This window comes from Bidens hawaiensis, unplaced genomic scaffold (genome assembly GCF_021521415.1).
Source record: "Bidens hawaiensis isolate Kalapana, Puna unplaced genomic scaffold, B.hawaiensis_p1.1 tig00030780_1, whole genome shotgun sequence".
In the NCBI taxonomy this organism is placed as follows: Eukaryota; Viridiplantae; Streptophyta; class Magnoliopsida; order Asterales; family Asteraceae; genus Bidens; species Bidens hawaiensis.
Window position 1 is genome coordinate 172,640 of NW_027495144.1, and position 72,089 is coordinate 244,728.

Here is a 72,089-nt window from a genome sequence, read left to right on the forward strand (position 1 = left end):
CAATGGCATGGATATCTCACCACACAAATCACACCCGATAGCTTATTGCTTTCCGAATTAAGATGATGTCTATTTAACACCACTAGAAGACAATAAAGGGTGTAATGGTAAAAAAAACTCATTATAGATTATGTCAAGACATCAAGTAACTCAACTATTCCATGCATGCTTGAAAATACGTTTGACACTCCTTTGATGTTATTGTTTGAGATTTCTAGATGATATAGATTGGGTAATGAACTTTAAAATGACTCGTGCATGGTTAATGAAATATTTGTGTGGTTTATGTCTAAATACTTTTAGCAATTTCAACCATGGAAATTGAGGCCCTAAAATCTAAGAATCCAATTTAAAGAATTCCAATGGAAAGCGGGAATCCAACTTACATCTTCTAGCCTTATTATTAAATTGCTACCCCCTCCAACTATAGATTGACACCATATGCTTAGTTTCACTAAATTAAAGTTTCCTAAGAATGATAAGTTTCCTATGGAGCGAGGAAGTATACCACCTATATTATTGTCCAACAAAATAAATGGCGTCGGTTGGGAATTTGCACTCCAATAAACGTTCAAAAAGAAATGTTATGCTACTATTAGGAAATCTATTAGTGGCAAATCAACTCTCTTAAATTACAAAAGTTACATAATGATTTTGGTAAGTCTTTGGTGAGTTGATTTCCATATCGGTCGAGGCTACGAAGAGACATCAAGTTGCGAAGGGAACTTAGTTGTGAACTTAAAATTAACAAAACTAAAGACTTAACGACACGAGATTATTATGAGACAACTCTTCTAATACCAATTAAGAATTCATGATATTGCATCTAACATAGTAAGATGCTTAGTCAAACTACAGAAGCTAATAGTACCATAAAAAGTGAATTCCATTAACTCTAGTTATACGGGAGATCCATTGTGTTACCAGCTATCAAGATAGTTTTCAGAAAGAACGAGCACCGAAAGGGATGTAAATTAAGAAACGGGACCATTGATTTGAGCATATAGGAGTGAAGAATAAGCCAAGTGTAGCTGATCCAAATAAGAAAGGTTGTTGACTACCTCGAACCAGTGGTTTTCTTTGCTAAGATTCATATTCAGGTGACACAACAAAAACAGATTTGCCTACTGCTTCATCGTAATTAGTTGTCGTTTAAAAAGCCACCCAAGGCCAAATTTTTTTTGGGGTGGGGGGGGGGGGGGGGGACTTCTACTAAAGTTACTATATGAAAGGTTTAAGATATTGTAGGATCTTAAGGGGACCAATGAATTCAGGAACTTGAGTCCCTTCAAAATCGTTGCAACTCAAGTCTAGACACCTAAGATGCTTGAGGTCCAACAATGATTGCCTTATCTTTCTTTTCAGTTGCAGCTTTTGAAGAAATCGTTTTTTTGTTTTGTATATATTCATATATAGTGACTTTTCACAGTCACAATCAAGCCCACGGAGACGAATGCCATCAACATGACCTGTAGAATTAACACAAGAAATCCCAGCCCACGTGGTACACTCTTGTCTTTCATTCCAAGGCCTAATTTGGATTCATGCGCTACATATTCGCCCGGAGTTCCGTGCTACACTCTTTGTTTTCAGCATTCCAGAAAGCCAGTTGACATCTTTGATCAACGAGTCCGTCTACGAATGCAAGTAAGATTTTTCTTTCGTTTACAATGCATCTTATATTCTAATTGTTTTACTGACGAGAAACGTATATCGCAAACCATGTCAACACCAAGAAAGATATATAACAAAATGAGATAAACATGATTGATCCGTGAGTTTTATAATGGAACTGGCATGAGTAAACACTTCAACAAAGTTTGGTATAATCAATTGAATACTTGCCAAACAGATGTTAAAAAGTAAAAATTTCAAAACAAGGGTTTGTTAAAGAATTAGATACATAATAAAACTAAATTACGATGTAATCATAAACACAACATTCGGGAAAACCATTTGATAGAAACACCGGACTTGCACTTCCTGCTGCAAACCAACAGTTCAAATAATCGCTATCCACATTTACATATTTCTTTTGGCAACAATCATGGGCTAATCGTCCCTTGCTCGACACACCCTCAGGTATATGCAACATTGGTAGAACGGGTTTATAGCAATAAGGTTGAGTTGTAGAGTTCATATGAGAGTAGTTTTGTGTCAGAAAATTGGAGTTAACATGAGTTTGTCATCAGGTAAAGATACAGAAACTGGGACCAAATAAGTGAAAAAGTTAGTAGGAAGCCCATGGTTATGGAGGAGTGTTTTGGGCTTTTGGTGTTTTTCTCTTTGTAGGTGCATGCTTTGGTGTATTCTGTAATATCTAACTAGTTTTTAATAATATTTGTTTGGAAGAAAAAGAAACCCCTTCAGTATGCATTATTTAGCAATGTATAATTTGAATTTCAACAACAAAGTTCTGATTTGATGGTTTACACCTAAAACATTAAACTGAAATTTGATCCGGGCAAATCTAGACATTTAATGAATTTTAAAGTGATGTGTTAAGACTTGTATTTTTGTACGGAGGTTTTAAGGATGGCACTAGTATGGATCGGGGGTCTGGATTTGGAATCGGATTGTGATCAGTACAGTTATTGGCCTTCATTCAAAGGATATTGTTCCTTTATCTATTGCTAGAAAAAAGATGGGTAATGGCACGACAATTTCGTTTTGGAATGATCATTGGTTAGGTGATAGGATCCTTGGTCAATGGTTTCCTAGACGATGCCGGCTTGAGACTGAGAACTCGTGTCTTATCAGTGATAGGCTAAGGAATGCTTATTGGATGTGGAGCTGGCGTAGGCCGATGAGGGGAGGGGTATCAATTTAATGATTTAGTAAATTGATTCAACAAGTTACTTTACATGTGGAGACAGGTTGTTGGATCTGGGTGCATGGAGTTGGAGACTGACTTTACAGTTAATCAGGTGAAGAATCGAATTGATCGACATGTTCTTCCTGAAAGGGTGATTTCGGCTAGGTGGAATCAGTTCGTCAGAAGAAAAGTGAGTCTGAGTGATCGGAGGATGGACGATCCATCAATCCGGTGTTCAATTTGTTCCAATGGGATTGACGAGAGTGATTGTTTGTTTGCTGAGTGTATGGTTACGGACAAGGTCTGGAGGTTCGTGGCTAGTTGGGTTGAGGTGTCGTTTCTGACTTCACTGAATCCGGAGGATCTGGATATTTAGCTACATAAGAGTAATTTTAAAAAAACGTTAGAAGATGGGTTTTGAATGTTTTTACTATGACTACTTGAGGGGTAATTTGGAGGTACAGAAATAAAAGCATGTTTGGAAGGCATTGGTGGTCATGATTGTATGTTTGATGATATTAGTAACTATATATTCGCTTGTATGGTTTTCTAGCAAGTATTTTAAGGCTAGAATTGGTTTTGTTGATAGGCTAAAAAAACACATTGTGGATCTTGTATTTTTTGGTGTTTTTCCCATTTATCTTCTTGCTAAAGGTAGTTTATTTGAAGTTAAAGCCGTTTAAAAAACATTTCTTCTTTTGATGGTTATTCATCTTCCTTTGAATGGAGTTTGTTTTTTAAATCCACTTTTTTCAACAAGGCCAAACGTTTGGTTTGCTTGAAAATAATGGAAAGTCAAGTCATATATACCAACTAAAGACGACCAACAATGCAATCTTTTAATAATTTATAATTGTCGACATATAAAAAGATCCCGTATGTTAATTTATTGAAGATGTTGGAACACTTTTTATATATGATAATATAAATGTTATTACAATTTTAGAATTTCCCATGTTATTTGTTTAATTGTTTTGATGCAAGATCAAAGTACAAGAAACTTGAGTTAGATAAAGTTAACACGTAATTTGCATGGTACGTGGAAATGAAATCAAAGAAGCCAATATTCATGCATAATTGCACATTCCAAAGGCACAAGACTCCCCCCTTTTGCACTTGTTGTGACACGCCCCACAATTTCTCTTGTCAGAATATATGTTCTTGCACTTCCCATTGCAACAACTCTCGTTGTACTTACATTTCATCCCACAAATCCCGCAATTCGACCGACTCGTTAACACATTCACACACTTCCGTTTGCAACAAGCCTCTCCGGACTTGCACTTCCTCCCACAAGACCCACAGTTCTGGTAATCGCTATCCACATTTACGCATTTCTTCTTGCAACAATCAGGGTTTAAACCGTCCCTTTGTCGGCACACCCTCGGGTATATGTCGCATTGGTAGAACGGGTTTAGAGCAATGAGTTGAGCTGTAGAGTTCATATGAGGGTTAATGTCAGGTGAACTAGAGTTAACGTAAGTTTTGTCATCAGGTAAAGATGCAGAAAGCGGGGCGGCCATGATAAGTGAAAAAGTTAAGAGGGCTAGTAGCAAGCCCATGGTTAAAGATGGAGGGGTGTTTTGGCTACTAGCTTGATGTTGTAAAGGAATATGACTTCTCTTATTTATAGAGGTGAAAAGAAAAGCTTGATATGCAAGGCATGCTTCCTAATAGGATTCATGCATTCAGTCTGTATGAGAAAGTCTTGGCTACTTGCAATACATATATAAATTAAATAAAGAAGTTGAATTTTAGGGTGTGGTGGTTATCATCCCCACCATGTCAAGAAAGCTTGCAACTTTGAGTTCCAATCAAGAACTCAGATTTTGGATGATACCTTCGTATCAGATGTTAAGCAAGGGAATCTATATACTTGTCTTTTACATTAACATTACTCGCCATTTCCATTTATTTATTTATTTTTTTTGACGAGGTACAAAATCTTTTTCTTTTAATTTTAAAAGTTAAAAAAGTTGAAATGCAATATTTGAATTTGACCAAAAAAAAAAGTATAAACAAATTTCATTTATATATAAAGCCTGCATATTGATAAGTCATTAATGAATTATACTACATACACATAAGTCATGATGTGTAGGCTATATTAATTAAGACATATAAAGTATGTATAAGTTATATCACATGTGTAACACATACTTTGAAAGTATGTAAATAGTATGCATTTACGTATATAGTATGCATTATCTGAGGAACAACGATGAAAGATGTGAATTGTGGTCTATGTGGTTCCTCTTCCTGCAGAAACCATGGAGCACCTCTTAGTAAACTGCTGCTGTGTCGACCACATCCTTTCGGTTATACTGTTTTGGTTGAAATTACCAGTTGATGATATCAGGTGGGCTCGATTAAAGAAATTCTTGAGCTTCCAAAACAGCAAAAAGTCCCTAAGGAGTTGGAACAGTTAATTCGGGCCATACTCATTGTCACATTTTGGTTAATATGGAAAGCAAAGAATGCAAAGATCTACAAAAAAAAAAAATGAAGAGTGTACTGTACGGTCCACAAGCTGACTAGCAACATAAAGATGATCATAAATATCCTTTCTCTGGATGAAAAGCAGGAGTAAACAGGCCTACTTAGAGTGGAACATGCAAATGGTGCTAATTCAACTTTGAAATTTTACCATTCTAGTTTGTTTTCATTTCCCTTTTTCTCTTATTTCTTTTGGGCGTCTTGTTTCGGGCTAGAAAGTTCTCTTTTTCTTTTTTATACATATGCCTTTCAAAATAAAAATAAGAAAAACAAAAAAAAAATTTGCATGGACCGAGTAAAACCCAAAGAAAACTTTCGTCTATGTGATTTGTCGAAGATTGCTATTTCAGAAATCAAGTTTAAAAATTGTTATTTTAGTCCTGATCTTTCACTTTTGTTGTAACCAGATCCACCTCATTAACGGCTTTAGACTTCTTTCTATCAACTTAGATGCCATTTTAGTCTGCTTACATTAGGTAGAAGAAGTTATAGCAACATATATGACTTCAATTGCAACGATAAGTTGTCTATATTATTAAACAATTAAATACATCAATTATAAAATTGATTTATAAATCATAAGGAACAATACAACATAAAAAAGACACAAATATAGAACAAGTTTACTTTAAATTATAGTGACAAGAAGATGAATCATATGATGGTGGTGAAGATGGCATACATGGACAATGACTTCAGTGCTCAATGTCACCATCCAACTCATACCTCAACATCATCTGATGGACATCATGTGCTCTCCAACCATCATGCAATGCAATACTTTCCTTGCATCTCGTATGTAGTTGCAACCATCTTATTGGTAAATTTAATTTTAACCGTTTTGTAAATGTTTAGCATAAAGTTTTACAGCAGCATAAGACCAAGTGCATGCATTGAGGTGGGGGACCTCAAGCCCTTCTACATCATCGACATATTCTCGTTGAACCAATGTATGTGGGGCGTTAAGATGTGAAGAACCCTATTGGGTCGCTAAACCATTATTGGGCGGAGGAGCAAAAGGTGTGGGGCGAAGGCTTTTATCAACCAATCAAACTATCTCACTCACATTTTTATATAAAATTTACAATAAAATAATAACTGTTTTTTCAGTTAACAAGTACACGTTTTTGAGTGAAATGTTAGTGAAAGCTCTCATGCTTATGCAGCAGTGACGTGACAGAGCATTTTTCATTTTTTAGTTTAACCACTGCATATAGTGAATAATTTTTTTTTATTAGAACGACGACTTTCTTGTATTTAGGATACCGCACTCTCTAATTTTGGAGAGCCCCGATACCCCACTCTGGCCAGACTATGTTGTCTTAACCGGGAAACCATACCGCCGACTGCCACTTGATAGCGGTTGTGCCACCACAAAAGCAGAACTCTCTGACGTAACACGTGGTGGGATGAAAACCTGGGTGGGCTCAGGATTCGAACTGGCAACCTTTGCATAAGGCCTAACTCAAATCATTCAATGTCAATATCCACCTAAATGTGACACAAGTGAAATTCGAATATGAGTCTCCATTAGAGAACCGATAATCGAGTTAACTGTGATCTTTCAACTTTTGTCTGTTTTGACGATACCGTAACAAACTGAACCAATATCCGCTACACAACGCCGGTTTAAAGCAACTACCGAGAAAAGGTTTGGATACTTTTGGGTTTCTGACGAGACGCTGCAAAGCACGGGTTATCCAACTTGTTAAATCAAACTAACACTAGTGGCCTTATATGAAAGACCATTCAATTTTTTTCACTTAATATGTGTGTTATTTTATATTTAATGAATTAAATAAAAGCATCACTTTCATGAATTTCCCCCGAGCTAAAAGTTGTCACCTAAACAGAAAAATCCAAAGTCAAATGCTAGAAAAAAAGCGCCTTTTAAATTTTTAAATAGTCACTGTTCCTTTCGTCCACCCTGCTTCCCTCGTAAGTTTACCAAGATACCCTCCTCGTCGGTGGGGAAAGATTAGGCAATGGCTGCAATAGTTACCAAGTAATATGGATATTTTGGACATTAGACAGATCATCCGCTTTGTACAATACCACCCTGGAGTTTTGGAAAATTTAACATTAGTCCTTCAATAATGAGCAATCGTTTTATAGTTTCATATTCTTGCTTCTCTAACTCGCATGTTTCTTTTCTTCTCATATGTTCATTTGATTGCTACAACCAATTTATATGGTGATGAAATATAAACGTTTTAGAGAGTAGGGTGTTCTTACAGACTTACACAATGACACAAAGAAAGGCTACATCACAATTCTCCGACATCTCTTGAACTCCAACATTTGACCTACTATGTTAACTTTGATCATCTCGTTCAATTGTTCCTCCCATTCTACAATAGATATACACATGAAATTTGATAATTTGGCGTGACCTCAGACCTGAGCTTTTGTCCTTAAATTTTGATGGTCTGTTTTAGCATTAACTATTAATTGTGTTTTGTGTGACCAACCACCCAAGATATGTCTAATTCATTTACCTTATAACCACTAATTAAGTTGGAAGAACTAAACGATTTTAAAAGTACAATTTTTCATAGAAAAGGGAATTGACGATGAAAATGGTAACACAAAAAGGTGAAAAGCGGACACCAACTTTAAAATTTTCGACCAAGCCATCTATATCAATATCTTTTATAACCTATAAATGTATGAATGGAGCAGTATATAAGTTTAAACTCAAGAAAAACAAACAACCATGCATATATGATAAAATCTCACTTATAAAAAAGCTATTGTTAGGATCTAAGAAAGGATGAATAAAGATCCTGCTCATAGAGTCGTGGTAAGACCTGTCTCCAACATCTTAATTTTTTTAACCCACACAAGAAAACATATTAGTATTTTGTTTTGGGACAGAATGCATCGAAAATAGTTGTTTATTACTTGAACTTATTCTATTAAACAGAGCCAAATGCAATTTTCAAAACCTTTGGGTTGAAGTAAAATTTGATCAATCACATGGATGCAATATGAAAATGTTGGACAGACATGGAAAGCCACCCGAAAAGATGGATTGCTTCGTACTTCGTAGTTCATTCGTATGCAGAATTTAAAACCAACTTTATCAATGGAGATTCCCCATAATCTTTATTTACTTAGCCAAAGAAATTTAAATTCCCAACAAATTCTAAACTATTTAATAATGCATGATAAAAATATAAATATAAAAAATGTAATATATTTCATAATCCATTCCTACAACTGGCAATTATAGTTTTTTATTTTTGTTTATGTCCCATTTCATTCAATTTTCACATGGCAATTGCCATTTAGAGTTATAGGTGATATGAAAAATTAAAATCCAAAATATATGAGACAAATATTCAGGTATGAGATTAAGTATAAGTTTAGTTTGTAAAAAAAACGGGTATAATATATGGTATTAGGTGATACCCAATACGACTATTTGAAACATACATATGCATTTAAACTAACAATAGATGTAAACATTTTTTTTATGTTTATTATTTTGTTATTTGCAATAGAATAATCTACTAATTCATTAACTTCTAGGTTTTATATTTTGGATTTCATGGATAATAAAATTATATAAATATTAAAATAGTCAGAAATACATTATACGAATCCCAGTTAAAGTTTTAACAAGCTAACGGATATGTCAGATATCCTATGATTAGTAAGCCGCATATAAAACTTGGCTTTTGCAATCAAGCACGAGCTTGAAGTTATCAGTACCTGGCTTAATGGTAGCTACCGTTTTGGAGAATGACATGAGAATGATGATTAAGGTTAGAGATCTTATAGTCTTAAGCTTGAAACTCGACTCAATGGGTTTGATGGGTTTCTTCCTTGATGCGTGTTTCTAAGTAAGTAAGGCTTGAAGCATTAAAATCAATATAAACAGCTAATATTTCGTCTCAATTTGACTCCCTCAAATACGATGAATAGTTCCAAACATTTTTTTCTTTTTCTTTTTGCAAAAGGTACCCCAGCTTAATGTCACCTGATTTATATTTTATTTCTTTCCATTAATAACAGTCATAATGTTGACTGCTCTATAATAATAATTGCAGTCTTAATGTGAATCTTTTGTTAATTAAACAGAACTGCTTACAAATGAAACATTAATATTAGTAATAAAAATAATATATAAAATATATAATAAAACTTTAGAGTTGTTCGCCGACACCTTCCCTGTGCGTATTTCCTACCCCATTATTATTATTATTATTATTATTATTATTATTATTATTATTATTATTATTATTATTATTATTATTATTATTCTTATTATTATTATTCATTACTCTGCAAACCAAGCTTCGAATCTCTCTCTCTCTCTCTCTCTCTCTCTGTCTAATGGCAAAACCTACTACCCCTGTTTCCTCATTACACCACGGCATGCTGTCTTCTTCATACATCACCGCCTAAATTCATCATTCCCACAATGGACACAAATCACCTTCTGCTACTTGCAGCCATCTTTGTTTCCTTTACTTTTGTTCACTCCACTACTGATCCGGCTGACGGTAACCCCAAATCTTCAATCTTTAGATGTTTTTTGCTCCTTATGGCTTTTTTTGTTTGAATGTTAGCTAAAATTTAAAAGCTTTATACTTTTATGTGTGACAGATTTTGTAAATCAGAAATTAGGTTTAGTTAGATCATCTGTTTGGTTTATAGGATTCTATCTTAGAATTTTAATTGTGGTTTAACTAGCATTGTTATCCGCGCGATGCGGCAGTGCTATTTTTACATGGTTACAAATTTTGTATTATTTGTACTAATTAGGTTTACATCAAGTTTGGCACATTTGAAATTGTTTAACAGTATAACCAACATTTGAATGGAAAATCTAAAGTTAAAAGTATAGGTGCACCGTGCACATCTTCCTTTTCCTTGGTTTGCAAAAATGTGACGGCTAATATATTTAGCGAAAGGTTGAACATATTTCTAAAACATTGCATTTAGGAAATAGGGTTTGATTGAACAAAAAAAAGGTTTAATTGAATATTAAACTTGGTGACGTCATCACAAACCCACCATCTTCTTCTTCGTCTCTCCACCACCGTCTCTTTGTTTTTACCGCCGATCCTTGCAATGAGTGTGTTCTTTTAAACCAACCATTACATGTGTTGTGTTAAAATCCATTGTTGATAATATTTTTATTATTATTCTTATGATCTGTGTCTTCTTCTTGTGAAGTATGCATTTGCATGATCAATTTAATCAAGAAAACAATGAAAATTTTATTAAACAATAAGCAGTAAGCCAGTAACTCAAATTCTCTTTTGCATACGCATGTAGGGTGCAGTGGAGATCAACAAATGCAATTCTAAACCATTTTAGTAATGATATGCACGCATATAATAATAATCTATTTATATATGAGTTGCATTTTACTAATAAGATACAACCGTAAGAATAATACTATTAACAATCAAAATCACATAGATAATAATTGACCAACACAGAATACGATGATTACATAAATCGTAATGGACAAAGAGAAATTAATTTGGTGATATCACCACAAACTCATAGAATATGTCATAAAGCACACGATGATACTAATTTTTTTATGATTGTATTTGATTTCTATCTTACAGAACGTCATAGAACATTGGTAATTTAAAAACAAAAATTGAAACTGGCGTACCTGTTAGAACGTGCGAGGCAGAGAATATGAGGAAATAACCGCCGGAAATGGTAAAGAAGGAAATTAAAATGAGCGAGAGAGGTTTTATAGATATGAAGCAAAAATAGGGAAGAGATTATGACGGCGGTTGGAAGAGTTGGTTGGATAGTCATCATCATCATCATCATCATCATCGTACTCGTTATAGTTCTAACCGTATATACATTATACATCATAACCCCAATTGGTATTATCAAATAATTCAATTATATTCTATGGGTTATTGATAAATTGTGTAGATAAAATTAAATAATAAATAATGTGATATTGATATATGGCAGCGGTAGTGATAAAAATGAAATAATAATATATATTTTTTTTAAATCAAAGGGTGGTAATAAAAGATGGCAACCAATTCTAAATGTAGTAGAGATAATTAGGGGTTTGCACGAAACCGACGGTTCGGTTTTGATTTTTAGTAAAAACCGAAATATCGGGTTTGGGTTTCGTGAAAACCCGAACTGATAAACTGATTTGTTGAGTTACTTTTTTGTTGATTCGTTTATGTTTTATAAACTTGAATATTTGTTTTATTTTTAACGTTGTTAATGGGCTATGTTTTGTCGATTTGGATGATATAAAATCATTTTAAATGTAGGTATCTTTTGTTGTTAGCTCTTAATATCTAGGCCAAAATTTGCAATATTCTATTAATTATTATTATTATTTTAAATATTAGGTCCGATTTCAAAATATGATGGGTCAAATTTCTCTGGTCCAAAAATTACTAGCTTGATTAGCAAAACAGAATTGATCTCGAAAACCTAAAATCCATAATCGAAATAACTGAAACCGAACGGTTTTGATAAAACAAAAAACCGAAACTTTGGTTTTCGGTTTGGTTTTAGCCCAAAGCTGCACCTGGCACATCCCTAGGTTTAATAGTGTTTGTTTGGTTGCAGTTCAAGCACTGCAGGTTTTATACACTTCTTTGAACAATGCTGCACAGCTAACAAATTGGAAACCTAATAATGGTGACCCGTGTGGCGAGTCGTGGAGAGGGGTTACCTGTGAGGTCTCAGCTGTTGTTTCTATGTGAGTTTGGACACTCGTTTCGTTTAATGATTGAATCATGCTAAAAGTTAATCGGATTCGTTGTTTTTGCATCGACAGTGAACTTCCTGATTTAGGGATTGATGGGACTTTGGGGTACATGTTGTCAGGCCTCACGTCACTGAAAACATTGTGAGTTTAACATCTCTAAACTTCATGGAAATTAATCCACAAGATTATCGTGTTATGAGTTTCTAATCCATCTTTACGGGTTCTGTTTTAGGGACTTAAGTGGAAACAATATTCATGATGCATTTCCGTATCAGCTACCGCCGAACCTTACTAGCCTGTAATTTTCAATCTTAGTATATCTTTTTTATTATTTTTCTGTCGATCTGATGCTAATATGCATTTTCAAATTTTAACATTGCAGAAAGCTGGCAAACAACAATTTAAGTGGAAATCTTCCGTACTCCATTTCATTGATGTTTAATTTGAATTATGTGTAAGATTCATATCATAATGAAGTGCACTCATTCATCTTGCTAGTAAAAAGAATGCTTAATCATTATATTATTTTCGTGTCCAGGAACCTTAGTCACAATATGCTCTCTCAAAATATGGGAGATATATTCAATAATCTTACTAGCCTCACTACCTTGTAAGTTTGAAGCTAAAAAAAGTTACATTTATTACTTATATTTCCAAATAAAAGTTGCATTCTTTCATTAAGCATAATTTATATTGAAACAGGGATCTATCATATAACAACTTCACAGGAGATCTACCAAATTCACTTAGTTCACTGTCAAGCATATCTACATTGTAAGCATAAATATTACTACTTCTTGCTAAAAATTTGTCTCAGTCTGTCCTTAACTGTAATGATGCTTTTGCTTCCGGCAGTCATGTGCAGAACAATCAATTAACAGGTTCTTTGAATTCACTAGCTAGTCTGCCTTTGACCAATTTGTAAGTCAAATTCTTGTGTATTGTTGTCATCTTTATGCGTGACGGTTATCTTACGCGTTATGCGTTTATCTTTATAACAGAAATATAGCAAACAACCATTTCAGTGGATGGATACCAAAGGAGCTTCTCTCTGTTCCTGCTTTCAAGTAAGCAATTATGTGACATTTATGCAAGTGTTTTTAACTTATCATATGCATTTATTTTGTCTTTTTATTTGAAACAGATATGATGGAAATTCGTTTGATAATGGCCCGGCTCCACCTCCACCGCCATACACCGCCCCTCCTCCTGGTAAAGCTCATAATAACCGCACCCGTTCTCCACCGTCACGCACACATACGGGTTCTGATGCGTCATCATCAAATACCAGCAGTGGAAAGAAGTTGAGCATCGGGACTATTTTAGGCATAAGTTTGGGTTCTGCATTCATCATACTTTTTATAATTCTTGTGCTTCTTTTCTGCCTTCGAAAAGGGAAAAAGACACAAAATACCCCTAGAACTTCCATAGTAAACCCCCCAATCATTGGCGAGAAAGGTAAAGGTTTGATTTAAATGCATAGGAAAATATTCATACATGCTTTTATACAGGGCACGTAATAATGTATGCTTAATGTGTTGTGCAGTTAATGCAGAAATGCAAGAACAGAGGGTAACACCGACGGCCGGCATAGTTGATATGAAGCTGCCACTAACAGAAAACTCATCATTCGAGAACGGGAAAAGCGGATCTACAAAAAGAGTGAGATCGCCTATAACCAGTAGCTCATATACAGTTGCGACTCTTCAAACCGCAACAAACAGTTTCTCTCAAGATAATATCATCGGTGAAGGTTCATTAGGTCGTGTTTATAAAGCCGAATTCCCGAACGGAAAGGTAATTGATTTTCTCGTATTGCCAAAAAGATTGGTCAACATTGTGCTTATAGACTTGTTTTGTCTTTAGATGATGGCGGTTAAGAAGATAGATAATGCAGCATTGTCACTTCAAGAAGAAGATAATTTTGTTGAAGCTGTTTCAAACATGTCACGCTTAAGACACCCGAACATAGTTCCATTAGCTGGCTATTGTGTAGAGCATGGTCAACGTCTTTTGGTTTTTGATTACATTGCAAACGGAAGCTTGCAAGACGTGCTTCATTTTGCTGATGACAGTAGCAAAACCTTGACATGGAATGCACGCGTTAGGGTTGCACTTGGGACCGCTCGAGCTCTAGAGTATGTCATTATCACCTCTTTATATAAAAATAAGTATTTGATTTTTTTTTAATTCTTGCTTTAACAGAAGCCCTTTTTTTGGCAGATATTTGCATGAAGTTTGCTTACCTTCTGTGGTACATAGAAACCTAAAGTCAGCTAATATTTTACTCGATGAAGAGTTGAATCCTCATTTATCAGACTGCGGTTTAGCCGCGCTTACACCCAACACCGAGCGAGAGGTAAGTTTGATACATCTGTCACGTGCCTTATGTCATAATATAGGTATTTGAGTAAGTTTTGTTGAAATTTGTACAGGTGGCGACACAGTTAGTTGGGTCATTTGGTTATAGTGCCCCTGAATTTGCGTTGTCAGGCATATACACTGTAAAAAGTGATGTTTATAGCTTTGGAGTTGTAATGTTGGAGCTGTTGACCGGTCGGAAGCCGCTCGATAGGTAAGCCATTAATTAATAATGTTTAGCAGTGGAAACAGCCTCTTGCACAAGTGTAGGGTAAGGCTGTGTACATCAGATCGTAAAGCAATCCGGCTCCCCGGACCCTACGCAAACGCAGGAACCTAGTGCATCGGGTACGCCCTATTATTTTCAACTTTTTTTGAATTATTTTGTTTTCTGATATGTTTGTAGTTCAAGACCGCGATCTGAACAATCACTTGTAAGATGGGCCACCCCTCAACTACATGACATTGATTCATTGGCAAAAATGGTTGATCCTACATTGAATGGCATGTATCCTGCTAAATCTTTGTCTCGCTTTGCTGACATAATCGCACTTTGTGTTCAGGTAAACTTGTGAAATTTGGGTTCTACATTTCTAATTCTAAACAATTAAGAAAAGAGCATAGCATGATGTTTTGGTGTTGTATATATAAATATAGCCTGAACCGGAGTTCCGACCTCCAATGTCTGAAGTTGTGCAAGCATTGGTTCGGCTGATGCAAAGGGCGAGTGTGGTCAAGAGGCGACCCAGTGATGATTCGGGATTCATATATAAAACACCAGATCATGAGGCGTACGAGATGTCATATTAATATATCTAAATTATGACCTTGCGGTTTTCGCTTATATATATTTATGCAAGGTCAAAGACTCAACTTTGATGATGATGAATTGAAGAGATATGGAGTATGTATAATTGTATATCTTTCCATCAAAATCTGGTCACTTGAAGTTCCAAGTTAAGGTAAATATTTATACAGATGACAGGTTATGTATTTGTATGAGAGAAGACTTTTTGACTTTTTTCAGTTTTACTTTATTAATTTTCAATGCATCTTCCAAGATATTTGTGGCATTATAAATCATTTTGTGTTTATTTTTTTTAATCAATTTTTGGGCTAGATCCATTTTTAAGTGCTAGTATAACTTTTATTAAATAATTCCTTACTACAATATCATCATTTTCTAGATCTGACCAAACTTTTTTTTTTCTTTTTCATGAAAACAAATTTTCTCATGCTCCACCATGTGGGTTCTATTATATATCCTTTTGACAAAGGAAATGAGTCATGATAATATTTTTATTGCTTGTTTATATTTCAAAACAATTTGTTACATTTTTTAATTATTTATTTAAATGCAATTTTTGTGACAGTCAAGTTAAATATATAGGAAAATCAGCAGGTCTTTTGGTCTAATGGTATGTGAGTGATGGTTAAGGCTTGAGATCTTATGGTCACAAGTTTGAAACCCAGCTCAAGAGGGTTTTCCCATAGTGGTTGGTTTTCTCTTTGATGGTGTAACTGGTGTTACTGGGTGAGTCAGAAAAGCTCACTCGAGTACTGGGGTAGTTTCAAACATAAAAAAAAATTATATGTAAACAAGGGATGATGTATACTTGACCTATCATAGTGTTTAGAAGTTTTTAGCAACTTTTTTTAGGCCTCTGTCAACACCATGAAGTTATCATTTCCATAAAGAAAAAGGTTTGGAATTGCAAAATAACAAAAGGTTGAATACAAATGATCCTCAATAATGTGAAGTGACTTTACATAAATAAAGTAAAAGATCACAGACAATTAGACATCCGCATTTTGTTTCTTTCTTCGGTCACGGGCAATTTTAAACTATATTTATATACTCTAAAAAGAAACCTTTATAATAATTTGTATTTTGAAACTTGATTACTATTATATAAAGTTACCTCTTTAATATATAATAAAATAAATAAATTGTTTTTGAGTAATTTATTACCCAATTCTAACTCAGCTTTTGAAGCACATATTTTCTAAATGGAATTTAAAGTTGGATTGAGCTAATCGAGAGTTTTAGTATTCATAAATTTAGTTTTTATCTAAATGACTAATGTTGTTTTTCACAGACAGGAATGCTAAAATATCAATTCAAGTGTTGATTTATTGATTCTTGCGAAATTAAAAAAAGTTTTAAGCTTAGTGGGATTCTTATCAATCAAGCTAAGGTGCTGAACATATGGGCCTCCAGAGGACTCTAGTAGTCTAGTCTATAAGTGGTTCATCATAAAAATTGATGGGTTGAAGTAACTTTCGTTGATTTAACTACAAACTAGGAGAAAAGAATGAGATATATATGCGCACAACCAAACCGGATGATGATTTGAAAGTGGATTTAAACCCATCAAAATCGGTTTGGGTGATACGAGTTCGTATTTGATCTATGAGTTTGAAATGACATCTTATCTTATCTTAAAATCTTAATCTTAATCTTAAAATACTAATAAAAGAATATGTTAAAGCTTAGGTGTCAAGCTCACATTCACTTATAATGTGAATTATATTCATTATTGAATCAAGTGTCATTTTCATACCTAAGGTTTGACCAATTATACAACTTTAGTACTTTTTTTAAAAAATTTCTTGCAAATCAACACATAATGTTTTCAAAATCATGCTATTTTAAAACTTTTGGTTAACCCTGTTTATTTTTTCCATGAAGTCTACATTAAATTAATTCACAAGTATTTTGAGAATCACAATTGAAATAACAGACCTTATTTATCTTTATCATTTGACAAAATCCGTTTATTACACGGGTTCAAAAGCTAGTAAGTAAATATAAGTTGAAATTGATTTGACAAAAACAAGTTATATAATATGTTGAATTCGGTTCGAAACCGGTTCCCATCTAGTCCAGTCCAGTTTGGTTTTTCTTTAGAAACCAATCTCATACGGAGCCCGTACTTCAGGCCCAATCTAATTTTATCATCTGTTGACAAGACTGAACCGATTGTAAAACTGTCCAGTTCGTGGAGCTGTGCGTGACATGATGCATCACTGATGTCCTAAGGAAGGAGTGTATATAGATCCATATGTTGTAGTGAAATACGTGCAATACTTAAAAGGGTACATTAATCTATCTCCATTCTTGCACTAAGGGGTGTGGTGGTGAAGTTCATGGGGTGTGCAAAATGTCATGTAAATACCACTTCGTTTCCAAATCAATTACACTCGATGTCAGAAAAATGGGGTGTAATTTCACTTTTCACATAGTATGAAGAATGTCACGTCATTAATCTTTTTTTTTAAATAAAAACACAATGGCAATTATAAAAATTACATTTATTAAAAATACGAAAAATGAAAAATATAATTTAAAATACAATAATAATAAATAAAAATTCATTAAAAACTAGCTGTATCTAATATCTACTTCCAGCCTCAAACTCTTCTTCACTAAACTCACAAATGGCATGGCCTTACTCCAACGTGTCGGATGCGACTCCATAAGCCAATAGACGAAGCACGACGAACAACTTTTAAAGACTAGCCAATCGTGTTTTTTTGCCTCTAGCATCTTACATCAACATGAAATAAGACAATTGTGTTCCAAGTCGTTAGCAATCCTTAAGAATAAATATTTGCTATTTTGGAACCATCATCTAAATTGCTCATCGCACAGCAGTGTAGACAACGTCCTCGACGAAATAATCGGTAACCACACCCTCGTTGGCGGCTTCACGCTCTCTTTGCAAAGGGGGTCATCGAGTCTTCCAAGTAGAGCTTTCGGCGTCATCTTTTAAACACTCTAGTACCATGATATCATGAAGTGCTCCGAAAATAATCTGTGCTATATTGTCAAACGATGATATAATGAATTTAGGAAATCCACTCTTTTCAAAATATTGGATGATGTGTTTTCTCTTTTGTAGAAGCTAGGTTATACTTAGAAAGAAAGTACTTTTGTATTTATAGTAGTAAACAATAGTTTTTAAATTTAAATTTTAGTCTCTCTTTTACTTTAATAAAAACGAGGGTCCAACGGTCAATGATCATTGAACCCACACCTTCACGGAGTCAAGAACTCTATGCTACCAAACCACGCATCGTGGGTGCGGATTTCCACGACGCTAATCACACGTAGGTCACTCGGTCCGCACTGCTAAGTCTTACAAATAAAAATGATAACTTATATTGTTTTATTTTTTTGAATGACAATTTAATCTACTATACCAATGTCCACTAGGAATTCAAATCCTTGACCTTTAAAGATAAAGAATCTTATAACCCACCAATATTCCGTTACGCCAATTAATGCTGCTGCATAACTTAAATGAGTTAATACAACTAGGAAACCGAGACAGGGAATATAGAGAGGGGTATCCTCACAACATGTTTCATACTTCCTGTTAACACAATCTCACCATGTCTAAATGAATCTTGTACTTGTGTAACGTTAAGTATCACTTCCAAATCTTGGGTGCTCTGTGGAGCTATGGTGAACCATGGTGGATTCACTGCCACAGCCACCCCGCTAGGTGGAACCACTGCACACATGTACGTCTCCAGCTCGTTAGCAACGTTCTTGACAGTCCTCCTTACTAACCTTGTTCCGGTGAGTGCTGAAATGGTTAGCGAAGGAGCGTTTAGGTCCGACGGTGCATTAAAGGAATGCGCACAACTTTCACCAATTGCGGTCTTGATGACTTCTGGATCAGTGTTTGGTACCGAGCACAAGAAACTCATGTAGTCCTCGAATTCTGTTTCATAATTAGGTTAATACTACTTCATAAGATCACATCATGATATTAGGATTTTAAATGAGCCGAGCTAGGCTGGGTTGAGGCTAGGCTCGTTTATCTTAAAGAGCTGAAATGTTGTGCGGAGTTTGACTTGTAAAATAATGCTTGAGTTAGCTCGTTATGTTTTTAAAAATTTTGTGTTTTTACACATTGATATATATAAAAGCATAAAAATATTTTTAACATACACAAAACGCGAAAATATTTATCTTTCAAGTCTGGTCTCAATGAAAGAAGACACTAGTAGCTTTTGCTATAAGTAGGATTTTAATATATACGCACATCTGTTTGTTTGTTTTAAAATTCATATATATTTACAAAGTAAAGAAATTTGGATGTATGATATGCTATAATTTTGTGTTATACTATATTAAAATTACTTAAGGAGTCAAATGAGCGAGCCAACGAGCTTACTATGTCTCGGGCTCCGCACGTTTACAAACGGCCGATTTTGAGGCAAGCCACGGACCGCCAACTTTTCAAACAGTCATACCTGACGTAAAAACGAGTCCTGGATCAATAGCTTGAGCAGGTCTAACGAGACCCGCACCATGGTCAAAATGCGTAGACGGTTGCAAGCTATAGATTCCCTGTCCCTGGGCCATTATCGGCTGCCCACGGTTATCATATGTACTTGCAGTAGTTGCCATTGCAGAAGCTATCATTGACGGCGACCACGAAGGATACCGTTGCTTAATCAACGCAGCAATCCCTGCAATATGCGGCGCAGCCATACTAGTTCCCGACACCAATCCAAAGTTATAACCCGACAGAATCGGAGTCTTCACACTCATGGGACTCCATGCAGCCCAAATGTTATGACCAGGAGCTATAATATCAGGCTTTAGTAAATCAAGTGGTGTTTTCTCAACGTTAATAAAATTTGGTCCTCTTGATGAATACCGACTAACAACCGGATACTTCTCGTTATATTTAGCAACTCTTCCTTCACCTATTGCTGCATGTGCATTAAACGCTGTCACAATGCTATTATTATTTCTTTGTGTTTGTTTCTCGTAGTAGTCGAGTATTGTTTGTGCATCACTAACTTTGGGTATTATTATCCCCGGAACAGAGAACGGGTAAGAATCTGCTATGAAATCGCCTAATTTAGGATTAGCAAGGAACACGAATCCCATAAACCCTAAGGTTTTCGCCGTGTTCATGATCTTGGGTATAGATGAAGTCCCGTTTAAAAACCCTGATGAAAACATGCAGATAACGATGCTTCGTTGGATGATAACGGGATCTAGTGCCTCCGAATGCTGACATTCTTCAACGAATTCGGGTGTTTTTGGGAAATTGCCGGTTGTTAAGATTGCATCTTTAGCTAAAACTAGTTTAGATTGAAAAAATCGGCTAAGGGAACTTGGTGTGGATAAGCCAATGCCATCGAGTTTTCGGCCGTTTCCCAGGACGAGAGAACCAGGGTAGGCTCGGTCGGTGTCGCAAGCAGCGACACCTACAGCCCACGGGCTGTATGAGGCGACGGTGTATGGGTCTGGACCGCGGTTGCCGGCTGCTTGAACCACTAAAACCCCGGCCTTGCGTGCGAATAACATGAAGATGTCAAACATGCTTAACATGGTGAGTTTTTTGTTTGATGGTTCATCTGGGCCTATGGAGAGGGTTAAGATGTCAACTCCATCTTTTATTGCCTGCAATAATAATAATAATAGTTTATTGGCATGAGCATATATAAGTAAGTGGGTGAGTGGGGGTGGTTCTTACTTGATCAATTGCTGCAAGTACATCTGCTTGGGTTCCCATAGTTGGATATATGGCTTTGTAAACAGCAATTCTGAGTCAAATAGATCTCACAAGTCAAATGTGTTATGACAATGTAGAAGGTACAAGGGTAAGGGGTGCTATCATTCTAGTGAAAACCAATTAAACTGAAAATCAAACACAACTGAAACTGCTTAAAACCGAACTAAATTACAATTCAGTTTTTTATATGGTTTAAAATCGAAACCAAATTGGAAATTTGGTTTTCGGTTTCACAAAACCAGAATTCAGTTCAAATCAAATTGTCCAAATAAATTAAATAACAAGCAATGGCTATATAAGTGTTGTCCTTTAGTACAATTCCCTTAGTAGGTTTTAGTTGAATCTTTTTTTTTCCCCCATTTTTTGAACGGCCAACTAGTTGAATTTTATTTAGCCCAATCCAAATAAACCAAAATAACAATTAATGGCTGTTTTTATAAATAAATAATCGTAAAAAGATTGTAAAAACTTTAAAAGTAGAGATACATGCTCGGTTTATTCAATAGAAACTAAAAGGTTTTCGGTTCAGTTTTGTTTTCGATAAAAATTTTTCTAACTACTAGACCTATTAACACAAAAACACCCCTAACACATATTTAAGTTTTTACCGTGCACATGGCGCCATCCCATTGGCTCTTCCATAGTTAAAACCATTGACAATCACTGGAACTCCATAATTTCCAGCAGCAGTTGATGCTACATGACTGAAAAATAAACCACTCGATCTAGTCATCTTATGAAACATTTCACATATGCTTAGCAAAAATGTCTCCCTTTTCTTTTAAATATATATAAGAGTAAAAAAGGTAACTTTACAGATTTTAATGAACATAGTAAGTAAACAGTTAGAACCAAATACAGTTGAGCACGTTTTACCTGCCATGTCCAACTGCATCATAGGGAGACAATATATCAACAGAAGCATTAAGGTTGCCTCTTGCTTCTGCCCCGGCCGAAAAGAACCGAGCCGAAATTATCTTTCCGTTGCATGAACTTGCAGGAAACATAGGTCCCTCCTGACAAACACTTGGAAACCGAGTGATGTCACCATCCCTTGGGTTATATGCAAAGCTCGGGTGAAGCGGATTGATACCCGTGTCAACAAAACCAATCACAATCCCTTGGCCTGCATTCCGCCGTCCTCTTTGTACACGTGTACGCCAAACTCCTTGTGGCAACCCTAACAACTTGGGGCTATGGTTTGTCATCATTTTAGCTCCTCTATCTTTCTCTACGAGCTTAACTCCTGGTGCTTTCTTTAACTTGTTGGCCTGAGTAGGGGTAGTATGGACAGAAAAGCCATTAACAATGTGGTTGAAGCTATAAAGCTTCTTGTAAGCGCCTTCTACTAAAGTGGTTTGCAGAAGTTGATCATGGAAGTCCTCCAAGTACTTTGCATGACGAGCCTTTAATATTTCACTACCAAAATATGGGGGGATAACACAAGTTTTAGGAAATGGGTAATGATCAAAATATCCACTTCACCGGTAAATATGACAAAAAATTGACCGATCAATTCCTATAATGTTCACTCTAAAATTCTTGACCTGACAAGTGATAATGTTTTAGTCATTATACGATGGAATTTTTAACCAACCAGACTTTGCCATTTGTCATAAAATGTTGGGTGCTTGTTTAAAAAAAAATGTCCGAGTCATCAGGATTATTTATGATGATACTATTTTGGCTTCCGACGAGATTTATTTTGGTGTCTGATGAGATTTTATCTTGCCATCCGAGGAGATTATTGGCTTCCAATAAGATTTTTCCCATCAAACGAGATTTTTGGACAAGTAGCATGATCTAACCTAGAAAAAATTCCTTCGAGCAATAATAATTAAAAGGTCATCGGGTTGATGAATTTCAAGGTGGATATTACTGGAAATGATTGGCAAGTGAAAATTTTGTCAATATTGACCAATCGATCAGATATTTTGTTCATTTTTCTAAAGTTTTATTATGTGTTGTATATCCATTAATGATTTTCTAAAAATGTAATCAAAATCTCCATTAGTAACAGACTTGGATATCAACATATGCATATTAAAAAATAAATAAAATAAAAGGTGAAATATGAGATTATCTTTTTTGATTCACTAATATATTCACATTTATTATTAAAGAATTTCAACGTATTTACTTATTTTTATTCAAAGCAATATATTGAGTAAATTGACAATCCATTTATAATTCTTTAGTCAAACCAGGTTCCAGGATATAGAAAAACAGTAACGATCTAATTTTCAAAGAGTTGACCGTTTTAATCAGTGCTTTTAAACCGAACTAGCGTGGTTAGTCAGATTCAGAACTGTTAGTGTTATCAATTGGTTTCAAGCGAAAAGATCAGGTACAAATGAATGAGTCGTTTTTAAACAAGTTAAATAAAACCGATAAAAATTGTGGCTAAATTGATTAAATTAAAACTCGTAGAAATTTTTCAAAAATTATTTTAACTACGCGAACTAGAAAGGAAAGTATTTTAAATTTCAAGAAGGAGAACTACAAAGAAAAATGTAAAAAAAAAAAAAGAAATCCTTAAATTAATGTTTTAATAAAGAGTAGTGTTTACGTCGAAATGGAATTCAAATGATAAAGAAGCTATATCATTAGCCATTTCTGAAAATAGTTTTTACTTTCTATACATGCTATAAATATTAATTGATTGACTAAACACCAAGCATTAAGCAAAGAAAGATTTATAGAGAATGTTAGATATAAAATTATGATTATTAGCACCTCGATTGATCGGAATCAAGCTTTTCGTCGGATTGAAGGGAACCGGAGACATCTTGTAAAAATGCAACCGGTGGATCACCCTCCACTATCACCGAGTATATATCTCGTTCTTCTCCAAAGCAAATGTTGCAAAACAGAAGGAGAAAAACAAGTCTAAATTGTAGAGAAATCACCATGGTTAACTCAAGGAAGATAGCTGAATGCTCGTTGATGGTGATGTGAAGAGGTAGGTCTCAGCAGAGCCCAGTTGGACCCGCAAGATTCACCTCAGAGACGTCTGCGCAGTCGGACCCGCAAGACTCACCTCAAAGAGGGACGTCTGCGCGGTTGGACCCGCAAGACTCACCTTAGAGAGACGTCTGCGCAAAGACCAACTGGATCCGCAGGTTCCACCATGCTCAGAGACGCGACGTCCTTACGCGCAGTACGCAAGCTGCTCCCGCAGGAAACGCCTCCCAATGGTTGACGTACTCCGCCTATTCCCGCAGCTACGGATACTAGCCATCAGGGAAGGCTACCCGCACAGCAAGGCTACACGCACAAGGCACTAACTCTCAAAATAATTCAGTAATGTCACCTGAAGAAGGAATGAGCAAGCCGGGAACACTCCCGCCCAAAGCCGGGAATACTCCCGCCCAAATGAGCCAGTCCGTACGATACTGGAGGATCTTTCGTACTGTACCTGCCAAGGTATGGACAAAAGATCTGACCAAAGCTACGACAGCTCACTGACAACAGTACGACGGGCAGCACGCTCTAGTACTTAAAGTCACTATCAGCCGCTGCCTACTCACCAACCCTTGTCGGGGCACGCCATAGCCTGCAGTTGGTGGAAAAGGAATAGTACACAGCCGGCCTGGTCACTATTAGCCGCTGCCTACCCACCAACCATCAGCATGGCACGTGCGTAGCCCACAGTTGGTGGAACAGGAATACTATTCAGCCGGCTGTACCTGCTTGGAAACCTACCTTCGGCTATAAATACCCAACACCTTGGAACGGTATCATCATCTTATATCTCCGTATATTATCTGATATCTGCTCTAGTCATTTCTCTTAATATACACTTATATTCAAGAGCAATCTAGTCTGATTCTCACGCCGGAGGGTGGTCACAAGGAGGTACCCCCCCCCCCCCCTTCTCAGTGACGAGCTCACGGTGTCTGTTTTGCAGGTCATCGGAAGAATAACCATCTTGCCGGACACAACCCTCGTGGGAAACATCTATTTAACCCCCAGATTATCCGTAATCTGCCCGGGGTCGATTAGTGTTTCTTCATGATGCTATAATAAAGAAATAAATAATTAACTTGTTTTTAATGTGAAAAAAAAAGGTTGCTAATCAGCTGGCTTTCTTGTGTAACGGTTGCGTTGTGATGATTAAAAACGTGTTTTATGTTCATGTTTCTTGTGAAAAAGGTAGTCATAAATTAATAATTCAACTTAATTAATTACTTATTTTTAATTAGTTGTACGGTATATGAAATTGTAATTGTATTTGCTATATTATTTTTCTTTCAACTTTAATTTATTTTATTTTAGGAAATGAGTATTTCCAACAAATGGAACCGGTAATGTTTAAACAAATGTTATCTAGGTACTCTCTAGTTAGATGTTATGGAATGAGTATGTATATGTGCAGATATAGGGAATGCATGTGAATCTTATACGTGAATTTTGATGTATTTTGTACCTAGTGGTGAAGCTTAGACTGGGGAGGGGAGGGGATAAAGTTTCGGATTATGGGCCTTACATGTATACTATTGGATCTCCATAGGGGTTCTGGCGGGCTTTATGGGCTCAGTTATTAGAAACATGGTCCATTGTATAGATAGGTTGTCCAACACCTAATTACATAAAATGGACTTGAAACCAAAACTCCTAAATTATAGATACGAAGATAAATAATATCATCAATATTGTCATCACAAAATATGCACCGACACAGTGAATAATTTAAAAGAGTACAATCTTATTATGAGAAGAAGACACACTGAAGCAGAATATTCAAGAAAATATCTCAGCATAATCAATATATTTGAACACTAAGACATATTCTTCCAACATGCAGACGTACTCAGCATGTCACATCGGCTTTTCACGCATTCATTTATCCCAACGCTACAATACTCATCCTTCTCAGATGCATGTCTAGTCAGAATGCCATACTAGCTTTCCACTCATTATTCTCACAAACTCATGTTACCAGAACGCTACAATATACATATTTCCCAATGCAGCCCATACTATATATATATATATATATATATATATATATATATATATTAAATACAATGTGTGAGAAAATAAAAATGGAAAGCAACCACACATACCCAAGGGCTGGAGCTATGGATTGTGGATACCTCCATGCAACATGTGGGAAGGGCATGCGTATCATCATCGGCGGGCTTCTTTCATCCGCGTTGAAGGCTGTCTAAGAAGTTGTCACTATCTATCTGAAATAGTTTTAAAACAAGGCATGAGAATCTTATCAAGAAAATTATTATGAGCTTTCGAGTTTAAAAAAATATATCAAATTTTCCCTATAAAATGAGAAGTTGTCTAGTTGGAAAATCATCCACAAAAATCCTCTTGAATACCCTCTTCATCATAGAAGTCCTAGTCCTAACTCCTAATGAATGAAACCTTGTCCCAAAAGAGAATGTATTTTCAACAACTTAAAGGGTAGAAAAAAAAAGTAATTGAAGTATAAAAAATTGTGATTTTCTCCTATATCAAAGGTTCTAAAATATGAAAATTAAATAGGTTTGAAAATTATATTAATAATAATTAATAAATATAAATGTTTATTTAACAAAAAAAATTACAAACGAATATATGTAAACAAATACAACGGCTGAACGAACACAATTGAATATACGTAAACGGATAAACGTAAATTAACATTTACGGACGAGACATATATTCATATTCGTTCACGGTGAAAAAAAAATATTTGTTCATGTTTGTTAATTTGTTATTAGCAACCTGTTGAATAGTTAATGAACGGTTCACTCAATGTTCATATGTAATGTTTGATACACAACTATTTCTCTTGAAGAACCCATACCTGTATTAATTTAGTTATTCGACATTCAATGTCAAAATAGGCAAGCTAAACACGAAATACATTACTACTGGCAGTAAGCACATAAGTTGCATAACGAAGTCTAGAATAAATCAAGTTCTAAGGACAAAGCAGAAACATTAGAACCAAGAGGCACAACATCCAACAGTTGGCAAACTTGTAAAACCCTTATCCATTCAATCGTGTTCATATGCAGACCGATCATTTTGCCCACACACCTTGATTGCATTTATTTCTTATAGCCCTAGAGAAGTGAAACCTCCATGGGATAAGGGTTCCCAAGGATGTTCATGTTCTCCATGAAATAGTGAGGATGAGCAGCATCCATTACCACAAACTGCATGTCTTCAGACGGCTTCCAGTGTCGTTTCCTTTGGTTTATGAACCAGTTATTTATCTGTTTCTGGTCTAGTCCCGTGGATTCAGCAAGTGCCAGCTTTTGAGCCTCCTAATACAAATAATGAAAGCCTCGTAAGTACTATATATATTTAATCAAGTATATATACGGAGACAATGAGAATTATTACCAAGGAAACCTAATAAAATAATTTCTCATAATTATGGTACAGATAATTAAAGTATTGGTAAAATTTAATTACCGAAGGATATGGCCACTTGTAATGCCTAGTCCACCAGTCAAGCAATTGCTGGCGAGCCTCTTTCGGTAGCTTCCCTTTCTTTCGCTTCTTCATGAACTCTTGCTTGAGACTACCTAAATAACCGCTATATTTGCGCAACAGCTGACCCTTCAATTCTCGATCTTCAGCTTGAGGATCTACCAGATTGTTATTCACATCTACCTCTTCATCAGATGATCCATTTTTGTCCATACCTCCTTCACCACCAGCTGATTTTTACATCAAATTATTACAGAAATGAGCAAACAATATGCAACCATGAAAGTGCTTTTAGGCACAAAATTAGTCCTCGTAAATGCTATAATACGGTTATTTTGATGCATAAGGAATTAGTTTCTTTAAGATATTACATTCATAGGATATATACAATTTTATTCTGTATGGGGGGCCTTTTAATGAAAATGACAATGAACCTTAAAAAAATGTTTGCTTAGACATACTGTATCAGATATGAGATTGAGTTGTGTTGGCTCATCACCAGACCCCTTACTTTCTACCCATTCTGTGATGAAAATAGTTGAATCAGATGACTCAGAACCAAAAACAAATACAGATTTTGCCCTTTTGGGGATAGAAATGCAAAAATATAACCTAATGTTAATTAAAACAGACAAAAAGAAAACTTAACAGGGTGAAAAAAAGAATGTAATTTAACCTGATTTTGCCAAGAAAAGAGATAAATGTACTTGAGTATATCAACATTTCAGGGGTGAAAAACTGAAAATTAGTACAGTCTATTTCACTAGTAAAACAGTGCAAAGCTTCCAAGGTGGAGTGAACAATTCATCATAATAGTCCATACACATAGATACTTAGGGTCCTCCCCCTACAAATGTTTACATTACACATGCATGTGGATCAAACATAGCACCATAGGGTCATAAGATAGATCATTGATGAGCCTTCATATGTCCAAAGATGTTTCATGTAACTCATACATAGGAAAATGTTGAACAATAGAAGAAATTAAAGAAACTTTCACAAGAATTATGACATAGAACTGTAGGTGAACTATTTGTCAATTCTTGGAAAATGTGTTTACACAAGATTTGATAAAAACACTTATTATCAATGATATAAATAATATAAATATTATTCTTTTTAGAATTTTTTAACAATCCAGTGTTTGTGGAAAAAGTATTTACTATTTTGATGTTCTATGAAAACTATTTACCAAACTAGTGTTTTCCTTTATTTTCTATTCATCTTTAATTTTAAATTCTTTTATTAGAGTCTTTTAATTTTTTTTATTTAGTTAATCGATTATTTATTTTTTATAGCATAATGCTTATGTATGTTTTTATCCATCAATCCAGTATCTTTTTTTTTATATATATTTTCTTATCGGTCAGCTTTTCTTTTCTTTTCTTTCTTTCTTTTTTTTAGTATTTTTCACTAATTGTTATAATTCTTTTCTTCTTTTATTTATTTTTTATCTACTATTGTCAAATATAAAAACAAATAAATCATCTAAATAAATTCAAAATGAAATAAGAAACATAAAAAGATAACCAAATATTAAAACTTAACCTGCTACGAGCCACGAGTCTTAATATCAAATATAAACAAAAATATGAAATTCAAAGAACACAAACAAAAAGGCAAAAATGCCAAATGAAGTTGAGTCGCTACCGATCTCTACAATTATAAACAAATTTAAAAAAAATGTGTAAAATAAAATGAATATGCTACACTGAACATATTTAAAACGAAAAGAATCCAGAACATTAGTACCAGTTAGGTTCGTTACCGTACTTTAACTTAACCCAAAAATAAATTCGTAAATGAACATATTTAAAACAAAAAAATAACATAATTTGGTAAAACCCAGACATTGCAGTGATTATTCGACGTGGATTTGATCGGTATCGGTTAGGTTCGTCAAAGTCTCGAAACTAAACCTAAAAAATAAAATTCATAAAATGAATATATTTAAATAAAAGCAAAAAATAAATACATTTGAAAAAAATTAAAAAAAAATAAAAAGAATAGCAATGAGATAAAAAAAAGATAAGAAAAGTTTTGTTGATAATATATAAAAAAAGGTTAACTAATATAAAAATGATAAAAAAGAAACTCTAATATGATGATTTAATAATAAAAGGTGAATAGAAAATAAAAAAAAACACTAGTTTGATAAATAGTTTTCATAGAACACCAAAATGGTAAATACTTTTTCCACCACACTAGTTTGGTAAAAAATTCTTGATGATTGGTATTAGAAAAAAAAAATAAAGTTAAGATAATAATATTTTATTTAACTACTTTTACAAGAAATCAAAGTTTAATCTTGTTTATTAGAACAAAGAAGAGAGAGAAAGAGAGAGATGATGCACCAGAGTCTGAAGTAGAGATTGAGATGGCTCTGAACTGGGATTCAATTCTTGAGAGAAAAACCATGGCTTCTTTAAAGGGTTTAGAGAGTTCTTGTTCATATTTAATGAGCATCTCACAGTACGCTTCCATGAATTGATCAAGAGCTGGATCTTGCCCAATAATGGTCATATTATTCATTCCACCATCACTAGTACCAGCACATACGGACCGACCGGACATCGCGGCCACCACCGACGCCCTACACGCTTCCTCTAGTCTCTCCACAACTTCAGGTGGTGCTCCTATCTGTATTTTTATTTATAAACAACTGAAAATTGATTAGAAAAGACCTAACCAAAATCAAAAGGGAGTTACATATATATAGAAGTGGATTTTTCATCCACTCGATCCCGCCAATATTAACCTTACTATCCCTATTACGAATCCGAAGATAAGTATAATGAATAATCGTCTCTGTTTTTTTTTAAACTTCATTAGCTCCTATGTCTATATTTAGTACTGGTTAAATCATAATTCTTTCATTTTTTTTTTCAATAATAACACGAAAATACATGATTTTTAAGATGAAATATAGGTTATAGAATGATTTTATCATATATATATATATATATATATATATATATATATATATATATATATATATATATTTTGCATTATGTGGTTTCCTGCAAATTTATTCTCTTGTTCAAGAGATTATATTTAGGTGCCAAATGAAGAAATGACAAATAAATGATGTCACATATAGAAACACACAAATCAAGAAATCCCACCTCTGGGTTTCTTCTACTACACTACTAAATGAAGCAGTAGCAATGAAACACACAAACCCCCTGGAAACATAGTCACTTCACTTGTCACAAGATTCAAAATCTTGATTGACTGGGCTCTTAGATTGCACCATTTGCAGAAATCAAAAGATACCCACTTTCATTTCTTGTAAAATTTGTGAAATATAGATCTAGAGAGAGAGAGAGAGAGAGAGAGAGAGAGACCTTTTGGCAGTTGAGATAAGCTGATAAAAGACGAGGGTAATGAGGATGAGACATGATCTTAGCTTTAACAGAAGAAGAGGGGTGGTTCATGAAACCTAACCCTACTCCATCATTGATATTAATGTTGTTGTCTTGAAGCATCATAGCAGAAGAGAAAATTAGGTTATTGTTGGTGGTGGTGTTATATGGACCAGGTTGAGTTGGAGCTGGAAGACACAGTGATCCAATGTTGTTATTATTGTTGTTATTATTATTATTACTATTACTGCTGCTATTTATGTTGCTGGTGTCTCCAAAACTCATCAAACATGATGAAGTACCACCTCCATCTCTCTCTGAACCTTTTGTTTTTTTTGGGACTAAACTTACTGTTTGTAAAGATATGTATCACAAGTATGGGGAGGTACGTGTATATGTATGTATATTCTAGAGAGAGAGTTGAGGTTTGGCTTACATGATGAGAGAGAGAGAGTGTTCTCCCGAGATTTAAGCTTACAAAAGTGGTGTTTTTGTAACATCTCGAAATTTCTAAAGTAATATTTAATATATTATTTTGTCGGGTGAAATAAACGAGTTAGTGGAACGATAATATAATAGCAAAATATGAAGACTTAGTAGGATAGTTAGATGGGATTAGATAGGGACCAAAAGGAAATATGGGCTTTCAGTCCATGGGCTTAAGGGAGTATAAATACCCCCTTAAACCCCAATCATTTCCATTCCATCCATTTATCCATCCTAATCTCTACACACCCCAAAACACACAACCCGAACCAAGATCCAAAGGCGAGGACCCGAGCTCATTGGTGCTAGATCGTCGTGACGAACCAAAGCAACAAGACCAGCTCGTGTTCGTAGTTCGACTCATTTACGGTACGTTTATATCGAGAACTTGTTCATTTAGGTTTGGATTAGTATAGAAATGATAGATCTGTGTTTGTATGGTAAAAACGAATCCAACAAAGCTAAACTTACTGAAAATGGTTACGATTTGATGGGTTAATCGATTGATAAAAGAACCCGTAACCTATATGCCTAAATCGCACCCTTTAAACATCGATGTTAGGTCGATTTGATGGTTGGGGTTTGTAGGCGCTGGTCAGACGATTCCGTAGATACCTAAATCGAGTTATTTGGTTAAGAAACGAAGACGATTAAGGACGAACAGTAGCTGCAGCCGACAACTTCGCCTGCAAGCTAAGTTCGCCTGATGACAACTTCGCCTAAAGCTAGGTTCGCCTAAGGTTTTACTTCGCCTAAAGCTAAGTTCGCCTAAGGTTTAACTTCGCTTAAAGCTAAGTTCGCCTAAGGTTTAACTTAGCCTAAAGCTAAGTTCGGTTAAGGTTTAACTTCGCCTAAAGTTAAGTTCGCTTAGAAAATAAATTAAAAACCTAATGGAAAATGTGTTAAGACAGTTAATGTAAATAAAATTTTTCCAAGCTGACCTGGCAGCTCGTCCCCAGCCAGGGGCTCTGCCCTTTGGACCCTGCTAGGGGCTGCCGCCCCTAGACCCCGCTGCCAGGGGCGCTGCCCCCGGACCCCCGTTCGTTGTGTGTCATATAAAGATAGAAATACAATATGAGTAGTGATAGTTAATTGATACGTATACTTGTTATACAGTCAGCCGTGCACAACTGAAGAAAGGGATTACGATTAACGGTGAACGTAACCGTGTTCAGGTGAGTTTCTAGCCCCATTTCCTTGTTATGTTTTCGGGGTTGTGTGCATACTCGATGTGAAGTGTGAATACACTTACCTTAAGTGGTAAGTGTATGCTATAGATGTTATACGAGGTAGCTATTATATAATACTTGTTGGTGCGTGAACGATCTTCGGATATTGCACGCATCGCCAAGGATAGTGATTGCCAAGTGGTTATTAGTGTGTATGAATGCTATGATGTGACTTGCTTATTATGTAAATGATATGAAGCATGTTGTAGACAAGTAGAGGTAGAGCGTGTTAGAAGTGGCAAGAGTGTAGTAAGAGTGTTAGTGGCACGACGATAGTACGTGGTAGGGTAAGCCTATACGTGACTACGTTATTAAAGCGGCAAAGTGGCATAACGTTATACGTTATTAAAGTGGCAAAGCGGCATAACGTTATACGTTATTAAAGTGGCAAAGCGGCATAACGTTATACGTTATTAAAGTGGCAAAGTGGCAAGGTGGTAGGTGTAAATAAGAGGCTAAGTGGTAAGGTAAGCAGGTTAGATAGTGGACTACGTGTCTGCGGATACGTATATGATGCATGTAGTGGTTGTATGATAAGTTGCTTGATTAACTAGAACTCACTCAGCGTAGCTGACTTTTAGTATGCACGCAGGTGATCAGACCAAAGAACTAGCATGAGGATGGCACATGGCATGGATTGAACGGCTGGCATCTTAAGATGGAAGAAAAGATGTTTTAAATATAATGATTTGTTTTATAGTATCAGAGAAGAGATTGAATGTTTTGTAACGAATGCTTCAAGTAAACGTTTCCGCGAAAGTTTTAATTAACTCTGATTGCAAGAACTGTGTTTATGAGTAAATCTGACGCTAAAGTAGGGCTACTGGTTTGGGGCCTTACAGTTTTTAACCTTTTTTACTGAAAATCCTAAATAAACATAAGGCCAACTATTGATCTTTCAAAAAATAGATAAAACTGTGTAATAAAAAGTGAATTACATGAAAATGTACCTATCATATATATGTAAATTGTGTTGCATGTTGAGAAATCAGTTTGGCTATGATGTGGTAGCAGATTATCTTTATAAATATAATGTTTGCAGAATATAATCAATATTTTTTTGTTTTTCCACCGGCCACCCCAAATCCACAAAGGCACACATAAGATCTATCTGGTTTTGGTTGATGGATCCTTAGGGGTGCGAACGAATCGAGCCGTTGGCGAGCTATTCGAGCTCTGATAGTTAAACAGCTCGAAATAAGTCGAGCTTTTTCGAGCTCGAGCTCGAGCCAAGCTCAAGCCTCAAATAGAGCTCATTTAGTTATCGAGTCCGAGCTCAAGCTTTGCATGGGAAGCTCGTTAAGCTTGTCGAGCCTTAACGAGCCTTGTACATTTTTAATTCTTACCTCTTTTCTACTTTTATGTATTGATTTCACACTGCATAGCTGAGCGCGAGCTAAGCGTAGGCTCATATAAAGTTTTTCTCGAAATATATAAAAATAACTATAAATCCATATAAGTTAATTAATAAATAACAAAACGAGCAAAGCCCAAGCTTAAAAAAATAACTCACAAGCTAAGCTCTAACTTGAGTTTTTGTATATCTAAACGAGCCTAGTCAAGCTCAGACTTAACTCGGCTCGTGTACACCCCTAGTGATCCTGTCATTATGTTAAATTTTGCTAAACCTCACAAGCTATATCCTTGAGGCTACTTTTTGAAGATTTGTAAATTACGGACTTGAGTCTTTTAAAAAATTTATTTTCACTCTTTGTATTTTATATTGGAAAATTTATTCCTTTTAGTCCTTTTGCGTAATTTATGCGTTTTCTTTTTGTTGATTGGAAACATGTGTGAGGCATGTGATGAGCAAATAGATAATTTTCACCACTATAAACTAAAATACCTTTAAATTTAAAATAAATAAGTTAAAACAAATAATTTGATGGGACCCACATAAAGATAGAGAGATTGCTTTCAAAGAGACTATCGGTTTAAAATCAAACAACGAATACATATACAGAGCATGAGGCGTATGTTTGTATGTGTGTATATAAACAGCTACTAATAAGATATGCTGTGAAAGGCTACATGGTGAAATAAATGGATATAACATTAGAAACAACATGCAACATAGATACAAGAAGATAAATAACATGCAAATTCCAAATAACATGTAGGCAAAAACTGAGTCTTTATGAACCACCTAGACAACATTTGCATATTTTTCTAAAAGTTTTTAACCTTAATTATATGTTTTTATAAACTCCTATTATGAACCATATCCTCAAAGATGTACAACCCTAGTAGATCATGTCTAATTCGCCTGCACCAATTCAATTTAAGATTGTCTCTACTCCTCCTACCTTCCAAAATGAGGGTTTCCACCGCTCTCAATGGCTATGTCGGGTTTGCAACATTTGCTAATTTTCAAACCCGAAAACTCGAACCGTTTTAAATCTTTTATTTTCATGAAAGATTATTTATTCATTTATTTATTATATTATTATTATTTATTTTTATTTGTTAAGTTACAACCTCGACTTTAACACTATATTATTATTATTATTATTATTATTATTATTATTGTTGTTGTTGTTGTTGTTTGTCACACCCCAACCTAAGGCGGAAATACCGGTGCGTGATCCGATTGCTCACAGCTCGAAGACACTATCTTAGTATAAAAGTGAGGATATCTAATTAATTATTTTAACTTCAACGTACAAACACATTTCCAAATATACAAAACAATTCAAATAAACAAATATGAGTTCAAATAAAGTTTAACTTATTTATATCCTAAAATCTTGTCTACGTGTCCAAGCTTCAATCTTCCATACAAGTAACCTGCATATGCGTATAAAATGGAGTTTTGTCAACATAAAGTTGAGTGAGAATATCACCAATTTGACACAACAATAAAATAAGCATAACGTGATAAGTACGAATAATGAAATCAAACCGTAAACAAGTATGTGGACCGTTGCCAAGCGAATCGGGCATTGGTCACCAACAGGAACACCCGCTATATGATTGATTGAATAGTAATTCCCAATATATGATTGATTGAATGGTAACACAAGTAAGCAAGTAGCACGTATGTTTGATTAAATCACTTCACAATAACACGTATGCATTTGTTTGAATATATATATAGTATGAAAGTATGAATACGTACGCATATGTCCCCAAAACGTTTATGAAAATCGAGTAAAATAGGGGAATGATAAACTCACTTGATCGAGTAAGCCAAACAGGAATGTATACGACAAGAAAGCGGAAATCACGCTCTTCGAGAATTACCGACAAGAATCCGAATTAAATAAAATTATGAATGAATTATAAAGGATGTAATACGTATGATGAATTTAGGATTGCGATATGATTGGAGTTATATTTATGGTCGGGTACTTTATGGATTGAACGATTGATCTCTACTAATTATTGTTATTATATTTAATTATAAAAATCATTGTTTTTTATAAAATCGAGTTTACGTACAAGTAGTTTAAATAAATATGATATGAGATCTACTATAAACGTTTAAATATAATATTATCATAACATTTATATCTTAGAATCCTTAACGAAAATCGATGGTAAAAATATAATTTATACCTTTAATATGTTTAATACGTTCATTATGGTTTGTTTAAAACGAATAATAATAATATGTATATATATATATATATTTATATATATATATATAAATATGAGTAACTTTATAAAAACAACTTAACAACAAAAATCCTCAATATTAGTGTCGGGTTTTAAATAAAATAATGATGATTTATTATTAATAATATATATATATATACACACATATATACATAGACACACGAAAACTCTTCACGAGACCAATTGACACGAAACATTAACTCATGACGTCGGTTTTAATAAAATATTGTTTATTGAATATTAAATATTTGCTATAATATATAATAAACAATTAAAATAAACTAAAACAAAAAAAATACCAAAAACTAGGCTGGCTGGGACTCGAACCCGCGCCAGTGGCCCTTCAAGAACATTAACACACACACACACAAGCCGTCTGAGCTGGTGTGTCAGTTGTTGAAGGTTTGTAAACACGTTTATATATACAAAAGCACATAAAAACCAATCACAAAAACCCTAATTCTTCAATTGATCAATCAGTTCAACGTTCGTTTAATTAACACTAGGGTTATCGTTTATTGTTGTTATACGAGCTTATTGCAGGTATTAATTACCTTGGTTGATGAAGGATTCAGGGGAAACGGCGATCCCGTCGCCGGCAGCACGAGCAGATCCAGACAGACGATTATGAATGATATCAATATAATTAGGGTTAGGGCTTTTGATCGCCAAGTTATATAGAAGGTGCAGACGAGAGCAATTGATTTATGGTGAGTTCTAGGGCTTATAATCGTTTGTTAGTTTAAGACGGTTTATTGATATCTCAATATGCAAAGTACAAGATCTTGTTTCTTAATTGAATGACTTGTTTAGGCCGACTTCAATGGGAGAAATCACGAACATGATTTAATCCCGCGTTTAGAACGAAGATTAAGGCTCAAGTAACCCTAAACGGGTCGTGGATTTGGGTTAACGGGTCATGGGTATGGGTTTGGTAAATGGATCATAAAAATTATATAGAAATTGCATTCTTAGTCCTTGAGGATTTGAGATGGAAACAATAGTGGGCTAAAGTTTATATTCGGGTTAAAAACGTTCGTTTTCTAAAGTTATATATAAATATATAAAATTATAATTTTATAAAATGTCTCGATAAACGTGTTTATTTTTTGTTGTTAAATTTTTTTCCCGAACGTAAAACGGGTCGGGTTATGGATATAAGTTTGTTAGTTGAAAAACCCGAGTTGTTACATTATTATTATTATTATTATTGAATCATAAATAATTACTTTCAAGTTATTAATATTATTTTCATATGTGCAAATACTCGAATCTATGTTCATTTCATGTTTACATGTGTAATCGTTAATTTGACACGTTGAAGCGGGTATGTCTAGATTAATATTTTAACATGTAACATAAATAATTATAGTCATCTTAAATTAATTTTTATCCTAATTATTTTATTTGATATCTCTTATTAAAAGAAAAGCATCTTTCTATCATATTTCAAACACAACTCTCTCTTCAAGACTTATCTACTTAATCCTATTCTAATCACAACTATAAATACCCTCAATTTTCATCTTTTTTCTTTGCTCATTTATCCCTTCTTCTCTCCCTAAAAATTCCTCCAAGTAAGTTTCTAATTTATATTCTTCATATTTTCTTTGGCCTTAGTCATGTTTAATGTGTTTGTTCTTCATTTCCTCTTATTTTTCTTTTTTTTATAATGGTTTTAAAACCATCAAATAATCATGTCTATGATCCTATCTAGTGTTGGGTGGTGGAGACAAAGAACATAAAGTTGCAAGATGATCTTTAATTGTCCCACCTTAACTAGTTCTTACGTTCTTGAAGTTTTTGTTTTGTTTAATTTATTTTGATTCAAGAACCATAAGGATTTTGATGATGCACGACCAAACATATTATACTTATCATACCAAAAGTGGTTCATAATTTTCTTTATCAAAATCCATTTCAAAGCATCAACAATATTGTTGTTCGCAATGTTCCGGATTTGACAGTAGAATTGTTTGACAAAGGTTGAGCAATAAATTGGTCATAACAAACTGGAAAAATGCAAGGTCAAAGCCATAATTAACTTTATTGAGTTACTGTTCTAACAACTATTTATTTGTATTTCTATTATTTCGTATGACTTCACAGTCATAATTTTAAAATTAGTGTGCAGATTTGTACCCTCTGTGAAGATCGACTATTTTAGCTTTTCTTAGGTCCGAATCTGGGCAACCGTTATAAAGCAAAGTTGTTCGTTACATATTAATTTAGTTGACTGGAGATGTTTATAATTTTTGAGAAATTATTAATATTTTTAAATATTTATGCAATCGGTGATAGAAATATATCCAAAATTAATTTCGTTTTTCTTGTTTCTTTTTCAACTCCTAGTTGTGTTATTTTAATACATATATGTTTCTTTGACTTTTATTTATCCAGCATATTCTAAAAAAGCCTTAATGACTTGGATTAAGGATTACTCATTAGAACTCAACCAAGCTTAACCAAAGACCCGATCTTTTCATTCACTAATCAAGGTGAGTAATCGCACTCCCTTTTTTCTATTTTACATTTTGGGACTTTATGCGTACACAACTTTATTATTTATTTACTATACAAGTATATACTGAAACACAATTCCACTATTTGCATATTGTGATATTGCTCGATTAGTTGCTAAATGTTACATGACTATGTGTTTACAATTTTTATAGTTGGTTGACATCTCATCCTTATTCTCATAGTATGATTATACGCCGTCCGAGCAAACATGTCTGAATATAGTGGCGTGTTGAAAAGACACTTTTATTTTATGTTTTGCTAGTTGATGTGATACACATTATCGCAAAGAATTGTCATTTTTATCATTATAAATATATATATATAAAACTTGTGATTACTTGCTCAACATTATTGTTGACAAAATATATCTATTTTTACGTATATCGCAAGTAGCTACATGGGATGACTAAAGATGCAAGACATTAGCTACACCTTAGGTTTAATAAAATAAAAAAACAATTTATATGTATTAGTTCAGGTAATAGTTTTGGGATGATTTTTGATTTGTAAAACTCTTGCGTACGACGATTCTAGCAAATAAATTAGATATTCACACTTTTTATTTATTTTATTGACTTTTGATTTGTAAAACTCTTGTGTAAGACATGTTAACCCTTTTGTTTGTATTTTTTAATGTTAGATTACTATTACTAATTTTATGCATATTTGTTTTTTATAACTTTTAATGCATAAATTTTTATATTATTTCGAATATACCGACGAAGACATGCTTATTTTTATCTAGGGACCGACATATATAATTGAAATTAGTTATAGGAATATAATATTTTTTTTAAAAAAGCAAAGAAAATACTAACATGTTTTTTACTATGTGTTTGGATACTAACACGTCGTTAACCATGTGTTTTAAGACCAAACTCATCTTTGACCATGTGTTAAAAAGTCTAGCACGTCTTCGACGACATGTTATACTAGCACGTCGTCGAAGTCGTGCTAGACTTCTTAACACATGGTCAAAAATAAGTTAGAAGGGTACATTTTTGGAAGGGAATATCTTATTGAATAGTAACAAACTTTCAAAAGTGTTCCAATTAAGTCACTCATGCAATTTTTTCCTAAATTGGGTCACTAAGGTGATGTTTGTTTTTGCTTCAAATATCTTCAGGAGAGTAATGTCTGCAGGCGCGCAGACAATCAGCTGTGAAGACAGTTTGTTTTTTTAAAAGAATAAGATCTGCAAACAGCTTATAACTTCTTAAAACAAAAGCTATTGAAACATGCTTCAAACGTCTTCATCCTCCACAACCGGTCGTCCAGCCCTTCCAACCCTAGCCACCGCCTCCGTCGCTCCTCCACTCGCCGGCAGCCATCGCCACCGCCTCTGCTCCTCCTCCAGGTACACTCCTTCTCTTCCTCTCTCCCTTGGTTCCGGTCGCCATAACCACCGCCATACCGCCTCCTGCTCTCTCCCTTGGTTCGGTCGCCATACCGCCGCCATAACTACCGTTCGACCACCTCCGTCGACCCCCCGCTGCTTCATCATTAAACCGTTCGACCACCTCGTTCTGGTGGTTGTGTTTTGGGCTGATTTGGTCTGCTTATATAAATTGAAAGAGTCGAGAAGTTTTATCGTGATTCATACAATCCGTTCAGTTTCTCTCTCAAACATCAATTTTGTTCATCTTCTGTTAATTTAGGGTTTTGATTCTTGAATCCGTTTGTTTTCCAGTTTTAGTCTTTATGATTGTTGTAATCAGTAGATAGATTCTAGTGTACCAGATGTGCTATAAGTGTGTATTTTAGAGTTTGATTGTCTGGTTGTTTTTGTTTGAGAGTTGTTGAAGATTTATGAAATTGGTAGTAGTTTTCAGAGATATATGGCAAGATTGGTAGTAGTTTTCAGAGAAGTCAACATATATAAATGATTTCTTTTATTTTGGTCCATAAACTTTCGTCTTTAGGAAAATACATTTTAAGAAAAAAGAGTGTGTCGGTTTATGGTATTTGACCCAAACCACCTTTGATTTGTTTTTGTTAAGCCATTTGTTTTTGTTATGGTATTTGTTTTTGTGCAGCGGATCGTGAATTCATGAGTCAACTTCGAGATCAAATAGCACAACAATTAATGCAAAACAATGTGCTTTGAGTTTATTTTATGTTATGTGTTTTTTAAACTTGTTTTTAATATTATAATTTTATGTAACTTGAATGTTAAATAACTTCTATCCAGTGAGATAAGTTTGATAATTTACATATTTTCAGTTTATGCAGACAGTATCAACTTATAAAAACAAACAGTCTTATTTTTTCAGCTTATAGAGCTTCAGACCACATCTTCAGCTGCAGACATAAAAACAGATGAAATCAGCTTACAGACAGTTTATGTCTGCAAAAACAAACAGCACCTAAATCTTCAAATCGAGTCTCCCCGATTTTTTTGTGTGTCAAGAAAGAAATAGAGGATAAGATTTGGGAGTCGGAATTTGCAATATATGTAGTTAAATTTAAATAATTTAAAAAAACATTAATTATATTAAAATTTAAAAATAAAAAAAAATCACGTCGCCACTACGTCAACATAAAAAAAAGGATAAAAAGATTTCCTTTGTAAAACAAAAAAGTAAAAGGCTAAAAAAATATGCTAAAACCTTTAATTTAATAAAATATAAAAATTGAGTGATTTAATTGAAATACTTTTTAAAGTTAAGTGACCTAATAGGAATACTTTTGAAACTTGGTTGCTATTCTATGAAATTGACCCACTTTTGGAATTCTAAAGTTTGAGGGAGAAAAACAGAATCTATTTTTTAAGTAGGTCAATTTTAGGAATTTACCAAAATAAAACCCATAATTTGCCTATAATTAAAGGAAGTCTTTTATAAAATTAAAATGCTTAAAAACATCAACACATCTTCACGTTATTTAAAAATTATTTCACAAACAATATAGAAATTACAAATATCAAATCATTAAATAACAGGGAGAAAATAAAGTAAGATTGACTCAAAAGTACAAGGTACTTCTTAAATATTAAAAGAATAAAAACAGTGGTTATAAATGGTACGTACAACCTATGATGATACATAAGAACATTTTTAATGGTTGTTCTTATTCATTCGCTCTTTGAAAACTGAGTTTGTTATTTGAATGCTTGTCCTTATATTCCATTAACTACAAAAGTTTGTGATTAATTCAATAAGATCAACCACATATAATTGAGTTCTTCATGTATTACTTCTTTTTAACGGCTTTTATTATCTGCTATTATCCTGGGATTTGATCCGTCACCATTTAAAAAGGAAAACACTTTATCCAATACCTTACATTGATACTTACAAGCCAAAATCGCTTTAATACTTGTAACTTTAGTACGAAGTATTGATGATCATGGTTACCTTTTAGTCTTGTATTATTTTTAACTATGAGAATCCATAACTATAAACTCACATGCATACCTGTCAGTATCATGTTAGCAACTGGATCATATGAATCGTAGTTTGTTTGGATGGGTGTCCTTTAAAAGATTATGATAGAAAACCAATTGAAATGAAATTCTTAAAATGGTTATCGCAAAAACAAACCCAACTGCCTGCAAATTTTGTTCTACACATTGCAAAGAAAAAGGTTGATCATAGAGCATAATATTATTATAGAAAATTACATATGAAAAGTAATTAAAGTATTAAGTAATAACTTACAAGGAATAGAAATTGTTTAGAGATTATATTTCTTAAAATATGGATAATTTGATTTTTATTAACCAATCAAATTGTCTCAAAAGGTTCAATATATATATTATTGGACCTTTTAAATAATAGTAAAACAGATCAAATGAAAATACAACATTTTCGCATAGAAGATGTCAAATAAATTTTAGGAATATTGGTTTTAAATAATCTCAACTATGGTTACAGGTAAATATTATTTCCAACTTTACACTTGCCTGTTGACAGTCCCAACTATTTGTATATTTGTTTTTAACGGGCCGCGACTAAGGATAACTAACTTTGTTAGTCTAATGCTTATGTGGCACGCCTAATTATAAAAAAAAACCCTGCGTGGCAACATTACGTGACATCTGATGCTGAGTAGGCTACCTTGCTGGACCCATCACTAAACACAAACTTATCATCATCTTCATCAGATCGTTATCAACCTACAACAATCATCAAATCAACCCCCAAATCATACATCTCCACACTAATTTAGGTTCTAGATCGTGTCTCCTTCAATATCAAAATTCATTTCCCCTCTTTTAACCCTAATTCGTAACAGGGTTTTGTCAAACTAATTTTGGATCTAATTGTCGCTTTCTTCGTGATATTCAGCGACGGTTTTAGTCTAATTCCTGAGATTCAGTTGAAGGGGTAGGAGAGGGTGGTGTTTCCAGCGACGGTTGCAGACGAGGCGGTGGTGGCGGAGTGCCAATGTGGCGGCGGTGCAGAGATCGAGCGGAAGCTGCAAGGATAAAAGCCAATCAAAAGTTGCAGGTGATGGCCGGAGAACATGGTGGACGCCGACAATTTCTGTTTGGATCTCTACCACCGGTGGCCGACGAATAAGATAATGGACGGGGTTGTGGGCTCGGGTGGTGGTTGTAGGGAATGGACATGGTGGTGGTCATGGGTTCCGGTGGTGGTTGCAGGGGATGGACATGATGGCGGTCGCGTGTTCCGGGATGGTTGCTGCATGTGTTCTGGTGATGGTTGCAGGGGTGGTGGGTTGCAATTGTAAAGAATGGATCTAATGAAGATGATGATAAGTTTTTGTTTAGTGATTGTTCAACAAGGCATCCTACTCAGCCACGTAATGTTGTCACGTAGATTTTTTTTTTGACAACTAGGCGTGCCACGTAAGCATTAAACTAACGGAGTTAGTCATCCGTTAGTCACGGTCCATTAAAAACAAATGCATCAATAGTTGGAACTGTCAGCAGGCAAGTGTAAAATTGGGACTGATATTTACTAATAAGACATAGATGAGATTATCTAAAACCAGTATTCCTAAATTTTATGGACAAAATATTACTTCGAAATGTATTCCACCAATTAAAGGTTTCTGTAAAAGTTATATTATCGTAGTCTGCATCTTCCTTCTTGTCACATATTTCCTCGTCCGCTGATTCCTAAATGTTTATATATATATATATATATATGTATATATATATATGTATATATATATGTATATATATATGTGTATATATATGTATATATATATGTATAGGAGAAGTATAGTTTGAAAACTCTCTTGAGTTGAGAAAACCCGTGAAAACCCTATGTAACATCGTTTTTTTTTTTGTTACATGTAATATATGTTGTTACATTTAATACAAAATATCGAAAACATAAAAAAAATGTTTTGCTATCTTTTTACATTTTTTAGTAATTTTTATATATGTTTGCAGAAGAGAGAAAATGTAAATAAACTTTTACATTTTTTATTAACTTTAATTGTAGACCATAAGATTTAATCTTTAATTAAAAACATGTTGTTGCGAATGAGTTTCTAAAATTTTCACAACTCAAGTGAATTTTTATTCTAACCTAACCCTATATATATATATATTATAAATAACTTGAGGTAATAAAGAAAAGGAACAGAGGATGAAATTACAAGCAATAAAAAATGAAGTTAAAAAAGGGAAAAGAAAATTAGGAGTTAAGACAACTAAGATTTATTTTATAAATAGTCGATCTGAAAAAAAAATAAAAATAAAAAGTTTAAAGCAAAAATGATTTAAGGAAAATAGGAGTTAGAAAAATAATAAAATATATTATGTGTTTTGAAAATAAAAATTGAATTTATTTTCTAAAGTTGAAGTAAAAAAAAAAGAGTTATGAATAAGATAAAAAGTAAAATAGATTATTTTATAAGTAGTTTGAAGTAAAGGAGAAAAAGGAAAAGATGAGTTACGAAAAGGGGAAAAAAAATCTGCATTTGTATTGTGTTAGTTTATTATATAGCTAGCTTTAGAATCTGTGTGATGCATGAGAAGCTAAAAAGAAATATAACTAAACTATAGAAATCATATGAATAAATTAAAAAACATATATTTTTATCAAATTAACTAGTTTAATAAGTTCAAATTATATTTTCTAATGAAATATTCATATGAATATATGGTGTACTCTCACACAATTTCTTCATGATTACGAACAAGATGCACCTCGTGATTTTTTAAGTTGCAATTATATTTTTAATGGAATAATGAATTATTACAAAAGATGATAAGATGTTTCAATATAAATGACATAAACATAGAACATCATATATAAATTAGCATGACTAAAACACGTTGTTGTATTACAGATTTGAAAGAGATAGATGAGAACTCCATTGATCCATAGAGGTTGAGAGGGCTGTTTGTTTTCTCTCAAAAGTTCTTCCTGACCTCTTTTGTCTGCGCCACGCAGACCATGTGCAGATGTTGTGGTCTGCACTATGTTTGTTTTTTTAGAAGACCTTACATTTAAAAAGGTATGCACGTGGTTTTTTCCTAGAAGACTGTGACTACTAACCTCTTCTCCTCTTCTTTTACATTCATTAGACATAACATTACAACGTTACCTTCTCTCCTCCTCCTACCCTGGAAACATAAAACTGCTTCTCCGTTCCCTCCAGCCCAAACCGCCGCTGATCTCCTCCTCCAGAACCGCCGCCGCCACCGGCCTCCACACCTCCACCTGAACCGTCGTTGGCCTCTCTCTCTCTCTCTCTCTCTCCAACAAACCATTGTCAGCCTGTCTCTTCTCCTCTTTGTTTTTTATTACAATCTTGATTAAAGTGATTTTCTTTATATTACAATCTTGATTCTTGATTTTCTCTAGATTAATTGTAAAATACTTGATTAATGGGTTAATTGATCGTTCAATTGAGTTGTTATATGATTAATTTTTTTAGGTTTTTGTTAATTGAATTCTTGTTAATTGATTGTTCAATTTTGTTGTTAATTGATTAGTTTTTTTAGGTTTTTGATAATTGATTTGTTCTATTAGGTTATTAGGTTTTTGTTATAAATTGAATTCTTGTTAATTGATTGTTCAGTTGAGTTGTTAATTGATTAGTTTTTTTAGGTATTTGTTAATTGATTTGTTCAATTAGGTTATTAGGTTTTTGTTAATTGAATTCTTGTTAATTGATTTGTTCAATTAAGTTGCTAATTGATTATCTTTTCAGGTTTTTGTTAATTGATTTATTCAATTAGGTTATTAGATTTTTGTTAATTGAATTCTTGTTAATTAATTTTTTCAATTGAGTTGTTAATTGATTAGTTTTTTTTGTTTAATTATAATTTTGCATAATTGTTCAAGTATTATTAGTTTTTAGTTGAAAAAAGTTTATAGAAAGTTTAGGTTTATAAAAAGTTTGTAGAAAATTTTAGTTGAAAAAAGTTTGTAGAAAGCTTGGGTCGTGTTTGGATTAGTTTGCGTCATGTTGTTTGGTTTTTATTTGCGTTAGTTCGGGTTATCTAACTTGTATTTATTTGTTTATTTATTTAGATTTGGCAAGACTCAACAATGGCTACACTGATGGAACTTGACGATTTGATTATGAGATTAATGTCAAAACTTTTTTTATAGATTGTTTGTAAGGGCCTAATGATTCTTATACATGTTAATCTTGGATTATGCATTTTAATATTGTTAGTATTTTTTTAATGATGGATAATTTGTATTTTTTATATAAATTTTGGATTTATGTATTTTTAATTGTTGTTAGATAATTTGTATTTTTGGTATAAAGATATATATTGAAAGTTTTAGTGGTCTGCAGATGTTAAAAAACAAGCAGCATTCTTTTTGCAAACTGCATAGATTTTTGTCCACCTCTTTTGCTACAAATGTCTGCAGATGTGGTCCGCAGACTGCAGACATTTTATCTCTGAAAAAACTAGCAGCACCTGAATGAATACGTGATAATAAAATTGTTATTCATTCATAATTTCTTCTAATGTTTATCTTTTTAAACCTATAAATATCATTCATTAGTTTTTACCACATTCATCTCCTACGCTGAAAAGTGTTTATAAATTGATTTAATAAAAAAAGGTAGATATGATTTTATTAAAGATATAAATATTTTTATTATACTGACGTAAATACCTGCATATATTTAGTCTTTATAGTTAAGTAATTAGTAATTTGATTAAATGATGAATTGATATGTTTTGATTACACTGACATAAATAGTTTTCATTAAAACTAGGAAAATAGTTTGAGCGGGAAATTTTTGCTAAGAATAAATCTCCAAGTGACATATATCTTCAGTTATTTACATTATTAAAATAGAATGTAATAAAGCATTTTAGGTAGATAATAACATAAGAATAGAATGTTATTAGGTAGATAATAACATAAAGCATTTTATAAGATATTAAACTGGATTTATAAGCAGGTGAAAAGAACCTTACAAAAAAAATTGATTTAGATATTAAAGTTCTTTGTGGAGCTGTTAAAAAAAAGTCTTTTATATACAATATAAGTCATGAGTTTGTATTAATGATTTGAGTTTGTTAAGAGTTTAATTGGTACAAATAATCAGATTAGAACACAAACACATAATACAACCGGAATTGACTAAGATTATTTAATCATTAATTTTCACACCAGGTTAACATCCTAGCTGTCCCCACGCATCAAGCCACGGGTCGACTCGGGAATTACCAATAATTACCCCCTGAATTTCTGAGTCGTACAAGGGAGATCTTCCAACTTTAGCAAAGCTTGCATCTTCTGGAATTTAATCCGCGTGAGAGCAACTAAAAAGCGTAGCACCGGGGCAGACACTCTATCATAGTCAATCCCGGTTGTTGCATGCATCCTTTCACCACAAGCATCGCCTTGTGTTTGTTTATCGACTCGCTGCGACTCTGTTTTGCTTTGAATACCCGTTTTAACTGATTGGTTTAAGTCCTTTTGGTAACCCCGTTAAACTCAACGTCTTGTTTTTCTCTGTTGAATCGATCTCGGCCCACATCACTTTCTTCCACTTGGGTTTCGATTTCGCTTAATCAAAACTACTCAGTTCATCATTCAATACCAATAGTTTTTCATTGGAATTTAACTCACAATCACCAAATTTTACGGGTAGGACCGAAGGGAAAATAGAACATTTAACCAGGGTTTGCATAACGTCCTTCACTGCTGTATTAGTGATGTTAGGGATAGATTTTCTTTGCTGCCAGCGACAGTTTTGTCGTTGTTGCTGCTGCTTACAACTAAACAACTACTGTTTGTGACACCGCTGTTGCTGTTTGTAATGAGGTAGTCATTGTTGCTGCAGTTAGCAACAGTTTCGTCGTCGCTATTGCTGCAGTTTGTTTCGGATGGGTTTGGTCTCACGGGTCCGTACCCGAAATCTATTGGCCCACAAACACCTGATAACATACCGGGTAATTTTGTTTGTACACAAGTTGGGTTCCCAACATTTAGTCGGATTTTATAAAGCATGTTGGCGTTCCTCGTGGCCATCATTAGTAACCTCCCACTACTACCATGCATCGTTAAGTAGTTACTCCTCATTCGTACATCATAACCCGACTCGGTTGCTTGAGCTAATCACATTACTCTACAAACCCGGAATATAATATATGCCGGTCATCAGTTTTTGTTCGCCACTTTTACCTTCAAAAGTAATCGAACCCTTCCCTTTGATCGGTACACATGAACCATCCCCGAACCTTACTCGTCCAACTATTTGTTCGTTTAATTCTGCAAAACAGTCATGGTTTCCCGTCATATGGTTACTTGCACCATTATCTAAGTGCCACATGTCGGTCTGGCCCGAATCGTTATCATAATTTGTCGGGATTACTTTATCTTCGTTAAGGTATACGATTTCCCGGGCACCTTCCATCATGAAAAACGAAGCGTCTAAACCCTTTGTTTTATTCTCCTCTTTGATCGGTACACATGAACCATCCCCGAACCTTCCATCATGAAAAACGAAGCGTCGAACCCTTCCCTTTGATCGGTACACATGAACCATCCCCGAACCTTACTCGTCCAACTATTTGTTCGTTTAATTCTGCAAAACAGTCATGGTTTCCCGTCATATGGTTACTTGCACCATTATCTAAGTGCCACATGTCGGTCTGGCCCGAATCGGTATCATAATTTGTCGGGATTACTTTATCTTCGTTAAGGTATACGATTTCCCGGGCACCTTCCATCATGAAAAACGAAGCGTCTAAACCCTTTGTTTTATTCTCCTCTGTTTTTGTTCAGATTTGCTTCATCTTTCCAAAATCGGTCGTGGCACCTTGAGACAAAGTACCCGTATTCATCGCACCTGTAGTATTTAATGTGTGATAAATCTCGTTATGTTCCTTTTCCTTTCTTATCATCGTGCTTCTTGTTGTCATCTCAACCGCGTCCCCATCCTCTTGAAGCATAGGTTCCTCGACCTCGGCCCGTGCTAAACGGATCAAATTTAGTGAACATTAACTGAGTTTGACTGCTCTCGGTTGAAGATTGTCTTCTTTTATCTTCTCTTCATAGGCTTTTAATCGACCCACCGCATCATCAAAACAACCGTCTTTAAATTTAAACTTGCTCGAGTGATACCACGATATGAATAAAACGTCTCGAAAGACACGTAAGGAACTTTTGTACCATCTTTTCTTCCGAGAATATCTTTCCTAGCGTGGCCGCTTTTGATGAGTAGCTCGATAACGTGGCTGTGTACTCATCAATCGTTCCTATTTACATTCATCTTCAACCAGTCGAACTCTGGCGTTAGGGTTTTGGAGCTTCGCCTCCTTCACCCGTTTAGCACCTAAAAGTCGGGTCTTTAACACTTCCCACATCTTTTTCGCCGTCTCCAGTTTACCAACTTGTAAAATATGTGCTTCGGGGATTGATTGAAAGATCAAGGCAATTGCTATGCTATTTCTTTTCGCATCACCGTTTCCCAGGTCAGTTGTATCCCACACGCCATGCACGCTCATCAGTACCCCTATGTGCATAGCCCAAACCGTGTAGTTTGTTGTTGTCAGTTTCGGGCTTTTGAAACGAACATATGCTTGTTTCTTTAACCGTTGGTGCCGGTTGATCTCCTTCTACCATCCTCCTGTTTCTTCCGCTGTAGATGCGAGAAAGTGTTCCTGGTGTAACTGGTTCAGTTTCCTCCAGTCTACACGCTTAAAATTATGACGAACCTGGTCCTTCTACCCGACTTGGATTCAATTAAGTAATACCGTGTGATTGATTGTATGTTTGCAGGGCAATCAATGGTTCAAAGAATCACTTCCAACCTGCCTACGCACAGCAAGACAATAAACAATACCATGATTGCCTCCAACCTACTGCTTTTAATCACACATAGCCTACCAAAATCGATTATAGCAACTGTTACTGTAGCAGCCGTTTTCCAATTACAATAACCCTAGATCGCGGCTACATTTTGTTGATTTGAACAGTTCGATTAAAAACAAGGTTAATTATGAAAAACTGATCAGCAAATCTGTCCTTGAATTTCGACTAGAATTACTTGTGGTTGAGTTGTGTCCCATATGTTGTTAATTGACTGTTGCAGGTCTCCAATGATCAATTAAATTAAAGCATGGTGCACGAGTAAAATATAAACCCGACTGTAAAATTGAATATCAGATAAATATAAACATAGTTTTATAAGAATTAACCTATTTATTATATAGGCACAACAATTAAAAAATGCTATTATCTTGAAAAATATCAAGATTATTAAAGTAAATAAACATGATCAAATACATTTTATTCTTAACATGAAAACAGTGAAAACCAATTTGTTGTTATTATTACATTATTTTATAGGTGTTTACTGTTAATTTTTGTTCGTCTTTGCTGATTTTTTATTATGAGACGTTATAAGTATTTGCTAATTTATATTTTGTTGTTATTATTAGATTTTTTTTCTTTTGCTGTTATAAGTATATGCTGGTATTTGATGCTATTATTTTGTTCTTGATTTTGATTATTTTGTTGTAATTTTAGGTTTTTTTTCTTTGTTATTATAAAGCATTGTTTATGTAGATTGGTATTGTAGTTGGTATTGTTTCTTACGTTGTCCTTCTTTTTATAAATTGGTATTATTTCCTACGTTCTAATGTTAAGATTAAAATGTACATAAATCTTCCCCTTAAAGTTAAAATATCAAGATTATTACCTTGAGAGGTTGTCAGTTAAAATCCCGAGCTCATCCGGGTTTTTGTTCCAACGTGTGTTACGTTAGAGAGTTTTGCTCTTGTGGTGGCACAACGACTATCAAGTGGCAGCCGATGTAACATCTTGGATTTTTCAAACCCGTATTCGTTTACGTTTAACCCAACCGGGAATATTTTAGATCTTTATAATTAAATCAAAATCAAGTGTTTATAAGTAACTAAGAATTCAATTTTCATTTTATACCCTTTAAACTTTGCAAAATGTTTATCCTTTGATTTAACTTTAACAATAAACAAGAAAATAGCATTTTTAGAGAGTTAAGTGACCACTATTGCCAAAATCCAAACTCTACCCTTAGGTGGCCGGAGCGCCGCGCGGTGGGCCTCCCCCTCACCGCCGCTCGCCGCCATGGGGACAATGCACAGATTTGTAACTCGATTTCGTTTCCTAGTTCGTTTAAGGTATAAAATCGTTTATTTTAAGCGTATTTGAGTGAAGTAAGGACCAAGTAAACATCATACAACTAAAATATCATTCCTAATTCGTTTTCCTTTGTCCAAGATCAGATCTTTGTGAATCTTTCGGTGATTCTTTCCTTAAAACCATATTTACTTGCTTAAACGAGTAAAAAGCCCATATTTAGTTCGTTATTGCTTTTCCTATATAAACAACCCTTAATCTCCTGCCATAACACTTTTACACAAACCCTAGAGGAGCCTCACAACCGTCATACCTTCTGCCCAGCTCGTATTCTTTCGGTTTTTGCATGTTTGTTGAAGATACAAGACTTGTTCGTTGACTTTGCTTGCTTTAGGACCTTTGACTTCCGTTTCTCATCGATCCTTTCACTTTCCGGGTAAGTTGTAAACTGTAAAATCCTTTCACCTTGACTGGTCAATTAGTTTAAAACCCGTTAAAGGGCAAAATATTCAATAACTTTGACTATCCGTTTTCTCATACTTCTGGTTTGGTCCAGAAGACTTTTATTCTCATAACATGATTTTAAGGCTACTTCCCAAAACCCAACTTCCGACTCGCTGTTCGGATTCTAGTCAGTACCAACTCGCTTAAAAGTTTAATTCAACATAACTAGAGTTCTACTCATCCATACGGATTGATTCCAGCGGCATTAAGTTCGTTTTTATTTATAGTTTCATATCACAAAGTTTTAGGTTCTGATTAGTTATCTCGTTTGACGCGTTAGTGGACGACTCGCTTAACCCTTACTCGTTTATTCGTAGTTATATTCACTTGCCTTTAAACTGAGGTGAGTTTTATCATTCCCCTATTTTACTCAGTTTTCTAAAATGTTTTGGGGACATATGTGTATATCATACTATATATATACATATCTATACATATATATCAACAAATAGCAAACGTGTAATTGTGTGTGATTAATCAAATCTACTTATTATGTGCTTATTTGTCTTTGTATGCAATCGTTTGACATATCCCCTTGAAGAGGGTTCTCATTGACCACCGCCCGATTCACTTGGCAATGGTCTTACTCTATTTATTTGCTCATAGTTGATTTACCAGCGCCCGATTCGCTTGGCAATGGTTTAATCGACAACTTATTTGCTTATGGTTTGATTTCATTAACGCATTTATTACGTTTTGCTTATTTATTATATTAACATTATTTTTTGTGTCAAAAATTGGTAATAAACTCACTCAACATGTTTGTTGACAAAACTCCATTTTCTACGCATATGCAGGTTGCTTGAGTTGAATGATGGACACTTAGAAAGACCTTATGGTTATAATGAAGACAAACATGGATTTAAACTTGTTATATTTATTTATTTGAATTGTTTGGTTGTATTTGATTATTGTGTGTACATTTGAAATAAAATAATTAAATAGATATTGTCACATTTAAATTATGATAGTATCTTCGAGCTGTGAACAATCGGATCACGCCCCGACATTTCCGCCTTAGGTTGGGGTATGACAGCCGACGGCAGTGGCGGAACCAGGAATTTTTTCTTATGGGTTCGGATTATCTGGAGCTTGATTATTTTTCTGGCGTCAAAGTTTTTGGGAGCGAATGGGTTGGGTCGGGTCGATCACTGGGTCAGATAAATAAAATGCAATATCGCTAACGTAACAAAAATATACCAAGTCATATTAAATAAAAAGATATTACATATTATAATTGTTCCCTACGCGTTTTCATGTTTTGTAAATGATATCTTCAATCGCGAGTTTAAAAAAGAACTCATTTTTTAATATAACAAGTATAAGCATCATTCATATTATCGTCACCTAAATAATTACGCAAATCCGTCTTCACATGCTTTATCGAAGAAAAGCATTTCACAAGCGATATACCAAAGAATATTGGTTGTTGGCGATCGTTGAAACCTTGAGGCGAACCGGCAAAGGCGATGAGGAAATGGTCTTCTGGTCGACAGAAAGAAGCTGATCGGTTGCTGAGGCGATGACCGATGTTTTTGTTTATTTATTTGTTTTTATTTAGGTATTATGTTTAAAAATGTTAATTGAGTTGGGCTTATTGACCCATTTTATGAGTAATTTTGGGCTTTTTAATAATCTATATATGGGTTATTATTAGGCCATATATAATGCTTGTTAACAATTTTTATAGTTTTTTTAAAAGCTTTTTATATTTTATAAAAGGAATATTCATTATTAAATAATATAACTAAAGTTTTCACAACTATTGGGTTCGAATATATTTTTTTAAACGATACTGAGTTTGCTCATTAATTCGACATTATAGGTTATATATAAAACCTAAAAAATACCGGATTCGACCGAACCCGATGGAGATAATGTGGCTCCGCCACTGGCCGACAGTATTGTTTTAGGGGAAACACCCAAGCCAAACTCTGAAAGCCAGCGAGGGCCCGGTTAAGATAACATGGTCTGACCAGAGTAGGGCAACAAAGCTCTCTAGATTTGAAGAGTGCGATAGGCTACATACAGGGGCGGACCCACATAGGTCCGATCGGGGTCCCGGGACACCGATGTTTTTTAAAAATTACTTAGAGACGGTATATTAAATTTTGTAAGGACCCCATAAAAATTAATACTTGGAACCCATACTATTATGATTGAACTGGTACAGTGGAAAGTCCCTTGTTTTACTTGTGAGAGGTTGTAGGTTCAAGCCCCACCATACTCCTTTTTTGTTGTTTTTTTAATATCCTAGTCTTAGTTATTCAGTTAGGGTATTTGTGCTTTTTGTTAGTTTCTTTCATATAGTCATTATCACCATGCAACATATATAATGTTAACATGGATTTTGCATATTCTTTTATCATTTACCTTGTGTATGTATATTATAATTAATCATTTATTTGTGTTAGAGTTATTTTTTCATGTTTTGGTCAATTATGTAAGACCATATATATAGATTACGTTCATGTTTTTCGGGTATGAATTAAAAGTGTATGTTTCATCTAGTTTCTAATTTAGATTCTTTCTACTTACTCGTTTCCAATGACACCATAGTTCTATGTTTTATTATGTTCCTCGCCTCGACCCGACCCGACCCGAATAACGACCGACCCGAAAAATTTTGTAAACCGAAAAAATTGGACCCCATTGACAAAATATTCTGGGTCCGCCACTGGCTACATACAAGAAAATCACCGTTAAAAAGGAAAAAAAGAAAAAAAAAAAGAAAGAAATAAATATTGATTTGATTAATAGTAAGTAGTAACAGTGGTTTATCTTTTGTGTGAAAGGAAACGAGTTTCATCTTCCCGATGATAGACTCTCCCCCCCTTTTCTTGCACTGCCCCTCTGCCATCACTGCCAATCTCTTCCAAGCAAGAGAGACTATGTTTTGTTGTATCATATGCATTACTCTTTTCGTTAAAAAAAACTCTTAAATCTTTATAAATTTATGTCTTTTGTGCATATCTCTAACTGCATATAATACGTCTTTTAGCGTTAGCTTGTTGTGATAAAACCTATGGTTCACGCATGACGATTTAACACGTACGAGACTCGAACACATGGGGCTATTATTGAACCAATTGGCGTTCGGTAAATTATTTTTATTAATTATTATTTGATGTTGATAATTTATTTTTACATGTTATTTCAAAGCATTTAAATATATATTTCATGAGTGCAAGTATATTATAACTTATATTATGTTTTTAACTAATGTATTTATGAAGTAACAAGTAATAGATGATGAAGGGTTGGGGAATTTGCTTTTGCATGTTTATGTTTGTTTTTGTCATTGCTTTTGTAGTTTTGTTGAATCACTCGCTGCTCGATAGCATTTGTCCACTCATTTACTGCTTATTATTCTCTTTCTTTCTTTCTCGACGTATTGTCATTTGTCTCCCTCCCTACAAGCAGGTAGCTACAAATGTAATTAGGATATTTAAGGGTACACAACCTACCTTTTAGTTCAAACTTCAAACGTGTATTGGATTTTAATAATCCCACTCTTTTGGTCGATGTCGGTCCAAATTAACGAGTTGGGTGCTGTTAGTTCAATCTTTTAACGTATTTGTTTTCAATAGTCCGCGATTAATAGAATTCTGACGTCGTTAGTTGTAGGTTACCGAAAAACGCTTTTGGCAGAAAAAGTCGCATTTATGCCCGAAAAGACTTAACCTGAACACCACCACCACCACCAACTGACTCACCACCAACCAATTCCAACAATGGTTCAAGGTGACCTCAACAATTGGAGGTTTTTACTAGAAAAAAGGTACTTAAATGTCCGATCTAACGTTACAAAGATGTGTGAGACGAAAATGCTGAGTTTTATAAAAAAAAATGGAGTTTTCTGGTCATAAACGTTTTTCCGGCGACCTACAACTAAATACGTTAGAATTCTGTTAGTCGCGGACCGTTGGGAAAAAATATGATAAAAGGTGAGATCGTTATCAGCCAGTTCGTTAGTTTGGACCGGCAGTGACCAAAAGATAATAGTTGGGATTAATAAAAACAAATGCACCTAGTTCAAAATATAAATTAAACGAGTTAATAAAATCCAGATGCTCTAGTGGTGAATCGGCGTGAATTCGTTCGGTATATGTTAAGTTCGTTACGGTACCGACATTAAAGAAATATCAATTAGTAAACGCCCAAGGTATAGTATCGGCACTCGTAGAGTTTATGATACAAAAGTTATCATATTAATTTAAAAAACACAAGCAAAAATATCGGTTAAGTTTGTTGCGGTGCCAATATTAAATCAAAAAAAAAATAGTAAACTTCCAAAATTGTATTGGCACTCATATAGTTTATCATGAATCGGTCGGTATTTGTTAAGTTAGTTACGATACCAACACTAAACCCAAACATATAATTAATAAACGCCCAAAATAGTATTGACATTCGTATAGCTTACGATATAAAAAATAGCATATTCAAAATTATTAGTTAAGTTTGTTACGGTACCAATACTAAATAAATTAGTAAACGATCAAGTATAATTTTCTAATGTAATTTTAATGTTTAGTGTTATCATGAATCGGTTGGTATCTGTTAAGTTAGTTACGATACCAACACTAAACCCAAGCATATAATTAATAAACGCCCAAAATAGTATTGACATTCGTATAGCTTACGATATAAAAAATAGCATATTCAAAATTATTAGTTAAGTTTGTTACGGTACCAACACTAAACCAATACTAAATAAATTAGTAAACGATCAAGTATAATTTTCTAATGTAATTTTAATGTTTAGTGTTATTATGAATTTTGGTATCTTTAGGATTTACCTAATAATATATGGAAATAAGAATAAACATTGTTAAGAGGAGTTAGTTGGTGTCAAACACATGTACGTCCAAAACTAATATTATTTACCAACAACCTTAAGGTTCAAGGGGGCAGCCACACCCTTCGTAGAAGTTCCAAAGTGATTTCGGCTTAGTGGGGTTTAGGGGCAACGCCCTAGTCAGTGCTCCTGGTGAGGGTCTCGTGAGTTACCAGTCGTAACTAATTATCAGTGGTAATTATATATGTGAAGTTACTACTATTTTGGTCATTCGTTATTCAGTACTGTCATTAAGAGCTCTGACCAAACATCTACATTTGATTTAGCACAAAAAAGTTCAGAAGGATAGATGGTTATTTTGTACAATAATCCAAAGATCCGTCCAAACAGCAATACTGCCTCAGCATTTAGCCACTTACTACAACAGAGGTTGCCAAATAGCCTTACTTCAATATTTTATATATTTAGGTCTTCTTCTGCTTAATGGGTCGTTCTTATTACTATTTTGGGGTTAATTATGTTCTACAATTATCTAGTATGACTTATGTGATTATAAATGGACCTAGAGCAATTCTAGTCCGTCTTTCATCCCTATCTTTATAATTACACTAAAAAACACTGTATTTCTTTCTCATGTTTAATTAAATAATATTTTTTTTATCTTTGTCATTACAGTTTTCTTTCTCATCTACACACAACCAATTCAACAAATATTAAAAAGTAAACATGAGCAAACAATGTTTCCCCAAATTTATAAAAAATCACTACATTTTCTCTCTTCACCCTATAACTTGCACTCACAACCGCTCAGAGCATTCCAAGCAGGTCCTCTATATTATTATGAGTGAGTTCTCTATATTATATAGAGTAGTTGTAAGCGGTTGTATGTGAAGGAGATGGAGAAACTCTTATTGATGATGAAATATGGAGAAAATTGTTCACCTCGTATAACTTTTTAATGTTTTTTGAAAGTGGCTGAGTGGAGGTGAGCAAAAGATAAAGATAAATATGCAAAAAAAAATATTATTTAATTGTATATTAGAGAAAAAATTTAGTGTTTTTTAGTGTAATAATAGAGATAGAGATACAACTGAGAATACTCTCACAACCCCACCCTATTATTTGCAAAATCCATTCACATGATTTTAGAAGATGGATGGATATTGCTCTTAGCTTTGGTTATTATAACTTGACTTTATAATAAAAGGTAGTTTAACTTGAAATTTTTATTTTATTTTATTTTTATATATACATATCATTACTCTAAAGTTACGAATTTACAACAATAATACAAATTAATGTATATTAAATAATTACCTTTAAACGATGCTTATTTATCTTTAGGGTATGTTTGGTAGGGAGTTTTTAGGAGCTTTTAGCTTAAAGCTTTTAAGAAAAAACTCATGCTCAATAAAAAGTTGTGTTTGATTGAAGGAGCTTAAAACTTTTAGGTTAGGAGAAAAATCGCCATATTTAAACGTAACTACTAGCGTTTAACAAATAGCTACAAGCTTTTATATTTGATTTTTCAAGTTTGATACTTGAACTTCCATCAACTTTTGTTAATTTATATAATAGTTACATATTTATGATTTAACCCTTATTCAAAACTAACTACTACGACTTTTTAAGAAACCGTAACTTTTTCAAACGTTAATATATTATTTTAATTACATAAAAGCATGCATTATGTTCTCTTTAATTTGAGTATAATATTGCTATACTTCTTATAACTTTAAAAAATTAACATACTACGTGATTACCGGTTAGGATCGGCAACAAGTCGAGTCGGGCGAGCTTAGGTCATATGTAAGACCAAATTAGGGTCAGAACGAGTCGATATATAAAGGGTTAATTTAGTTCGGTTCGTGTCTTGAGTCGAATGGGGTAGGTCAAAACATATTTCAGATTAGAACAGTGTCGGGTCGAAAAGGGATTCATATCAAAATATGTTGGTTTAAAAAATTATCTAATTGAAATTACTGTATATGTCACTGACATATGTCACTAACATAATGTCAGCTTTGCTTCTTTTTGCCACAGGTTACACGCTTACTACCTTTGCACGAATTACACTTCTACATTCGGGTTATGTGTGCATTGTCATTAGGTGGATCATGTACCTACACCAATGTTTTAAAAACCGGTATTTTACTCGTACCGGATTTAGTTTAAAAATGGTATTACCGGTTGAACCGGGATGTTTAACCGGGTTGAATAATTACCTTGTAATTCCATATAAATGCAATTTCAACTCAAAAAATAACCAAAAAGTACACTAATACATATCACAATTCACACATGAAACCAAATATCACACATGAACAATGGTCGAGTTAAATATAAAGTTTGTACTTTGTATACGAAATTAGTCAATTACAAAAGATATACGTATTTTTATTAGAAAAATATGTATATTTAGTGTTTAAACTCAATTACATAACCACTAGCTTGGTCTAGTAGTAAAGGGATATTACTTCCAACTAAAAGGAAGGGTTCTAGTCTCATTTGAGACATGTTTAATCCTACTTTTATACAAAAGTTTTTAACACAACCTAAATTATAACCAAGTAAGCTCATATCAAAATTAAATTGTTTAAACCCAACAAAATACTTTTTTTACTTAAGGCCCAAAAAAGAGTTTCGCCTTCGACTCAAATTTTTTGTTTGCTTTCTTGAAGCCGGCCCTACCAAGAAGTTCACGTTGGCATTTGGAAGTATTGTTGAGAATATTAGAGTTAATGGATAGTTAGTTAATTAGTGTTATTGAACTGTTAGTTTAACAGTAAGAAGTAGTGCGGAGTGAAAGTGAATAAAACTGCCAAAAAAATAATCTTCAAAGAAGAAGTTTAATGATTTCTAAGCCATCCAACCATTAGAACACGTACGACGTACACCACACCCCGAGGTCTGGGAAGATGTGGCGCACGCGGACAGAGGTAGGCAGACGATTCGTGTAAAGTCTGGCTTGTGGGTTCGTCTTTGCAAACTGTGGAATGGACGATTGAGGTGAGACCCCTCTCCCACATCATATATATGCATATTCTATAATTTTAATAATCTTTTACTACCAAAGGACTTCTAGTTCAATGGTATCTTGGTGGTGGAATAAGACTTAGTGACCATAAGGTCCTGGGTTCGAATCTTACAAGAGGAGGTTTTTCTCAAAAATATTGAGTTTCCTCCTGAATTGGTGGCTTGATGGTGGATATGATCGTATGGTATCACTGATGCCACGATAATACTCCAGTGGTATGTGAGTGATTCAAATTAGTCGTTCAAAAAAATATATATATTTTACTGATTTTGTGTAGGTTTGGTGTTACGAGACAGTTGAGACTACATCCATTGCTTATTTATAATTCGGTCGGTACTTTGTCACCCACAAACCATTAATTGATTCCACTATTAATTGAAAACTCGCTTTCTTATTCGAACTGTGGTTGAAAACTTCCACCAATGACTAAATAGCCCGTAAGCGAGTGTTTCGGCATTACCTTAGCGGGTTTGGCTCGTTTCCGACCTTTTAATCAAGTTTTCAGGTTCTTGTGCTTCTAATAATGCTAGGTACAAGTCCTATATCACAAACCAAGCAATATTTTATCAACATAACAGCCCTTAAGTTAGGGTTTCGGCTAGTGCACAAAAACGAACTTTTGAACCGTAAAAACGTCGTTTCAACCCTTTAATCCGTGTTTATGGCCAAAAAAACTATCAAAACAGGTTCCTTACCATGTGTATGATCAAAACATGTTTATGGACCATTTTAGGATTTTTACACGGTTAGGAATGATTTTTAGTAACCAAGACATGTTTTTATGGTATTAAACAAGTTTAAACAAGTAAAAAAGCTACTTATTTAAGCCCCTTACCTTAGGGTTTGAAGGTTTTTGGCTGGAACAGAGTTTATGTCCAGAATTTTCAAGAAATAATGTTGAAAATATCTTGTATCTAGTTTAAATGTGAAAGAATAAAAAGGGGGGCTGCTGTTTGCTATCGGAGGTCCATGGGCCCATTTTGGGCTCATTTTGGCCCAAGTTTCTGAATTCTCAAGCCCAAATATGAAAAGCCCGGCCCAAATATAGTTCGGGTTCGATTTTTGGCGCGAAAAACTTATCGGGTGCGTTAAACAGCGAGAAAACGAGTGTTTTTCGGCTAGTTTTGTGTAAAATTATAAAAACATACTGTATGTTTGTAAAAATCAAAAATATTTTCACGGATCGCTTAAAACATTTCAAATAAGTGTTTGGTAAGTCTTTTTCGGTTTATCGGATGATACAATGCTTGGTTTGTAACCATCTTTTGCGTTTAAATCTATAGCGGGTGGTTAAACGAGCATGTTTTCGTTTAACTTGTTTGCTATCAAACTAAGACCATATTTCTAATATTTTAGCTTGTATAGATCGTATATCACTTATAGATGGCCCCCCAAGATATCTGGGTCATAACCCGACCCGTTCGGTTAATCGTTCGTTTGTTATGCAAAAAGCGTTTATTTGCTTAATCGGTAAATACGTACTAAGGTGTACCTTGTTTTGGCTCAAATGTCACATTCTCCCCCCGTTAGAAAATTTCGTCCCCGAAATTTGATTATTCAACTTTTTCTTTGTTTGGAAACAGGTGCGGGTATTTCTTTTTGAATTCGGATTTCCGCTCCCACGTGAATTCGGGTCCCCTTAGTGAATTCCACCGAACTTTTACTAGAGAGATTTTGTTGTGTCTTAATTGTTTTATTTTTCCCTCTAATATTTCCACCGGTTCTTCAACGAAATTCAGTTTTTTGTTTATGTTTAAGTCTTTTAATGGCACGATTTCGGTTTCGTCAGTAAGACACTTTTTCAGGTTCGAAACATGAAAGACATCGTGAATAGAACTCAACTCCACAGGAAGTTTCAGTCGGTAAGCTACCGGACCTATCCTAGAAGTGACTTCATATGGCCAAATGTATCGCGGAGCTAGTTTACCGGTTTTTCCGAATCGAATGACGCCTTTCCACGGGGATACTTTGAGAAAAACTCTGTCGCCTATTTCAAAGGATAACGGCTTTCTACGAACATCAGCGTAGCTTTTCTATCGATCTCGGGCGATTTTCAATTTGCTTGTGATTTTACGGATTTTGTCGGTGGTTTCTTGAATCAAGTCAGATCGTGTAATTTGGGTATCTCCAACCTCAGTCCAGCACAAGGGTGATCTACATTTCCGCCCGTACAGAGCTTCATATGGTGCCGCTTAAATGCTACTGTGATAGCTATTGTTGTACGAAAATTCGACCAGTGGAAGATGTTGATCCCAATTTCCACCAAAGTATAGTACACAAGCGCGAAGAAAATCTTCTAAGGTTTGAATGGTTCGCTTAGATTGACCGTCGGTTTGGGGATGGTAGACGGTACTTAGGTCAATTCGGGTTCCCAAAGCTTCTTGTACCGCTTGCCAGAAACGAGAGGTGAAATGGCTATCGCGATCAGAAATAATTGAAATGGTTACACCGTGTCGAGATACGATTTCATTGATGTAGATGTGAGCAAGTTTTTCGGTTGTGAATGTGGTTCGGATTGGAAGGAAGTGTGCGGATTTGGTTAGTCGGTCAACTATCACCCATATTGCATCGTTTCCTCGGGAAGTTTTTAGGAGATGTGTTACAAAATCCATGGTAATCTGTTCCCATTTCCATTGTGGTATTTCTGGTTGGTGCAACATTCCCGAAGGTTTTTGATATTCAGCCTTAACTCTCGCACACGTTAAACATTCACTGACGTACGTGGCTATATCCTTCTTCATACCGGGCCACTAATAATACTCCTTCAAGTCCTTGTACATCTTATCCGTTCCAGGATGAATGGAGTATTTGGACTTATGGGCTTCGTCCATGATCAAGTCACGCAGATTGCTGAAAGTGGGAATCCAAACTCGATTTTTGTAGTATAGAATTTCGTCAGTTCTTTCTTCAAAGTTTTGTACGGTTCCTTGCAAGTTTTCATTTTCCAAGTGATCTAATTTCAGAGCTTCGTTTTGAGCAATACGAATTTGCTTGGTGAGGCTTGTTTGGACGATCATTCCAAGTGCTCGGACCCGTAATGGTTTGATCCTTTCTTTTCTACTCAAAGCATCTGCTACTATATTAACCTTGCCCGGGTGATATCGAATCTCACAGTCATAGTCGTTCAACAGCTCTACCCATCTCCTTTGCCTCATGTTTAATTCTTTCTGGTCAAAAATGTGTTGTAGGCTTTTGTGGTCGGTGTACACTGTACATTTGGTGCCATACAAATAGTGCCTCCAGATTTTAAGTGCGAAAATAACCGCGCCCAGTTCCAAATCATGGGTGGTATAATTCTTCTCGTGCACCTTTAATTGTCGAGAAGCGTATGCTATGACTTTGTTTCTTTGCATTAGTACGCATCCCAACCCTTTCTGGGACGCGTCACAATAAACTACCAGATCATCAGTTCCCTCTAGAAGACTCAATATCGGGGCTTGGCATAGTTTCTGTTTCAGCAATTGAAAAGCCGCTTCTTGATCTTCTCCCCGCACATAAGCGCGATCTTTTTGAGTCAAAAGGGTTAAAGGTTGGGTTATGCTTGAAAAGTTGGCAATAAAACGCCGATAATACCCAGCTAAACCCAAAAATTGGCGAATTTCTTTTGGTGACTTTGGGGCTTGCTAATTTTTGATGGCTTCAATCTTACTCGGGTCTACATGGATACCGTGTCGGTTAACAACGTGTCCTAGAAATTTTACTTCTTGTAGCCAAAATTCACATTTTGACAGCTTGGCATACAACCTTTCCTGCTTCAACAGCTCCAAGATAGTTCGTAAATGCTGCTCGTGTTCCTCCTTGGTTTTCGAATATATCAAAATGTCATCAATAAACACGATAACGAATTTGTCGAGGTACGGTTTACAAACTCGATTCATAAGGTCCATGAAAACTGCGGGAGCATTAGTCAGTCCGAACGGCATAACTAAGAATTTGTAGTGGCCATAACGAGTTCGGAACACCGTTTTAGACACGTCTTCCTCTTGAATCTTAACTTGATGGTAACCTGATCGAATGTCAATTTTCGAGAAATAGTGTGCCCCTTGGAGTTGGTCAAACAAATCATCTATTCGTGGAAGAGGGTATCGGTTCTTAATGGTAACTTTGTTTAATTCCCGGTAATCGATGCACATTCTAAAACTTCCATCCTTCTTCTTTACGAACAATACCGGTGCTCCCCAAGGAGAATAACTAGGACGAATGAAACCATTATCTAACAATTCCTGTAACTGGTTGGATAGTTCTTGCATTTCAGAGGGTACCAATCGATAAGGTGCCTTAGCAATAAGGGCTGATCCTGAAATTAAGTCTATGCGGAATTCAACCTGTCGATTCGGTGGTAATCCGGGTAAATCGTCAGGAAAGACATCGGGGTATTCACGTACAACGGGAATCTCTTCTATGCATTTCTCATCAGGGTTCTTTATAGTCACGTTTGCCAAAAATGCCATACAACCTTGGCGTAAACATTTCAACACTTTGAGATGAGACACGAGAGGTAATATCGAACCAGACTTCTCTCCTTGTACTACAATCACCTCACCATTCGAAAAGGGAATTTTAACTGTCTTGTCGTTACACACAATCTCTGCCTTATTCTTGGTTAACCAGTCCATGCCGACAATAACATCAAAACTTCCTAACTCTACCGGGAGTGGGTCAATAAGAAATGGGTGGTCATTAAGAATAATGGAACAATTTTGGATTATTTGGTTGACAGTTATAGAGTTACCGTTAGCGAGCTCTATTGTATAGGGATTTGTTAGTTCACTAACTGGCATGTTACCCAAGGATACAAAACTAGTGGAAACAAAGCTTCTATCGGCACCAGTATCAAATAACACAGAAGCATATTGATCAGAAACAGTAAATGTACCTGTTACTATGTTCAGGTCTTGTCGCGCTTCTCCAGACCCGATAACGAACGCGCGTCCCCGAGACGCACTTGAAGTCGATGCTTGGTTTGGTATAGTAACTACTCTTGGATTCAACTTGGGGCAGTTTCTTCTAATATGATCTGTACTACCACATTCATAACAGGCACGGTAGGTTGTTGCGGTTGAAGTTTGTTGGATAGGTTGTTGGCGGATTGGCTGAGGTCTCGGTGGCGGTGGACGACGAGGTTGAGTTGTTTGAGTTGGTCGGCTCACAATTTCTGCACCTGCTCTGCAACTAGGGGCATAATGCCCAGTTCGACCACATTTCTCGCATACCGGCAACCTACACTCTCCCACATGATGGTAATTACATCTGTCACACTTTGGCAAGGGTCCCTTATTCCTGTCTTGCTTCGTATCGGAACCAGTTATAGCATAATTACTGATTGTCGGACGTGCACGTTTGCTTGATTGTCCTCCTTGTGCTCTCGTCCCATAGTCAGTTCGTTTCATACCTGATGATTCCCCGGCCATTCTCAATACTCCGCTTCTTACCAAGTCGAAAGTTACGATTCCGGCCTGAGTTACGGCATTCTCGAACGAAGTGTGACCCACAGAGTTCACCAAACTCCTCACTTTCGGGGCTAAACCCCAAATATAACGTTCAACTCGTTTATTTTCAGGAGTTACTAACCATGGTACTAAGCGAGCCAATTCATTGATGCGGTTCGTGTATCCCAAATGATCCGCTCCTTTCATTTCCAAACTCCAAAGTTCATGTTCTAACCTTTGAATTTCGTTCCTTGGGCAGAAATGTTCCAGCATCAGTGTTTTGAGTTCAGCCCATGTCATGCGATTCACCGTATCTTAACCTTTTATCTGCACCGTAGTGTTCCACCACATCAAAGCATGATCCGTAAAAGTAGAAGCAACATACTTGACAATGTTTTCGGGTGGACAATTGTTGATATTGAGGACAGATTCAGTCTTTTCGATCAATTTAATCAGCCCGTTTGGCCCTTCGGTGCCCTTGAAATCAATCGGTTTACAGGCCATAAAGTTTTTGATCGAATATTCCCTTCGAGGGGGATTAGGGTTGTTATTGTCATTGATTGGGTTCGGTAGGGGATTATTTGCATTGATAGGGGTATTTGTATTAGATGGGGGATTGTTATTTGTAACTGTTTCATTGTTGGTTGGGGGAGCATTATTGTTTTGTTGTTGGTTTGTTTGCATATTTGCGTTTACACCGGCAGTTACTTGTGTTACGATAAGTGGGATTACTGCCTGCATTTGCCGAGCAATCATCTCGGCTATTTCTGCCTCAGTCATAGGGTTTGCTTTTTTTAGGGCCATTATATAATGATAAACAAATATAAGCCAATTAGTACTAATTCCAGTCTATGGCACTGTGTAATAGTAATCACAATAAATGTTGTACAGGTAAACCAGATAACATACTAACATTTCACAAGTTGTTCTGTACATTGATATCAAAAGTACATAGACTTAGCCTGACAAAGGCCAGTGCATGCATGTATATATCAAAATCTGTCACTAAGTGACTGTTAGACTTAACCCTATAAAGGTCAGTGCTTGTAATAATGTACAAAATTGTGCTCCACGTTAACATAACATACTGCTATATACATACATGGAGTATCAAAAGATCATGTACACATAATTGTAATATTCCGCATCTATCCATACAGACGATAGGCTAGCCACAAACATAAAAATAACAGCACCGTAATCACCCAGTAACAGTTCCACGGTCGAACTGTCACCCTATCCAAACATCAGTGGTGGTAGGCATCTGACTGCTGCAAGTTCAGTACTATCTGATGTAACGTCGATAAGTACTTGGTCACGTCCCTCCTTTCCTGGTTAATGTTAGCTATGGCTATCGAGTGGTCTATCACACGGTCAGTCAGGACAGCCATCCAAGAGTTGTTTCCTGCGTTTGGAAGGTCAGGGCGAGGGGTAGGTATACTCAATGAACGGGAAGATGAAGTATCTACCCTAGGGCGTGAAGGTCCTCCCCGGTCATGGGTAGATCTGAATGGAATCGAGGTAGGGTCAATCGGGGTTACCCGAATACGAGCAGTCTGCCGGATTCGCGCAGTAGCTGAAGTCGTCGGCGACAGGTGTACAGGTGGAGTGGGTGATCGGGCTACTCTAGCAGGTGAACGATACTGACTGTTAACTTCGTCTTGATCCATGCGTGGTGACCTGGGTGGATAGCTATCACATCTGTAGCCGGATAGATCAGGCACATTCCTGGGTAGCTCTCTACAAATAACTTCTTCCTCTACCTCTTCCTCCTCCTCCGGTTCCTCTTCTGGATCCTCCTCTTCTGGATCCTCCTCTGATTCTTCCTCGGGGTCCTCCTCTACAGATATTACCGGTTCTTCTTCCGGTACGTAGTCGTTATTTCTTGACATGACTCTGCACAAAGGTTAGTTATAAGAATAATATCTATTGCTATCGCTAACTATTGTCGAGGAGATTAATTAATTAAACCAATTTTAATATTAATTATATCAGAATATAATATTAGTTTTATTAAAATTTTAATTATTATTATTATTTAAATCAATACTGAATATAAATGAATATAATATTCATAGTAAAATGTACCGTCATCAACAGTATCGTACATACACGTATTCATACACCTTGTTCCACATAAGCACGTATGAGTGTTACATATATATATATATATATATATATATATATATATATATATATACTTTCACATTACTTTTTATACACATATGTTACCACTTTTACCTAATCATACGTTCCGCGACTTCTCCCCGAATTCCCTCGTACAAGCAAGTCTGTTATTATGTTCCGGACCACAATAACTCACTTGCCCTACAAGTTCATCCCGACATCCATCAGTATATGATATTAATTTATTATTTAATAATTTTTCCCAAAATTAATCGAGCCTACGGTTATGTATTAGGTACCCTAAGGGATAACCTAATCCTTTATAACCAATGGCTCTGATACCAACTTCTGTCACACCCCGACTTGCACAATGCGGTAGCGTAAAACGGGAATGTAACTGACACCTCTGATATCAACACGTTGTTTATAAAGAAACATTACAAACTAATTTACAATATATTACATTTCTTCGTTCTATCATTATTTTTACAGTCTAGGCGATACAAACAAAACTAGTTCGTTAACTAAACGTTCTTACTACCAACACCCTTGCTTCTATTCACATAGCATCGACCACACACTTCAGGCAAGTAACAGATCACCAAATTACTTCGATTTAGGTACACCTGAAAAGCAGTTTAAAACGGGTCAACTACTAGAGTTGGTGAGTTTCACGAGTTTCAAGAAAACAGTAATGAGTATTCACAAGTCAACACTTATAATCATGAAATAAGTATGTATGTATGTAAATGATGTATGTGATGTAATTATGCTAAGCTACAGTGAAGCCTTGACTGTATGTGCTGCGTGCATCCATTTCCCACGCTCCATCAACCACTGTGGCCCCTTTCCGCCCACAAAATGCCCCGGTAGCTATGTCTAACACTACATAGCCTGTTTGTATAAATATGGTCATGTGCAAACGGCGCTATGTGACACGGCAACCAGGCCGATTCCGTTTGGGTTTGTCAAACCAATAGTACTATTCACAAGCCACCGGCTCGAAGTTAATCACTGTGATCGTGGGGACTTTCATGTGTTAGCACATAGATAATTCACATCAGTACATGTTTCAGGTATGTATATGAAATCAAACATGCTTTTCACCACAAAAGTTCGCAAAACAGTTTAAAAGTGGGGTCATGAAACTCACGGTTTAGTCGATAATCAGTACTGTATCAGCTCGTGGTTCGTTTGGTCTGCTATCAGTAGTCCCTATAATCAATATTATAATAATATTAATATTTTAATATTATTATAATCTCAATACTAAACTGGGCTGTATAACTAATCTGGGTGTAGCTGGAACGCCCAGAAAGTGGCAATAGGCTTAGGTTGTGATGTTGTTCAATGTCTAATACTCAAAACCGAACTTGGCTCAGATTCCCGTTTTCCCAGCTGGGCCAAGTTGTTCGTTTACGCGTTCAGAAAACAGTTATGGGAAAATAAGCTTGGGTAAATGTATTGGTTAATAAAATGATTAAGTTATAAAGAAAGATCACATACTGGGGTCCCGGATTAGCCACCGGGCCCGTTTCCGTATATTCAGTTTGATTTGAGAAGAAACACGCACAATCCACCCGGATTGTCTAGGTTTCTCATAGAAAAGTTCATTTTCACTTAATTAGTCCAAACATATGATTTTTGATCACTCTTGGTGTTTTGATTTTCCCGCAGGTTTACTAGTCGCGAACTTGCTAGTTGTTATAAAAACTGAATTTGATTAATATTCAGATTAACATAATTAATTAACCGTTAATCATTAAATTATGAAAATTTAACCACTTATCAATTAAAATATGTAGATTTTTATAAAAATATTTCTGGAATTTATTTACTGATTTATTAATTTATAAAAATTCATTTTATCAGCTATATTTCGTTTGAAAATCGTCCGTTTACCCCAAACAATTTCCAAAAATTCCACAAAAATTCCTAAATACTCAAATCACGTCCCAAAACAACCTGTATCAATTCCAGAATGTAAAAAGCTCATGCAATATTCTTTTCGGCCCAAATTTAGGCTGTAAAAATTCACACGAACGCAAATAAACAAAACACCTTTAAACTTCTCTAAATGATCCCAAAATTCGTATGTGATCAAAATACATCAAATCTGAGTTCCCAGAAAGATTTCATAATTTTTGAAGTATTTTAGCTATTTTTCCCAAATAAACGTCCCAATTCGGTAATAAATTCGCCAAATATTCACGAATGGTCGAAAAATTACCAAATTTGAAAAGGGACTCAATGACATGGTCCCTGATGTCCCTGCAAAATTTTAAGTCCTAAAAATATGCACATCACAACCTTAACCTAAATAGCCCGTAAGCGAGTGTTTCGGCATTACCTTAGCGGGTTTGGCTCGTTTCCGACCTTTTAATCAATTTTTCAGGTTCTTGTGCTTCTAAGCATGCTAGGTACAAGTCCTATATCACAAACCAAGCAATATTTCATCAACATAACTGTGACATTCGTCAATTTCGGGTGTTGTTTGTATTCGTTTTTGTATTTGTTTATTATGTAAACCGACCCGATTTGTAAACCGAAGCTTATGTTATAATCAAAATGATGGATTTATGTTACAATATTTTTCACACTTGTTGGGTCTTGAAAACATCCTACTTTTATTTTTATTTATTTATTTATTATTTATTTATTTTTTTGTTGTTTTGTGTTTCTGTCTTGATCCATTTTGCATGAAAACTCTTGTGTCTCACACCCATATTTGACCACCAACATTACCCTATATATACACCACCTTTCCTCTTCATTTTCCATTGCTACAACTCCAAAAAAAAAAAAAAACTCTCTCAAACATCAAAGATTCAAGGTTATCTTCTTAAGTGTTCTTGAAGGATTTTGGTCTTTCATCTTAATTAGTTTATGTAGCCTTATTAATACTTGTTTATGGTTGTGCAACATATATATAATATACACCCCTTGTTTACCTTTGGTAGTTACTTCTCCGATTCCGGTCGGTGAGGTTTCGGACCCCATAAGGCAAGGCTTCATGGAGGACTTCGTGTCCTTGATATATATACATCTATATAACTTGTTCATACATATTAGTCTTGCTTATTTTAGTTTGTTGGTCATGTTTACAAGTTCCATGGTTATGGGTTTTTAAAAGTCTATGCTTCGGTTTAACCGTAAATAGCTCTAAACCGTAAACCGAACTTTGTTACTAGTTTTGTTTGTTTAAACATACTTAGTGTTAGATCTAAGTTTCTAAAATTATTTTTACAAATTCTATGGTTATGGGTTTGTAGAATCTTACCTCGGTCTTAACCCGAACACGATCCGAACCGAAAACCGAACTTTTGTTTAAAGACTTTATTGTTAACTTTTGGTATTTTTTTATTTGTACATTATTATACAAGTTCTTTAGTGTTTGAACATGTGGAAACCATCTATGAACTTGTTGTGAGATGGAAACCGAACCAAACCGATTCTTGCTCGCTTAAGACACACAAGTGTGTTTTTTTAGCCATCAAGACTTGTATATTTCTTTAAAAACAGTTACAAATTGATTTTTAAATATTTTCTTAAGTACTTGGAAATGTTGGATCCAACTTGATCTCATAACAAAGTTTGGACCGACAAAACCGAACACTCGCTTAACGTGCGTTGTTAGTTCTAAAACAATGGAACTACATACTTGGTTAAGTCTTATTAAATTTTATTGAGTTATCTCATAACATTCAATATTTTGGAAAGTTAACTTTAGGTTTGACCAATTATCAAGACCCGAACCGACAACCCGAACACTCGATAAAAAAAACCCGTTTTAGTATCTTTATTCCAAAGGGATTTGCATTATTGCATTTTACCCACCGTATTACTTAACATAGGTTGAGTAAATATTAAGGTTAGATACTTTAACCCGGTTTCGAGCAAACTTACATTTTTAAAGGGTTATTATTATAAATTTCTAAATAGTCACATTTTAAACCTTTAACTTTAATTATTTACATTTCTCAACATTTATTTTGTTTAAAGACCTTCAAGACAACCTTTCTAAATTCAAGACTTCTTTTCTTTTTAGGCATTGTGCGTTAAACTCGTCGTTCCGACAAATCTCCAAATTATCATCTTTCAAGTTTACCACTTGAAGGTGAGTACTTCATACCCCATTTTCCATCTTTTATTTTGGGGGTGACATTTCATACTTATTCAACAAAATGCTTTATATTTGAATCTTAAACCACAAACGTAGTTGTATACTTTACCTAAATAATTGCTCGATTTGGTGTTCTATGCTTATATGCCTATGTGTTTATCGCTTTTGGTTGGTGGAACTATAAAATCCTAGACTGTTTGGCATCCCCTTATAGCAAGGTGTCGTTAACGTAATGCAATTAACGATAACTATAAAATCCTAGACTATTTGGCATCCCCTTATAGCTAGGTGTCGCTAATGTGTTTAGCGATATCTATTTATCCAAATTACCATTTTTATTTATCGTTTCCTATGCAAGTTTTGTGGCTATCATTATTATATACTAATATGATTAAACTTATGAATTGCTCACCGACCTTTGTGTTGACAAACTTTATTTTATGAAATGTTGCAGGTTTGCATCTTGGTTGATTTATGACTGTGAAGAAAACGACATCAAAGACCTTAGGATATTAGTAAAAATGAACAATATCAATTTGCCATATTTTGTGATATCTTGTTTATGGTTATTTTATGGATAATTGTTATGTGACATTTTTGATGTTATGAAATGAAATGAGTTTATTAAATACTGTCACTTTAATTAGTGTCATGTGCTTATGGACAATCGTTACACCTCGGCATGTTCCGCCGCCTTTGGTCGGGGTGTGACAATAACAGCCCTTAAGTTAGGGTTTCGGCTAGTGCACAAAAACGAACTTTTGAACCGTAAAAACGTCGTTTCAACCCTTTAATCCGTGTTTATGGCCAAAAAAACTATCAAAACAGGTTCCTTACCATGTGTATGATCAAAACATGTTTATGGACCATTTTTAGGATTTTTACACGGTTAGGAATGATTGTTAGTAACCAAGACATGTTTTTATGGTATTAAACAA

At 34.8% G+C, this 72,089-nt stretch overlaps 3 protein-coding genes across 3 annotated transcripts; 1 reads left to right on the forward strand and 2 right to left on the reverse strand.

Moving 5' to 3' along the window:
- The first annotated feature begins 11,899 nt into the window (after nucleotides 1-11,899).
- Nucleotides 11,900-15,323, forward strand: LOC143580992 (protein STRUBBELIG-RECEPTOR FAMILY 8-like). Its single transcript, XM_077063883.1, has 15 exons — nucleotides 11,900-12,026; nucleotides 12,105-12,176; nucleotides 12,268-12,333; nucleotides 12,418-12,489; nucleotides 12,574-12,645; nucleotides 12,738-12,809; nucleotides 12,891-12,956; nucleotides 13,037-13,102; nucleotides 13,180-13,493; nucleotides 13,582-13,832; nucleotides 13,902-14,173; nucleotides 14,259-14,394; nucleotides 14,471-14,610; nucleotides 14,803-14,959; nucleotides 15,054-15,323. The coding sequence occupies exons 2-15, from the start codon at nucleotides 12,145-12,147 to the stop codon at nucleotides 15,204-15,206; spliced, it is 1,869 nt and encodes a 622-aa protein (XP_076919998.1). The 5' UTR covers nucleotides 11,900-12,026; nucleotides 12,105-12,144; the 3' UTR covers nucleotides 15,207-15,323.
- Nucleotides 15,324-18,716: 3,393 nt separating this feature from the next.
- LOC143580990 (subtilisin-like protease SBT2.4) lies at nucleotides 18,717-23,853 on the reverse strand. Its single transcript, XM_077063881.1, has 6 exons — nucleotides 23,678-23,853; nucleotides 21,818-22,360; nucleotides 21,550-21,645; nucleotides 20,903-20,972; nucleotides 19,665-20,829; nucleotides 18,717-19,129 (listed from the first exon to the last, which is right to left on the reverse strand). The coding sequence occupies exons 1-6, from the start codon at nucleotides 23,851-23,853 to the stop codon at nucleotides 18,717-18,719; spliced, it is 2,463 nt and encodes an 820-aa protein (XP_076919996.1).
- A 2,938-nt stretch (nucleotides 23,854-26,791) lies between these two features.
- LOC143580991 (homeobox protein knotted-1-like LET6) lies at nucleotides 26,792-40,054 on the reverse strand. Its single transcript, XM_077063882.1, has 5 exons — nucleotides 39,904-40,054; nucleotides 30,733-31,073; nucleotides 29,740-30,025; nucleotides 27,365-27,612; nucleotides 26,792-27,213 (listed from the first exon to the last, which is right to left on the reverse strand). The coding sequence occupies exons 1-5, from the start codon at nucleotides 40,052-40,054 to the stop codon at nucleotides 27,010-27,012; spliced, it is 1,230 nt and encodes a 409-aa protein (XP_076919997.1). The 3' UTR covers nucleotides 26,792-27,009.
- Nucleotides 40,055-72,089: the final 32,035 nt, after the last annotated feature.

What these genes read in the sequence shown, in the direction of transcription:
- LOC143580990 (XM_077063881.1), bottom strand. Translation starts at nt 23,853, where the DNA reads ATGGTGATTTCTCTACAATTTAGACTTGTTTTTCTCCTTCTGTTTTGC. An exon ending in CTTGATTCCGATCAATCGAG is followed by an intron (nt 22,361 to 23,677) that starts GTGCTAATAATC and finishes ATATTTTGGTAG; the next exon opens with TGAAATATTAAAGGCTCGTC. An exon ending in GGGATGGCGCCATGTGCACG is followed by an intron (nt 20,973 to 21,549) that starts GTAAAAACTTAA and finishes TATTTGACTCAG; the next exon opens with AATTGCTGTTTACAAAGCCA.
- LOC143580992 (XM_077063883.1), top strand. Translation starts at nt 12,145, where the DNA reads ATGTTGTCAGGCCTCACGTCACTGAAAACATT. An exon ending in CCGAATTCCCGAACGGAAAG is followed by an intron (nt 13,833 to 13,901) that starts GTAATTGATTTT and finishes TTTTGTCTTTAG; the next exon opens with ATGATGGCGGTTAAGAAGAT. An exon ending in GGGACCGCTCGAGCTCTAGA is followed by an intron (nt 14,174 to 14,258) that starts GTATGTCATTAT and finishes TTTTTTTGGCAG; the next exon opens with ATATTTGCATGAAGTTTGCT.
- LOC143580991 (XM_077063882.1), bottom strand. Translation starts at nt 40,054, where the DNA reads ATGGCGACCGAACCAAGGGAGAGAGCAGGAGGCGGTATGGCGGTGGTT. An exon ending in GTGGAGGAGCGACGGAGGCG is followed by an intron (nt 31,074 to 39,903) that starts GTGGCTAGGGTT and finishes AAAAAACAAAAG; the next exon opens with GTTCAGAGAGAGATGGAGGT. An exon ending in AATCTCTACTTCAGACTCTG is followed by an intron (nt 27,613 to 29,739) that starts GTGCATCATCTC and finishes TGTAAAAATCAG; the next exon opens with CTGGTGGTGAAGGAGGTATG.